Source organism: Anomalospiza imberbis, chromosome 2 (genome assembly GCF_031753505.1).
Source record: "Anomalospiza imberbis isolate Cuckoo-Finch-1a 21T00152 chromosome 2, ASM3175350v1, whole genome shotgun sequence".
Classification (NCBI taxonomy): Eukaryota; Metazoa; Chordata; class Aves; order Passeriformes; family Viduidae; genus Anomalospiza; species Anomalospiza imberbis.
In genome coordinates this window covers 112,278,379-112,350,166 of record NC_089682.1, presented here as the reverse complement: position 1 = coordinate 112,350,166, position 71,788 = coordinate 112,278,379, and the positions used below count along the sequence as shown (strand labels likewise).

Genomic DNA, 71,788 nt, shown 5'->3' with positions numbered 1-71,788 from the left:
TTCCAACCTAGCATAATACATATCGTAAATATCTGCGTAGAGCCATACATTCTGCATTTTTCACAACACTGTGTGTGTCACTACACTGTTTATTATCCAGCCAACAACCAGTGCATCCCAGCAACTGAAGAACCAGGATCTGGGGGCAGTATACTTTTCATACACATCCCTCAACAACACAGCTCAGCACAAGTGTCAAATACAAAACTCAAAACTATTTTCTTCTGATTAAAGAAAAAGCGAGCCCACCATGGGCAGCATTATTAGGTGTCCTGGTGTGTTTTGTGTTGGGTGACTTTTCCTGAGGAAAAGCAATGGAAAGGGAGTGCCCGGCTTAAGAGAGGGCAGCGGTACTTGAGCACCTGAGCATTCATCTCTGTTAGTAAAACCTGGCACCAGAGTTTAAGCCCCGCAGCCACCTTTGGGCGCTCTCTTAGGTTCGCAGGCAGGCTGCACGGCAGCAGTCAGGTCTGAGCAGCACGAAGAAATCCCACCCTTCTTCCTCTCGGCCGAGAGTGAAAAGCCAGCTCCCGGCCCCAGCCGGCGGGTGCCAGAACTGCCTCGCCGCCCCAGCTGGAAGGAAGGCCCCGGGGCGCGGCGGCCCGGCCCCGGGGCGGTGCCGCCCTTGCCGCCACGGGAGCGGCTGCGGCGGCTCTGGGCGCGGCTGGCGGGTAGCGCGTGGTGTGTGTGTGTCTGTCTGTCTGTCTGTGAGGCGGTGTGTGGGGCGGGCAGCCATGCGGCGCTGGAGGCTCCTTCTCTTGTCGGTGCTCCTCGCCGTCCTGGTCTCCGTCAGAGGTGAGGAGGGGCGGGAGCTGAGGAGCGGTCCTGCCGCGGCTCGGGGAGGCAGCGCTCGGCCCCCGCCCCAGGGCTCGGGGCCGGGGAGCGCTGCCGCTCGCACGGAGCCGGGGCAGCAGTGCGGGTCTGCGAAGCAGTCCCGGGAGGGAGCCGGGCGGGTCCTGGCTGGCCGTGTCTCATAGACCGGGGAAACAGCGCTCTCCCCCTCCAGGCTTTTTTTTTTTTCTCCCCCTCTTCTTTCTTTTCATTTAACTCGCTGGAAAAGTATTCCTGAGTTTTCTGCCCGCCTTCCGCACTGGAAACTGACTAAGCAGTCAGTTATCATCTGCGGTCCTCGCCCCAGAAGGGCCCTTGGGTGCGGGGTGGTCCTCGAAGGGGGTTTCGGCTCCTGGGGAGCTCGGCTGGAGCGCGGCTTCCATTTTAGGCAAGAAAGCGGAGTCACGGCAGTCCCAGGGCATCGGATAGCTGCTCACCAGAAAGTCTGCCGTCACACGACAGCCTTTAAAAATAATTATGGCAAAACCGCGCGGTGAAACACACTGGGATGTTTTCTGAGAAGCTTCTCCTTGCTTCAGTATGTATCAGGGGCAGTCTTCCTGCACCCTGATCAAAAAGGTCTGTGTGTAATAGCACAAGGTATTTGGTAAAAAGAAACATTTTGGGGTGGAGAAAGCAGTAAAGCCCCCAGTAGGAAGGTGTTTTTTCCAGGCAGAGGACTGCTGAACTGGAGTATGCAGTCCAAACTGTAGTTTCCCATTCATACGACTTGTTTTAAGACATTTCTTTCTTCATTTATTATGTTAATAAGCATACTTGTTACTATGCCTAGGTTTTTGGTTTTGTTTTTTTTTTCAAGTACTTCATGAAAGCAACACCTTAAGTCTTAACCATCTACCTCTTCACTGTAAAAGAGAAGGAAAAATGCATGTTCTTAACGTTGATTGGAAGCTGTAGATAGTGCACACGTGGTGCCAGATAAGCAGTTTGACAGCAAGGCTGCTTGAATTCAGTTCTGCTGTGGCCCTTTTGTGGTCTTGATTTGCAGGTTGGAAAAAAGTGTAGTTTTATAAGAACCGCCTTTAAAACTGACAGATGACTCAGGCTACATTTATCATCTTACTACTTGTGTGGAAAATTTCCTCCTCTACTTCTGCAAGCAGTCCTCATGGTCGTGGACAGCAGGATCTTTGCTGTGGTTCTCTTAACGTGTGGAAGTATTTGGGGCCACTGAGAAACAGTGTCTTCCTATACTTCACCAAGAAGTGTGGAGATGAAAAGAGATGTCTGGATTATGCTTTACCGGAGGGAAGGTGCACAACTGTCTCTAAGGGTTTTGTTTTGAATTTTGAGGAAAATTATACTACTACTAAAAGCAATCTAAAAGCTTGCTTTAGAAAGCTAGTGAATTTATATGAGTATTGGTTAATGTCAATAATGCAAACCGAGAAGATAGGTTATAATTAGTTTGGACACTTTTTCCTTAAACAAAATATGTAAGAATTTGAGAACTGCAGAGAATGTCAGCCTGGAGAGGGTGGGGCCCTCCAGGGGAATTTCAGATTTGTGCTTATGCCATCTTAAATGACAGAAGCAAATCCTGAATCACATGCTTTTGAAAAACTTAGTTTCACTGTTGGTGGGCTGTCTGTAGTCTGAACTGCTATAGAAAGTTAAGGATCTTGCTTTATCAGCAGCTCAGCTGTCATGCAATTCTGTGGAGTTGACTGTTTTCACTGGGGGACTGCCTGCTTTCATAATTCAAGCAGAAGAATCTGTGCTCTGGACTGATAACTTCTTACGGGATCATCCGTTTTAGGCACAGGAAAGTTGTTAGTGTTAAATCAATATTCAACATATCAACAAGGGTTTGATTGTATTATTAAGCAACGGTCAGCTGTGTTATTTGAGCTTGCTTAGAGAAAAAGCTCACAATTTTAACCTCAAAGCTGCTGTTCAAGTATTTTCCTGTGTGCCAAGAATGTACTCTGCCATTCTGGCAAAGCTGGAATTTAGATACCTTTGGGGCTGTATCCACCGGAAGGTTAAATGTGGGTTTTTATATCACCAGTTTCTATAGGCAGTCTGACAGCTTGCCCCTGCTGAGGACCGGGATCTCTGTTTCTCTTCCTTTTTTTCTTGGTGTGGTGCCCATCGAGGCCTGCACTGAGATCATTCAGCTTGGTAAATCAGCAAATGACTAATGTGCATTGAGTTTGCTCTGCGGAGTGTTTGATGGGAGTTCCTGCCAGCACAAGGGAGTGGCAGGGCCTAGCACCGGAGAGTGGCACTGAGGTGGGGACAGGGAGGAAAGGGTAAGAGGCTTCCTGCTGTGGCTGGCTGTGAGGTGAGACCAACTTAGCCATCTTATACCTGCGAAATCATAAGGTTAGCCCTGTGTCTAATTTTAGGCCTGTGGTTTTCAAAATACAGTGCAGAAAAAAAAAAAAAAAGCATTAGGCAGCATGACTTCTGTACAATGTGTATTAAGACCACAGCAGATGAAGAATCAAACAGAAAAAAGCCTTGCATGATACTCCACACATGAACTTGATGATCTTAGAGGTCTGTACCAAGCTCAGTGATTCTCTGTGATTCTGTGCATGATGAGCAGCAAGAAACAGCTGCATTCAGACACAAGGCTCAAAAGTCCCCCATATTCTACTGCAGAAAGATCAAAGCATGAAAAGCTGTCTGCTTACTATGGACCTGGAGTTTGGACTGGGATATATGGTTTAAGTATCTGTTGAAAGAATTGGGTAGAGCTTGTTGATTGAAGCACAATTGCCAAAAGGACACTCAGAGGTGAGCAAAATACAGGCTGGAAAATGATGTACCTGTGTTGTAAGATCAGTAGCCTGGGGTGAAGTTCAGGTGGAGATCCCTTCTTTCTAAGACCTCTGTAATTACAGAGTCCTGAGCAAGTGAAGGAAGCACTTGTGCTCCTGACTTCTTGCTGAGGCAAGTCAGTGTTGAGAGAGATGACTGGTTGGGTGGAAGATGGTGAAATGATCCTGTCTCTAATCCAGCCGATGGAGCTTTCAGCTAGGACAGGGAGGTGCTGTAGGGACTCCTGGAGACTGAGCTCTGCTTTGTGGGCTCTGGAGTTGTTTGCCTTTTAAATCTGATTTTAAAAACCTAAACAAAACCAATAATAAGCCAACAAGCCCCAAAGTTTTCATTGGAAAAATTTCAGGAGCAGTGCTAGAATGCATACATGTCAGCATCAACTTTAAAAATGCAGCACTTGTTTCTCCATCTATTTTCTCTAATGAGAAATGGCTAATAATTTTATGTAGTGTTATATAAAATGGCCACTGCACTGTCATATCAAAATTATGTCACTGCAACAATCCATAAGCTTTCCTTAAGCTGTAGCTGTTAGTTACAGTGATTTAGCTTGGCAAGAGCTAAGTGTGACTCAGCCTACTGCCATCTAGCCAAGACCAATTTCAATATTTTCCTGATGTTAACTCTGGTTCATATGATTGGGTCGGCTGTGCTTGAGACTCTTTCCTGCTTTAACTCTTGCTGTCTTGAACTTCCCACTGAAATGACCTTGCATTTCATCAGGTGTCAGCTGTGCTAGAAAATGCAGTGATAGTAGTAGTCATTGGTTAAGATCATTTTGACAGCATTCCAATTTTTTGTAGCCTTCTGCAAACTGCTTTTGCATGCTCTGGCACAGGAACCTGCTCTTCAGAGTCTAGTAAAAATGTTTTGAAAGTTACGAACAAAACAGTTTCAACTCATGGAACTTATACTTAGATTAGCTTTCTGTCAGTTAAAGGCAAACTTCTAATCATGAGTTTGAGAATAGAGAGAAAAAAAATTAATCCATCGAACCCTAAAGGCCCTCCCTCTTCCCTACTTTAATTTTAAGCCCAAACAACCCTGTCCACTCTATGTCAGGTTCCCTGGTTTTCACTGCAGGTTGTGTTCAGCCCATCTTCTGCTCCTTTGCTGGGGTAACATGCAGAGCCAGAAGGTTGTAATGAGTTTAGTGGTGTCTTTCTGCTACTCCTTCATGCTTCATGCTGATCTTCCTCTGCTCCTCTTTGCTTTTCAGTGTCCTACTCTCTATGAGGATCACTTATGGTCCCTCAGGGCTGTCACTGTTCTGTTGTGAGTCGCCACACTCCCTCAGGGGTGTCTTTGCCACAGTACCTCCAGGAGGTCTCCTGCTGGCATGGAACCTCTACAGCCCAGAGAACATCTGCAGCCACATGTTCCCTCTCCAGTCTCCCTCTGTGAGTCTCTCAAACCACGTGTTCCTGTGTCTCCTGTCTCTGCTGTCTGACTCTTTTTGTCTGCTCCAGCACGAATACTCTGTGCTCCTGAGACCAGTAGAAGGTTTGGTGTTGTTGGAGTTTGGGATCTTTCCAGTTGCTTCTTTCTCTCATGGAATTTTGTCATCTGTCACTAAGAAACTATGACTGATACTTAGGAGAGATGAAAGAAGTTTCCACAGGAAGGGTGTAGCTGGCCACTCTCTTAGCTGGGGCATTTCTCTTGGAGGGGCAGAGATACCATGAGAATTGGGCTGGGGAAAAAGGGGGCTAGGGTGGTTCCCAGCTCTCTTGCTCTCTCGAGTTTGGAGGAGGATGGTGGAGCTGCTGTTTGGTGGGGGAATTCGCTGCCAGAGCCCAGCCCTGTCCTGTTTTCTCATGCCATGGGTGAGCCTTTGCTCATGAGAGCAGCCATTGAACTGGGACCTTATTGGCACCCTGCCTCACTGCAAAGGACCCTTGCCATCTGCTCCGGTGCCTCAGGGGGAAAAAAATGATATCCCAACCCTCTGTCCCCTTTCCTAGAGGGTGTCTCCCTGGCTGCATGCAGCAGCTGCTGCGGAGGAGCCTGGCTGCCGCTGCCCAGCCCTGCTGCTTTCTGCTGCTGCCTTGGGCTTTTTGACTGCACTCTAACTCACACCCCCTGCCTGCTGGGACACCCCATGGCCCCTGCGACAGCTGCTGATTAACATGACTCCAGTCTTTGAGCCACTTATGGACTACATTAGTGATCATTCAGGAGGCTGTGTACATGTATTCTCAGGGCTACTGGGGCTCCCAAGCATGTTCTAAGGCTAACATAGGCCATTACTTCTGCAAATTCATGGCAGCCTCTTCAGCATATAACTTGTCGTGTGCTGGGGCATTTTATAGCCTGACGAGTTCAGCCTTCATGTTTATTTGCTAGCTTCAGACTAAATCAGTTCAGGTTGGGGAAGGACAAAGATTACATGGTGCCCATTACTTAGTAGTGCTTTGAAGGTTTGTCCTTCAATCAGTATATCAGCAATACTGTGGGAAAATTCTCCAGAGATGTTGTCTTGAACCTTTGTGGATGGTGCCACGGAAGATGGTAGGGCTGCATTTCTACCCTTTGCAACAGCCAGTTCTGCATATGTTGCACACCATTCCAGGTGAAGGTGGACCCAAAGCTAGTGTTTGAAAGGTTGCTTGGTATCATACAAGGTAGTTTTAGTTTATTTTTCATTTAAAAAGAACAATTTCTCTATATGTTTGTAAATTCTAGTCTGGGAAAGATTTCCCAGCTTGGTGCAAAAATTGTTGCTCCTTCCACAGGTGCAGTTTTCACTTGTTGAAAATAAATGCAGTGATAGTCATCACAAATTCCTTTTAAACTGGTTTAGTCTCTACATTTGATGTGACTGTGATGCCCAGAACAATAAGATCCAGAAGATTCTTTTAGAAAGAATTCCAAATGTCATAAGGCACATTCCTGTGAAAGTCCAAGAACTTAGGTTTTTGTGGTGTAAGGCCTGTTTACAGTAATGTTTCTAAATACCGAACAAGTTTTTTAAATGCAGAACAGGGCCTTTAAAATATATAGTTGACATGTCAAATGCAGGAGTAATTCAAACATGTTTTGGGAAACAGATCATTTTGAAAGAAAGCATTTAGATTTTAAGTCAGGTCTGATCACACAACATCATTGGCTGCATAACAAATGCATTTGGTTTGCTCCGTGCACATTTCAGTCACTTGTAAGGTGTCCACATGCTATAAACATCTAAAAATGGCATCCTTAACAGTACTTGTAAAAGGAGGGCCTCTTGACTGGAGCAATGGTTAGTTAAATGCAGATGTTAGTTCTGCTCTACTTTTCTTGTAGCTTGCTTCCTGTAAAACTCCCACTGGATCTCTTCTTTCTCTCAAATGTTTCACAGGAAATGGTATTCATTTGTTGATGTGAGTAAAGTATCCACAAAGCTCATTCTACTCTGAGCCCAAGAGTTTTAATCATGGTAAAGTCAAACTTTTTTTTTAGGCTAGCAGTCATTCTTTCATTGGTTAAAAGTTAAACTCAGTATACAAGTTAATCTTTCCATGAAATAGAAGTTCTTTTTGATTAAACACCCATCAATTTAATTGGTAAAAATCTTATTTTAATTTTCAAGCTGTCTTTGCATGCTTTTTTGCTTAACCACAGAAAAATGTTGCTTGTATATTTTCTGTTAGTTAAGAAATGTAACATTCTGAGGATAACATAAAATGAAAATATTTGAAACTCTGATATTTCCAGGAAAACAAATTCAAGCAATATTGGTAGGATTACTGTTTTTATAACTGACACAGAAAGGTTACACTCTAAACTTTCTGTTTCTGGAAAAAGTGCAGTTAGTGTTTAGATTTATATTTTATTTTGTTCTCTGTGATTTGGAGGAGAATGTGAAGAGGAAAGGGACTAGTGGTGATAGTAGCAGTAGTAGGAGTGAGATGTGAATAAAAAGTGAGGCTGTTGTGTTGGGTAGTATATAGTGTTTATTAGAGCTGGTGCTATTGTTGGACAAACCAAACAGCTCTAGAGTCACACAAGTCCTTGTTAAATTTAGAAACAAGAAATTTCAGGATATGCTTTGGGGGAGGGGCTTGGAGAAGCCCATGCAGAAAGCTTTTTGATAAGGCTGTCTTTTTCTACATTTTATATCATTACATTCCAATCTGCTGATTCTTCCCTCATGTCCAGCTACCCATACTTGTCAGTATTTTTTCTCTTCAACACCAGAAATGCCTTCCTGCCTACTCTGTGATTCTCATTCCATCCTGGATGCCAGGCTTCTTGCAATTGGATCCCAAATTCAGTAGTTACTTCACCATCTATTCCCTGCTCTCTACTTTTCTAAATGTTGCAAATGGTTATTGAGACATCTCTTCTTCTCAGAGCCGTTGCTGTTTGTCTTAGCCAGCAAGTTTGCAATCTGATTTACCATATTCTTTTCCACCATTCTCACAAAAAATTCAGCTTTCCTTTTTTCTAATTTGGCCTTGTGGCTTTTCTTTGTATACTAAGCAGAGAAGTGCACCTTTTTTCCCCAAAATTCATGCAAGACTTGTGATTCTGAAGCTTGTGGCTGTAGTGAGCTGACAGCTTCTCTGCATCCTGATTTCTCCCTCTTTTTCTCTTTCCCCTTCCCTGTTGCTTCTACTCTTATCCCTTGGACATTGCCATTGTATCTTTGTCACTGGCTTCATTGCCAGTCCTATATCCTGGCACAGCTCCTTTAGCTTGCAGTTCTTACTTGTTCTGCATCCATTCCCACTGCTTTTCTGTGTTCTAGGAAATTATTACATTTCTAATAAATGAGTAAATTTATAGTGCAAACCGAAGTCTGGCATGTGTAATGGCAGCCTGCAGGTAATTAACACTGGAACATAAAATCTAATTTGGTTTTAGGAGGTGATACAGAATCAAAGTGAAGATTATGAAAATAATTCTTCGAGTGGCCATGGGAAATTCTTGTTAAAGGTTTTGTCTAAATATAACAGTAGTACTTTCACAAGATGCATTTGAACTGGAAATGCTTACAGTTCCACTGTGAATGCATTCCAGCTGTTTTTCTGGGCTCATGAACACACTGAAACTACTAAGAACACAACCTTGGTACAAAAGGGAAAACTTGGCATTTTTCCTCAAGTACTGAAGGATAGGAAGTTAAAAGGAAAATCTCTCAACCTTCTTTTAAATAAGAAGCAAACTTAAATCATGTTTCTGGCTTGTCATGTATTTGTGCCAACTCCTATGATTCAAATCATTGCAAACACTGTACTGAGTCTGGTTTTCTCAACCCACACCTTCCTCACAGGAAACCCTCATCATAAAACCCAAAGTCTTCCTCTTTCTTTTAGCACAAGAGGTTGTAGCTCTTTTCAAGTACACAGATTGAAAAGCCTGAAGAGTCTTTTTAGCCATAACTGAACACGCCACAATTAAAATAAAGAGTCTGGAAAAACAAAGTCAATTTTACAGTTCAGTTACTGTTTCTGGTTAGATTACAGATTTTGTTTGGACTTTACTATTAGTATACAAACTGTATTGAATTGCTAAGAATTGTGGTGAGGAAGGTAAAAGAAACAAGCTGTGAAATTGTCATCTTACAAGTATCAGCAGATGTAGGAGTTTACTTACTGTGAATTTTCATTTCAGTGTGCTGCTATAAAAATAGCAGTGTTGATCTGTCTCTGTAAGCATTGCAAATGTATATTTCAAATAAATTTTATTTTAAAGAAGGAATTTATAAATGAAGATCCAAGTTCCATGAATTTGTTCAACATAAATTATAATTATAAATTAGCTTTTAAAATTATAAATTTTCATTATAAATTAACTTAAAAATTATAATTTAACTTTTAATAATTATAATTTAACATTTTTCCTTAATCAGAGTGAGGATTATTTACCAGTCCAGCAGTTGAGGTTTTAGGACCAAAGCCTATGCTAATTATTATCCAATGTCTGCCAGATTACAAATTCTGGGTTCTTAGTACTTCCTCATTTCTTGTGCTAAAACTTTACCATATTTCATCTAATGCTGATTGCCCTAATCTTTTGGTCCCTGAACCAAGCTGCTAAGCTTTCTTTTTTTCCTCTGAGCCCTCCACCACTTGGTGATTACTCTTTCTTCCATTCCTTCCTGCCCCAATCCAAGAGTCCACCAGAGATGCAGAGTGTGAGGATGCAGACCAAACAAAATGCTGGTGTTTCCTGACTGTTTTTTGTGGAGTGAAACCTTTATTCCATCATCTTACACACTTCATTGCTTATAAAGTGTTTTACTGATTTGGGATGAGCAGAAAAAGCACACAAGCCCTTGAAGTCATGCCCCAGACATCACACAATTGCCCTGAATACATTTCTCCCTTTCTCTGTGCTGGACTGAGCAGGGTACTGAGTGCAGAAATGCCTGTAGAGGTTTGACTGCTTGTGATGTGGCCACTGTTTTGAGGGACATGCTTCAGGCCAAGAGGTTTCATGGATGTCAGTCAGAAAGATTCTTGTCAGGAACTGCTGAAGCTGTTGCTAGATGTTAGAGCAGAAAACCTCAAGGAGTAACGAGAGTCGTCAACTCTGGAAGAGGGAGAGGTGCTGACATACTGGCTTTGACCTTTGGAGGATGTTATGAAAATTTGCAACAGACCCTTGTGGACTGAGGAGGAGGGCTGCAAAATACAGAATTACAAGAGTAAATATCTGTGTGCATGAGGTACCCTAGGCAAATTGGGCTATCCTGAATGACCCATCTGTGAGGGCTCTTGTAGCTTTCAAATGTTGAATATAACACAATTTGACTAGTCACTGACACACCCACGGTACTGAATACTAATAATGGTAAAACTTTGGAAAGCACCTGTATTTCTTACTGCTTTGCAACTAATCCAGACAGTCTTGGAATCAGATTAACTTTATTTAATTATCTGTGATGCCAGCCAATACTGGGAGGGTTTCTAAGAGGTGTTGAGGGGTTAGGATGCTGACATGTTGGTTGCCCAGGCATATATTTTATTATCTCTAAACTTCTAGGAAATGAGTCAATATTTACAGGGCCGAGCTGTCCTTTGGTTTCTTTTACTTTAGTGTGATCAATACCAAAGTGTCCACTAAAATTCCACTACCACATTGCATTGTAATGTAAAATGTGAACTAATATACATTAACAAAGTTAATATACTTTCATGCTACAAAAACTGATTGATATAATAGTTAGGGAAGGAAACTTACATAACATGAATAAATGTGAGCCTTGTGGTCAGAATGCATCTGGTTATGGAAATTTAGGGTATGTGAGTAGTAGCTGCAAGACTTGTCAGCTTTGTGAAAGCCTAAAGTCCTGTCTCTTGAACAGCTTAAACTTTGAAGCTCTTGACTCTGAGCAACATGTAATTAAAGAATTTTGGTATCTTAGGCTTATAAGAAATGAATTACTGACATTTCTTATGCTGAGATAGAACTTCAAAAGAGTCTGAATGCAAAGCAGGTGCACAATGCCTTCCTGATCTTAGTGGGATTTGAGAACAGGTTTTCCTAAGACTGCTTCAGAGCTCCTGATCCAACCCCATGACCACGGAGGCAGTGGTGGAGGTCAGAGAGGTTCTTGGTCCATTGTGAGCCTCCCTAGATGAACAGAGATTACACTGAGACCTGGGAAGAGGGGCAGGGGTACTCCTTGCCTGCTCTAGGGGGTGAAGGACAGGGCTGGCTTTGCTCTGTTGGTGCAAGAGAAGGCAGTGGCAGCAGTGGCTCTGGGGCTGGCCTTGATGACATCAAGTAACTTCATGCACAGAGTGACCGCAGCGTGGTTTAGGGTTGCAGTGAGGAAAGGTGCCATGAACTGCTGCACATGGATGCAGACAAGCCCATGTTCTGTCTGCCAGCTGTGTGTTGCTTTAGTCCCTGAATTGACACAGAAGGTAACTTAATAATAATTAAAATGCTCACTAATTTTAGTAATGCATTTATGTTTGGTAAGGGCAAGTACATAGGTGAAATAGCAATAAGCACAGTATATGACACTTGTAGTCTTCAGTTGTGGTCATGCCCTCCTGACATTACAGGTAAGAAAAAAATAAACAAAAAATTCAAATAAATACATCCAATGATTTCTGATTGCTTGCCGTGTGGAATCAGTACCTTTGTTACATTTTGCAAAATGCTTTTCCTCTCCTTCTACTTCCCATCCCAGTGCCCCCAAAATTTGTCATTTTTTGGTGGAAGTGTCATGCTTCCATCACCCAAATATTCTTCTAGCAGCACTTGTTAGTGTAGCTTAGGTATCTGCTTACAAACTTCAGGAGACAGCAATGTATTTCAGTTCTCATTTATAAAAAGAATTGCAGACAGAGTGACTTACTTTATTTTTAGTTCTATGACTTTGCAGCACAAGGAGTATAGCCCAGTGGCTAGGATTGGCCCATGTCACAGAATCATAGGCTGTTGAAGCTGGGGCCCTTTTAGTCCTGCCTTCTGCTTCAGAAGGGTCAGCCACTGCAGGTTGCCCAGGACTGTAGTCAGCTGGGTTTTGCTTACTTTGAACATGGGGAGGTGGTACTTCTCTGCCTTGTGCTGTGGAATGTGAATATGACTAATCTAATACTGTAGCAGGAAGTATCTGAGAGCAGTGACAGGTCTTTGCACTCTTATTTGCTTACTTGGATCTCTTGAGTACCCTCTAGTTCTTCAGCTATTCAAAAACTACGTTTGCTTCTTTTCTTTTACCTACTGTTTCCCCCCATCTAAGACAAACTATGTTGGTTACTGGAGATGGCCTGGTGAAGATCTGTGTGGGAAATTCAGGATACCTGGACAACTGACCAGTATGATTAAGCAGAAGCTGCTTATTGTTTACATTATGCACTGTCATGGTTTGACACTGGTGCGATGCCAGCGCCCCCATGAAAATATAGTTTTTAAAATAATTGCTGTGAGATGTGATCAGGAACAGAGCAGAGCAGGCCCATCTTAGTAACAAAGAAAGAACTTTATTAAACTACTACTACTAGAAAAAACTACAAACACTAAATCCTGGATGAAGACTTTCTAAAACACCCCTCCTCCTCCCACCTAATTTTCTAAACAAACTCAACAATGAGACACCACCCAGGATCCTGATCAAGTTGCCACCCTTCAGATATTCGAATACTCAGTCTTTCAAGGGAGACAGGAGTCTCTCCTGTGCCACAGACCCCCCCCTGGAAACACAATTGACACCCTTGTGTCTCCATGCCACACATGGCAACCACTCAGAGAAAATCTGCCATGGTGACACTCTCCTTTCCATGTCACAGTGCTCTCACCACCGTGCATGGACAGACTGCTCATAGGGCTCCTTTAAGGATGCTTTGCCATGGACCAAAAGAGACAACAGTTCAGTTTCTCATTTTGGGACTACAGTCCCCCCCATTTTCCCCTGGGGCTGAGGGTCCAAGAACAGAGGTCTTCTGCTCCTCTTCTTCTTCCTTGAAGATAGAGGGCTTCTCCACACCTTCCCTCTACTCCTCTGCTGGTAATCACTGAAACAGGTCTCCTGGCACACCAACGCACCACCCTAAGTGCAGCTTCTGTTAGGAGAATTTGGTTCAGTCTATGGCTAACAAGAGAAGTCCAGCCACAAGCCACTCCATCATCTCCTTCCAACTCGAGAATTTCTTCTTCCATCATCTCGGATCCCAGACTGTCTCTCTTCTACTTCAAATCAAGGAGGAGCAATATTTTACAAAGCCTTCATTTCTCAGGAAAGGGTTAAAAGCTCAGACTCCTTGGACGGCTGATATCTCTGCCCAGCAGCCGACTCCCAAGGCCAAGGCTGGGCGCCTTCCCCCCCACTCCTTCTCCTCCGCGCCGGCAAAGTTACAGGTGCCATCCGGACTCTCTATCTCTTCCGTCTGGGGGGGGGAATGACAAAGACATCTCCGCTTCTCTCCACCCTTCCGTCCACAAGAGCTGGCTCGGTTCCAGTCCTTCTACCCCTCGGCTCACCTCGACCAGGCCTCATGGCTTCCCCTCCCCCACCCAGCCCCATGGCTGGGCAGGGGAGGTCTGCACAGCACCCTGACCGGAACCAAAGAGAGCGAGCTCTTGGGAGTTCTTGCTTTTAACCCCCTGTGTTCTCAGAGGCGTATCCCTATCTTCAGTGGTCATTTCAGGTGCCAATATCCAAACTTGACCACTGATTGGTTTGACCCAACTTCCTGAAAAAAAAAATCACTTCCATGTCAAACCACGACATGCACTTATTTATACATTCTAACTCTACTGCCTATGCTGATCACACATTTCTTACTGGTGCCTTTGATTGTCCATGTGTTCTGCATGCACTTCTCAGAATATGTGATTGGTTACAGCCCAGGTGGCTCGCAGCTCTCTGATACCTCCTTCCTGTGGTCTTGGAATTCTGTTTCTCAGCTTCTTCTTTCTTATTTTAGCACAGTTTATGTCTTAGTAATCTTGGTGAATTTCAGAGAACCCTGAGAAAATTCTGATAAGAACAGTTACAAGCGAAATGGCTGGTGCCCACTGTAGTCTAAGTGGTTCAGATACATTGCTACAGATCTGTCTCTTGAGATCCAGGTATTTGAGATACAGACATGAAAGGAAAATAGTGTAGACACTTCTGAAGTATTCTTGAATCTGCTCATGCCCCTAGGAGCAAGGAATACCTGCTTTATTGTTCTTCATATGCAATACAATATCTGCTTTATTTGTAAATATCTTTGTTTAGACTAAGCAAATGCTCATAAGCTTAGTTTCTCTGGGTGTTTCTTAAATCTGCAGGGAGTGAAGCATATTCTTGCTGACTTTTCCTTCTTGGACCCTGATAGTACCTTGTTCTCGTTCTGTAGCTTTATCTGTTGTTTTCTAATTACTTTTTTCCTGGAAACAGCTGAATCATACTCAGCTTTTCTCCTTTTAGACTAAGTCACTGAATTTCTACTTTAGTAGGAGCCACCCATACCAAAAATGGAGTGAGTACATTTATGAAAGCAATGGCTTTAAAGACATAGGAAGGTTTGTCATAAACAGTGGAGAAATGCCTTTTTTTTGCTGGGAAAGCTGACTTCCAGCACCTTAGAGGGCAGATTATTTTAATGAGTTCCATGAGCTAAGTTTTGACATTTTTTGCTATCTTATGTTGAAAAAGTAATGTATATGAGAAGCCTGATAATCTTGCTGCATGCTTGGAAAACAAATTTTGCTTTCAGAATAATAATTCCACTCAATAAAGTATGATTGTTTTTCTTTTATTGACTCTCAATTTTATTTATTCCTTCATGAAAGCATTTTTTACGTGAGCTTGGCAGTCAGCAATCTGATCATAAATTATTTCTCTGTGAAGCTCGTGTGCAAAATCACTTAAAATAGCAATGTCACTGAAAGCACACCCTTTTACAAAGGTTTCCTCCTCTTGAGGGAAACTGCTGCAGCTGAAGCCATTCTGAGTTCCTGGACTGAGTTTTATGCTAGCAGAGGGAAACTCTTCATATAGCCCCTTTTCTTCTCCAGGTAAAATTTCAGCTGCACTAAAGCATATGTGCTTGTTTTTCCATCTGCCTGGAGAGAAACAGGCATGACCTAAACACGTGTGACACGTTTGTGAAATATACACAAAGCAGTGTAATGTTCATTGTGTTAGTGCTGTACTTTAGCACTAACAGATGGTGTTACCAGTTGGTGATGGTCCCTCCTCTGGGTGCTACTCTGGTAGAGTGTTTTGAGGAGTGGACATTCTCAACGAATTCCTCTGCCTGCCCTCTTGGAGTTAGACTACCAAATTCTGATCAGGTCCTGTCCTAGGCATACATCCCAGAGGACTGTAGCCTGAGAGATGTATGTGCTTGAGAACACAAGCAAACTAGAATTCAGGTTTGAGGAACAGCTATGCAAATGCCTGTTAGCATTTCTTAGGAGTGCTTTGACCTTTTTTTGCCTGTTGGTACGGAGGTTTCTTGGTGTAGTGTAATCAAAGGAGTAACTTCAGAAGTAACTGGCATTTGTGTCTTAGCACCTGCTAATTTTACAGAGGTTTGTAAAATTATATTGCAAATTGATGTAGACTTCAGATAAATGACCTGCAAATATATTGCATTCTGTAGTTTCTTGTGATCTAACACACTTGAAATTAGCAATAAGAAATAAGGAATAATAAGTAAAATATCTTCTTGCTTTCTATTCAAGATATATACCTAATTATTTTATCCAGGAGATTTTAAATGTGCTTTGCTCATGCACCACAGTAAAGCCATCAATCACCTCTGTTTCCAAGAAAGGGCTTGTCAGAGACCATGTAGGTCTGTCTCCTGACTTGGCTGTGAGCAAGGTGGTTTTAGTTCAAGTGTTACAGTATGGGAATCACTTCTTAGAATTCAGATTTCAGTTTCTGCTGTAGTAGTTTAGTTGGCCAGAGTGCACAATTTTTTATTTCATTCCAGTTGCTTCTCTATTACAGAAAAAAAAAAAAATCTTACTCTCTTTTCTTGAAAACTAAGTATTATTAACGCAGTTACCTGAGAAGGAAAAGGGATTTCAATTTTTACCTCAGTTACAGCAAAATATGTCACCAAGTATATAAGTATCCATCATTCCTCATATTAGACTCGTGACTTGTCTTAACTTAGTCTGTCATGTAAGTGAAAGGTGCATTCTGCTTCTAGTTTGATTTTGATGTTTGTTTTTATTCCTCTCTTCAGACTTTGCAGTAGCTGGTTCTGATGCCTCTTTGGTGGTTACATTCTTAGGTGCTTTATGCAGATATCTTCTGAATTAAGGTAGTTTCTGTTCAGAAATAACAGCTGCTCTGGCTGGCTTGATCCTCGGTAGAAAAAGTCATCCAGCTTCTATGGGGCTGAAGCAGTATATTTAAATGTCTTTTTCTTGAATAGCTGATAGCTGCTTCCAGGCCTTTTTCTTATTCCATGCTTCAGTGAAAGTAGGGGTGTTAGAAACACCCCAAGCAGTTGTTTTAGCTATCCACTTATTTTACAAGCCTCTGCTGCTGAGATCACACCACTACATTTGTGGTGTGAAATCAGTTTGTGTCATGTATGTCTTGAGTTGGTGTGTTTGCAGTTGGCTGGGTAAGCAGCAGTAGCTCTAGCAACTGATTTGATACAGCAAGAAACAGTATTCTTCTTCCTAAGGATTGAAAACAGAATCTAATCTCCCTGTAGTGGAGACCCCATGCTGGTGCCAGCTGCATTTAGCTGTGTTTTAGGAAGTTGAAAAACTGCTCAAGATCATATGTGCTAATATCTTAACCACCTCCATACTGCTAACCCTAGTTAGAGGGAAAAGGTTTGGGTTAGGTTAAGGATTAGGGGGAAAGGGTTAGGGTTAAACCCATGAAAATTAATTTTTAATGTCAAGATATTAACTCCATTACATAATAGTTTTCATAATGGCCTTTGTGCTTCAAGGCTTTTCTTCACACTTGAATCTTGTATGCTCTCATGCATTGGAGCTGTCCTCCAGCTTATTTTGTGGTTCAGTGGAAAGAAGGGTCTGAAAGAAGATGCTGTGGATGGCACTAAGGAAACATGCAATAGCAGTGGCAAGAATAAAGTGCATTATTGGCTACAGGAATGTATGTTCCAAGCCTTCAGGTCATTTCTATAGATCCAATTTTTAGTGTGGTTCCTTTTTTTTTCTGAAAAGATGTATGGATAGTGACCTGGAGAAATAGAGAAGAATGTCTGTCTTCAACCCTGACTCAAAATATTCTTCTAGATTGACTCAGGAAGCAGAAAGCATACCTCAAGATCGATCACAGACATGTTTGTGACTTTATTAAATGTTGTGTTTGAGTAATAAAAAGCAGCGTCCTTATTGTTTCTTTTATCTTCTGCAGGCCAAGATGACTTCTCCTTAGGAGATGCACTTTTGGAAGGTAGGCAGTAAAATTGTGGCTGCTCTTTTGACTTGTTGATTTCTAAGTATTATTGCCTGACCAAGCATGACAACTTTGCCACATATGGTTTTTTTAAACCTCAGTGAAACAATTCAGCCACGTGTTTGTCCAGATGCTGACCACATAGAACTCAAATTTGTCTTATGAAGACTTAAAGATTTCTCTTTGAGGCAAATTTGATTTATAGATTTATTGCTGTATAGATTTGATCTTGTGCATTTTGATGTATAGACATTTACTTTGATTTGTCCTCTGTCCTTTGTGTAGCTTCTGAATAGTGTGTTAAATAGTATTTAATTATTTTTTCCCTAACCATACCTGACAGAAAATACAAAGAAGCCTCTTGTAACTCAGAAGACACCGTCATCAGATACAGGTGAGATCTAATTGGCTTGTAATGCCTTTTACTGTAAAATTAAGTGTCGTATACCTACCAATTTGAGATCCTGAATTTTTCAATTTAGTGACACACAGGGTTGTGATATTTCTATAAAAGAAAGCAGCTCCCTAACGGCAAAAGGATTTCTTCATTTTGGAATCTGCTCTCAGAGATGTGTTTTGTGATTTCACAAGCTTAAAAACCCTGTGAAAATGCCTTCCCTTGACTTTCAGTTTACATGTTTGGAGCTTGCTCACCTTGAGCAGGCCCTTGACAGGTCCCATCATCTCCAAAAGCAGCAAGTCGCTTGGCAGGTAATGCCTGGTAACTTTGTAGGGCTTTTCTGTGAGTCACTGATGAGTGAGCATGTCTTTCATTTGTGGAGAAAACGTTGTGAGGTCCATTTTGTTTAAAAAGTAGTCTAAATTTAGATTTTGCATTACATTTAAAACTTACCTTCTTTCTTTGTAGATGATTTGGACTTGTCCGATGCTCTTGATTTTGGTAAGTATCATATTTTCTTGGATACTGCTCAAATGTACCTGGTGCAATGTCTATCCATCCTTTACAACCTAAGTATAATATGCAACTGAGTTGATTAAGGTAGCAGACTGTCGATAAAAATACCTGCAGTCTAGTTGTGTTGGTTAATCTTAAGGTTCTGGCTCAAAAACACTGGAGGGATTCCAGTCATTTTTTAGCCAACTTCTACTTGTTTCATTGCTGTTTTTTCACTAGATGGCACTAACTCCATAAAGTATTACTTATGGAAGTAAATGTCAATTCCAAAGTAATCTCTCCCATTTGAAGAAGTATTTTTAGTAGCACAAGGAAACATTAATCTGTCATAAATAATTTGAAGGAAAGTACTTTTTCTAATGTGAAGGTTTTGACAAAACTGTACAGAGATAATTTATAAGATCTCTGATTTTCCTATTTTGTGGCGAGCCGAATGAAATGTCATTGTGGGGACCTAGTCTAGTTCTATTCTCTGTATTTTGTCTGTTTTTCAAGTGAGGTACCAGGCTTTGTATTTGGTTAAAACCTGGTAATTTTAAAAGAGAAAACAGCCAAGTAATCTATACCTGGTAGAAAAATTTAAAGAAACTCAGCCTTTGAAATCAGATGTGCAAGCTAAAATGTTGAATAAGACTTGAGTTTTTCTGTGTATGTTCCATCCTAGCAAGGATCTGACATGCTGGTTAATGTAGCAGGAAAGCCCTTATTGGCATTAAAACAGAGCATTTAGCTAAGATAACCAAAGAAATACAGCATTAGCTAATGAAAGGAAAATGACATGGGGAAGTTTTGATATCATGTTTTAGGTCAGATCATCTTTCAAGGTTACTCCGTGCTCTGCTTTTGGTTTCTTCACACTAGTAATTTTGCTCAGTTTATTCTCTTATTTGTCTACAGGTGATCCCAAACCACATCCTTCTACAAGTCCTAGAGACACTGGTAAGACTGATCTAACAGGAATTTCTGAACAGTAAAAGAGTATTTGTTAATCTCTCCTAGTCCCTTTGAACATTACTGTATTATAGTCTGGTTTTGTTATCTTAACATTTTCTATTTTTTTTTTCCCTAAATCTCTCTTCCGTGGTTAGATAACCCCAAGCAAGATCAACCTAAAGGCTCTGGTAAGGCTTCTAGTACAAACTCCTGGTTTTACTGTCTCAGTTACACTTCTAACAATTGATCCTTGTTAATTGCCTGCTAGGTATGTCAAGTGTGACATACATCAAACACTGAAGATTGAGAAAAAGTTGTCTTGCAAATAAGCTTTGCACCAGCTGGAAATTCCATAACAAACCTGTTGAGTCACTTTCACTTAAAAATAGGATGATGTGGGGAAGAAGCAGGATAGGACAGTGTTTGTGTGTGCCTGGGGCAGTGTTGTTCTTGGCTGCCTGTGGCGAGGCAACCATGTATTGAATTGCGTTCGTTCTTTCTTTACAAACTGAATCCCTTCTAGTCATGCTCAAAAGTAAGTAGCAACTGCCTATGATCTTTATTCTTAAAGGATCTAAATTAAAGGGAAAGCTCCAAGTTAAAGGGTCGCTTCTTTTTTTTATTTTATTTAAAGGCCTCATTAAGAAATACATCTATTTGTGTTTGAAAGATAGGTTTAAAATACATGTCCTTTGCTGCCTGTTCTGCTTTAGAGGTCCTCTCTGTCTTTGCCTAACCCAGAACAAAACAGATTCAGAAGGATGCAGATGTGATGATGCCATTATTCACAAACATGGTAGTAAACAGCCCTGGAATGCAAGCCTCAGTACTTGGTCTTTCACCTGATTTGCAGGAGACACTTGAATTTGATTCTTGCATGCCTCAGTGCAGTGCTTTTGGCACCCAACTAAAACATCCTCTGATGCAATACTTTTAGTTTTTCTGCCTGAAAAACTGATTTGCATTGTGTAAACTAAATATTCATTTGGCAGCAGAGGGAAGGAGAAGAAGGTGCCATGAGGGAGACAGGAGGGCTCCGTGAGGTAGGGTTCATTGGAAATGGAGAGGGACTACTTCAGTGTCCTGCAGTAAATCAGAGAAGGGAATTACATTTGGACTGTTTGAGACTTAGAGACCCAGCTCTGAAGAATCATTCACAGTTGCACCCTTGAAAGAAAATGGTCCTTTTCTGTCCACATTGTTTCTTTGCTGTCACAGGACAGTGAGATTTGGGCTATTAGAGTCAAGCAGCTTATAGGGCTCTTTGCTTGCTTAACCTGATTTGTGCAGTACTACCTGCTCTTGGACACTGACTTCTCTCAGTTGTTCAGGAAGTCCAGAGAAAGGAGTGCTGCTGTCAAACTCTGTAGTGCTGAGCTGAAGGGATGTGACATCGTGAGGGCTTTTAGAAGGTTAAATGTTCTGACTCTGGTACTGAGCCTAAAACCACCACAAATTCAGTTGAATGGTCTTGAGAAAAATTCCATGTTATTATATACCTTGGTGTGTCTTATTCACTGAACTTAAAATGTGGTAATGTTATTTTCATTATTTTATAGACAAATTTGATGATTCAGATCTATGGGATGGCAGTTCCCCAAGAGGAGGAAGTGATGGCAGTGGCAGCAATGGTAAGATAGCAGGTTGTGCTTCCTATTGTTTCTATGCCTACCTGAGCTTTTGATTAAAGCTTGCTCACAAGCTGGTTAGACATGCTCTAAATTGTAATGCATTTGGTTCTGGTATCTGAAACTTAAGAGCATACTTTCAAGTTCAAAAGTAATGTGTTCTGTCTCTGTCAAAAAGAAGCCCCACATATTTAAGGGGCTGGTCTAGAGCAAAAGTTTTCAGTGATTTTTTACTCATATGCTAAGAAAGATGGCTTCTACAACTGAAATGTGAATGCAGTACTTACTTCAAAATCCACCATGAACATAGTTTTTAAGGTCATCCAAGTGCTATTTTGGATCTTTTGTGACATACTCTTAGTTTCTTTTAGTTCTTGTAGGTAGGAGGCCTGGGAGTGGGCCAGAAGAGGGTCCACCTTATGTGCTCAAAGATTTCCTTTGTCCCACAGGATGAACTGATTTTACACTTCACGGTGATCCTTAGTCTTCTACTTCTTTAGTGATGGTAGTGAGGCAGGTGAGGAGGTGAGCAGTTGTGGATGCTCCATCCCTGGAAGTGTTCAAACCAGGTTGGATGGAGCTCTGAGCAACCTGGTCTAGTGGAAGGTGTCCCTGCCCATGGCAGAGGGTTTGAAGCTCAGTGATCCCTAAGGTCCCTTCACCACCATGTGATTCTATACTCTGAGCAGCGTAAAACCATTTCCTAGCTTGCCAAACATTTTTTGGTAATTTGCTATGTCTAATTAGTGCGTTACTGCAGTTTCACTATTTCCAGATCAGAATTAGTTTAAGTATCTTGGTGGGGTTTGGGATGTGCTAATGGTTACTGACTTCTCTGGAGAGTTATCCTGGCTGGAGACTACTGATGCCACTTTATGGGTAGCTTCCTCCTTCCAAGGTTCCTTTGGGGCAGTACTTCAAAACTGGAAGGGGCAAGAAACACCTGTGGAGACTTGTGTGGTGGTTGCATCTGTACAGGTTCCTGCCCTCAGTGGTACGAGTTGCACAGTGACAAATAGAGTTAGTATTTATAGAATTTCTGGCTTGCTTGTGAAGAGGATTGCAAAGGTATTTAGTAGATGAGGCTGGGATTTTAGGAAAAGATAATTGGTTCCATGGAAATACAGCTGAATATTACTCTGAAATTGTATGTGTTCTCTGTGGTGGTGCATAGGCTCATTAAACCAGATTTCACAAGCTTTATTAGCTGATCACTCAAGGCTGGAGTTGGCACCACACTGAGCCATGCTTTGAAAACAGAAAGTTTCAGTGCAGTTTAGCACTGTATGATTATAATAGATGGGTTTTAATTTTGCGTAATTAATTGACAGAATGTTTTTCAATTATGATATGAGTGTTCTTTAGACATATAAAATGTAATCTCTCCATTCACTTTTACAGAACGGAAGGGTCCAACTCCAAAAACTGGCCAAGACGAGGAGGGTAAATGCATTAATGTGTGTGTATGATGGTGTTTAGATGTATGAAGTTTGTTTTCTTGAGGTTTCTGTTTGCTAATCTTCTGCTAAAATGGTCACTATTGGGAGTGGGTTACAATTAAAAAGCTTTTGTGCAATCTGGAATTCTTATTTTTAAGCTTTGCTTCCATAGTCCTTTAACATTTCTATGTTACAAATGATTCCTAAGTGTTAAGGTCTCAGAGATGCTGGTGCAGTGATTGCATGCATACAAAGTAGATATGGATATGAAAGAGTTGCTTTTTTAATTAGTGCAACTTAAAACAGGCATGCTTAAGTTCTTTAACAGTGGGCATTGCTAAGAAATCAGTGGTTATAAAATGAAAGGATTCACTTTCCATTGTGCACAGAGTTGATTATTACAATTTCATGTAATTTCAGTTTAATGTTTTTTGGAAGTGTTCAGTGTTTACTTTGAGACAATACTTTGACGTGGCTTTCAGTTCTGGAAAATGTTTATAAACATCTTTGTTTTTTCAGCTTCTCAGGGAGCAATAGCTGGAATTATAAGTGCTGTGGGTGCTACAGTAGTTGCATCGGTAGCTAGTTTCATTGCTTACCAGAAGAAGAAACTCTGTTTCAAGCAAAGCGGTAAGAATTCCAAATCAGTTTTGTTTCCTGCTGTCTAAAGAGAAGCATTTTTATATTTATATGTGGACTATAAATTGATCCTATGCATAAGGTAGTTGTAATAACCCAGTGAATTTAGGTTCACAGGGAGTAAACTTTCTACTAGTCATCTAAGACTGATGAATTCCTTGCCAAAAACCATACTTTTCTGGCTAAAAATAAGCAGGAAAGACTGCAAAAAAAACTTAAAGAGAATCAAGTAAAGGTCGGGATAAGAGATTTTTCATGCTGAAAAATACTTTGTATTTTCTAATTTTGTAAATTTTGCCTTTATGTCTTCACAAGATGCTTGCCTACTTTCTAGTTTTTAACTTAGTCCAATATTCCTCCCCAAATTATTCTTCTGCAGTTATCTATTGCTTGCTTCCTTTCTACCTAAATAAGATATAACTTGGATCAGAGAACTTTGAGAGTACTGTGGATGATAGGATGATTGGTTTTGTCTATTTCAGTCTTTCTGACTGCATAGTGAAGGGATAGAGCAATCATTCAGCCAGGCGCTGCTGTTTTGTAATTTGGGAAGTTTGGAAACCTTCTATGTTAAAATTAATGTGCAGACAAAACAGGGCAACTCGAGTACTATCAGTAGCCCATTTTTTCACTGCTGTTTCTTCTCTCAAATTATCTCCATTTACCAAGAACCTCAAATAAAAGAAAATTTTAATGTTAAATATCTGGGTTTTTTCCCAGCAGATGAAGAGAATGTGAATATGGATAGCCACAGAGGAGCACAATCTGAGCCACCTGGTAAGACAAGAATCTAGATGGAAGATCAGCTCTTCACTGAGGATCCTATTAAATGCACTTTATTGACATCTAACATACTGGAGAAAATGAATTGTGCTGTTTTGTTTAAAAATAATTAACAGTTTTTTGCAGAATATGAGCTAACGGTGTGCCTAGGTAGCCAAGAAGGCCGGTGCTGATATTACTATCAGCAATAGTGTGGCCACCAGGACCAGGGCTGTGATTGTCCCCTTCTACTTGGCTCTGGTGAGGCCACATCTCAAGCACTGTGTCCAGTTCTGGGTCCCTCACTCCAAGACAGACGTTGAGGTGCTGCAGCCTGTCCAGAGAAGGGTAATTGATCTGGGGAAGAGTCTGTAGTGTTATGAGAAGTGACTGGGGGAGTTGGAGATGTTTAGCCTGGAGAAAAGAAGACTAGGCTCATCTTTTCACTCTCTACAGCCACCTGAAAGGAGGTTGTAGCCAGATGTGTCAGGCACTTCTCCTAAGTAACAAGTGATAGGACAAGAGGAAATGGCCTCAAACTTGGCCAGAGGAGGTTCAGATGGGATATTTGGAAAAATTTCTTCATTAAGAGGTTTGTCAAGCATTGGAACAGGCTGCTCAGAAGCTCCTCAGGAAAACAGAGGAGTTGTCATTCGTGGAGGAATTTAGAAGATATATAGACATGGCACATAGGGACCTGGTTTAGTGGTGGACTTGGCAGTCCTAGGGTAAGAGTTAAAATGGATGATATAAAATCATTTCCAACATAAATGGTTCTGTGAATCTATGATTTTACCATCTCAACAAAGTTAGAACTGAATCAAGCATTCAGTTCTGACAATATCACCACTTTTCCTGAGTTTTTTTATTGAACAGATTGGTTTATTGCCTTGAGAATGCGTTGAAATGTAGGAGCTTAGAGAAAGTGAAGAACTGAATTTTCTCTGCAAAAATGAAATTAAAGGCAATTGTGAAAACACAGGCCTGCTTCATCAGTGTGATGAATAACATTAGTTGGAAGTTTATTAGGGTATATTTTTTCTGATTAGAATCTGAAATGTTTTCTAATTATAAACTGATACAGAACACTGCAAGAATATATATAAAAAATCTGTGAGATGTTGACAGAGATGAAACTACACTGGAGGCAAAGAGGACTGAACTCACTAGCATGTTGTAATTAAAGCGTTCTCTATTGTGAACAGAGAATATTCTTATATGAAAGAACCATCACACAATTAATCTTTCTACAAAGGTGAGAGCTGTGGAAGGATCTCTTTTAAAGCAAAAAACACTGAGAACCTCACCTTAGATGTATGGTTGTGTAGGGGATTTGACTGATGGAGCAGATGATAAACTCCAGGAATCCATGGATAGAGCTGGAGGAAGTGGTATAGGTGAAAACTTGGCCTTCTAGCCTTTGTGGCTGGTCAACAACGGAAGAAGCATTCTAACCTCATGCTGAAGTTCATTAGTTTTGAAGTACTGAGTATCAAAATCTCAAAGCAGTGTATATTTGCAGTATGTTCTGTGAGTTTAATCTTAAACCTGAAGAACCATTTCTGGGATTTTTTAAAATTAAATAATTATGCCTTATTTCTCTCAGGTATTTAATCTGTTATAAACTTAGATCTGGTTCATTATCTTCTTTATAAAACTTTAAGCTATTAAATATATAAAACTCTCCAGTACAAAACATTTTATTGTGATTGGCTGTAAGGACTGAAGAGACTCAGTTATCCTCATTTCAGCTGTGCATTAGGGAAGCAAGCAGTATCATTCAAAGTCCTCTACCAAAGGGAGTTAAAATACGGGCTGTAGTTGGGTTATGCTAAATTTCTGGCCAAGATTCACCACAGCTCAAAAGTGAAATCCATCAGATGATGCATACCTTATTTTAACCAGTAAAGTCACACTTGGGATGTTATCAGATATGCTTACTTCTACCTACATATTAATGTCAGTCATATTATGTCCCAGATTTCATACCGCTGTTAAATTTTGCAGACAAGTGTGATCATGTGTTGAGCTCAGAGACTAGGCAGCCATGGTCATCATGGTGCTGCTCCTGATACTACTTGTGGGACTCAGCAGATGTTAGATCTGCTTCTGGTAATAGATATACCTACATGGCTTGCAGTTAGAAGCAGTGTCTCATTAAACCATGTCAAATGGCATAGCAGAATAGGTCTGTGTTGTTAAAATTTTATGTAAACCTATCTTTGACTTCCTGAACTTAGGGGCTTACTTTCAGTAGCTTACTTTTTGTATGAGCAGCCTGTTTGCATCTGCAAGAACTGCAAGCCTGAACTGAGTGCTGGGTTACACTGCAAATGTAGATAGCTTCCCTGTGTGTAGTAGGATGTGGTTATTTGAGTGAGAAAGCTGGAGTGTAATATCCCTTGCTATGCAGCCTATCGGCTTCACAGAATCAAGCCTCTGCTTTCCTAAATTTGCTGAAAGTTGTTGACTGCATAAACTGTTACATAGTAATGTATAACTTACATTGTATGCTAAGTGCATTGTATGCTAAGTGCATAGTGCACTAATCTTGAATTGTTTTTCACTTTTCAGTTCAGCGCACACTTCTGGAGAACTAAATTAAAGAAAGAGTGGTGAAGAACAGGTCTTTGGAACTGGATAAGCAACCTGCATTCTGCCAAAAAAAAAAAAAAGGAAACAAAAAAAGCATAACAAACAGCAGAGCCCGAAGTTTCATAAGAAAACAGCTCTTGTTTGAAACACCTCTGAGACTATGACTTAGACCTGAGTACTTCTGTGTGGTTAGCCCTGTGAAGCATTGTTGCACACCAATACATGGCCTTAATGACAGGAGTGTAGAAGTATGTTGTGCCTTTACATTCTTTCCTTGACTCCTCTGACAAATAGGTGTGTCTCAAGTGCATTCAGTGTTTAACTTTTCCTTACCTCTCCAAAACCAATATGCAATTATGGTTTTTGTTATGTTATTGCTCTCAGGCAATACAAACATTTTTTTAAATAACCTGGACTCAGTGAGTGGACCAAGCAACCAACCAACTTGGTGTATGTTGTGGGCACCTGAAAGCAAACAGCTCACTGTGTATGGATGGTGCATCTGGGTGTGGGTGCTGCTGATCCAATCTGTGTAGCTGCCTGGGCCAGCTGCCATGGAAGAGATGCTTGTGCTTGAGCATTCAGGAGACAAAAATTCTGGTTTGTTTTTAGATTTTTTTTCATTGCATCTGTCTGGTACAGATTGAGAAAAACCCAAAGTTAATGCACACCGAGCCTTCATCCTTTCTGGCTCTTCCTGCTTAGTGAGTACTGAGCTGGTCAGTTGTGGAAAAGCCTGTTTTGCAGATCAGAAACATAATTGGACTTTGTATTTCTGGTGACATGGATGTTTGGCATCATCTAAACACTTGTGGATGAAGTACTTGGGAGTGGGGATTAACACCTTCAGACTTCCATAGCCAAAAGCTTAAGTAAAAATAGTGTTAAATTCAGAAGGTTTATCATACATGTACGGGACAGAAACAGTACCACAGTTCCAAACTGCAAACAGCAAGACTGACCAGAACAAGGCAACCTCCTTCTACAGGCATCCACTGAACAGTAGAAATAGCAAACACGGGAGAAGTGCTTTTGGACTTGTGAAGGATTCCCCCTAGGGTGATCACCTGTGGTTGCATCTTCCTCTGAAAGCACTTGTGACCCATGCTGTGGCTCTTGAAAGCTACAGGAAGGTTTCAAGGACCTGTGGAAACATGGAAAGCTACAACTCACAACAGCTATAAAGGACTAAATCTGGAATAATAGCTAGTTCTGTCAGGAAGGAAGGGTCTGACCAGTTTTGTTGGTTTTCATTCTAGTTGCTTTAAATTTTCATGCAGTTTACCATACGTGTCTTATTAATGGGCTTCAGACACCTGACAAAGTTCTACAGGAAGATGACATTTCATGGAACATCTTAGAATTTAGAAATTAATGAATTTGGATTTTAAACCTGTAAATATGTCTGTACATTCAAATATGAATTTATGCCAAGGGTAATTCATTTAAGAATTTCTTGTACATGTTTCTTAGCTTGCAACAAAGCTTTACACAAATTTTAGTATTTTCTTAAGGAATTAATTTGTCTCTTTTTGCCCCATGTCTGCTTTTAGTATAAAAGTGCTAAAGCCTTTAAGTGTGTTTGAGAGTGAAAGAGTGATTCTTACATAAACATTTGATTTATGTAAATACAAAGAAAAGAAATGTACTGCTTGCCTACATGAATAAACAGATATATCTATGCCAAGCGTAGAGTAAATAAAAATAATTCATTGTTTGTTAGGGATAAAATGGCAGGAGGAGCTCAAACTAGCTTGTAGTTAACCAAGACTCTTGAATCCTTTTTCAGCTTTTGTGAGCCTAAAAATTACTTACTAAGATCTATCAACATTGTGATTTTTCTAAAAATAAATTTTAAAAAAAGGTTTATGTGTTTTTCTTCTCGGTAGTTCTGAAAATAAAAAACTTGGTGCTCACTCACCTAGGGAAGGATCCTTTAAATATTTTGCCTACCTGATCCATCAGCAGCTCAGGTTTATTTCATACAGACGTTTTAATCATTTTGGAATGAAGCTGGCCAAAGCAGCAAAGCTTTGAGCTGCTTACAGGAGATGCTTACCTGCGTGTGCCATCCATCTGTGTGAAGGACAGGATGAAGAAAAAGATTTGGTAACCCAGGATTGTTGGGGAAGATGAAATAGGAAAACCTTATAAATATGATTGCCTGGCAAAAGATTTGGAAAATACAGACATTGAGATGAGAACTAGATTTGAAATAGCAAACCTTGACTACTGAATAACTAGAAAACAATAGTATAGCCAGGCTGAAAGCAATCCCCCTTTCTGATTAAACAACGCCCTTTACCTGCAGATAGGTCCAAGGGTCAAATGGATTGCTCTGTCTCACCCCCAATGTATGGTTCATCCCACACCTGTGACCCTCCCCTGAAGTATCAGGTATCTGTGACCCCATTGGCCCAAGTCCTGCTCCAGCCCACCTTGAAGCCCCCTGATAAGGTGTGCCCGAGGGACCTGACGCTCTCTTGGACCTTCCTCTCTTGGACCCTCACCCGGAACCCTCGCTCCCTCTCTCTCTCTCTCTCCCTCTCCCCCTGGGCCTGCCACGAGTTGCGCCTGGCAACTCCAAGCAGGGCCTTTCCCCCTTTTAATAAACCACATCTTCCAAGACCTGACTTCAGAGATCTCTCATCCATCCAAACCGTTCTGGAGATCTGCGCTCGTTACACAGGATCTAGTGAAAAGATGCACTTAGATGTCTAAGTATGGGCAAACTTAATCCTCATCCAACTATCATCAGATCCTGGAGCAGTAGACACTTTTGCAGGACCGTGTGTTCTCTTACCTTCTGATGAATGAATGAGAAAGCAAAGCAAGACTTGCCAAATTTACTGATTTTTCTAACTTACTGATTTATCCAGTTATGGTTTCACAGTCTGATGTTGTGGAAGAAAGAAGAAAGCCTGGCTGCTGCCACCTGGATATAAAAGGTTAAACAGATTTGGAATTTCAGTCTGTTCTCTTGTGAGAAGGTGCCAGTTTATGGGATAAAACATAGCAGTTCACCTTTGTGGGGTATTAATTGTTACATTGCTATTTGCCTCACTACCCACAGAAACTTTGACCTTGTTTATTTCTTGCTCAACTGTCATTACATTACAGAGCTAAATATTCTAATTTTTTATTTCTCCCACACATTGGGACAGGAAATATCAGTTAACCATTATTCACCACTCTACTGAAGTAGTTCTGAAGTCAAGTCCCACAGATCAGCTGCTGCCCATCATGGCCATATGAACTGCCACTGACTTTCAGATGTGGGAATTAATAATGTAGTTTCTATACACGTTTCAATCAGACTGTGCAGTGGAATGGAAAAATACTGTCCTTCCTAGGTCCAAACTGCAACTTGATCCCTGTGAGGTACTTTTACCATCAAACTGAGTTAAAATGGATGGCAACAAAGAGCGCTGTACTGTCCTTGTGGCACACCCTCTTCACTTCCAATTCTTCTAGTCTGCCTCCTTTTGATGCTTTGTGAAGGCTGATCTAGAACAGAGACTAGATGGAGCTAAAGAATAAAGTAGGTATTTATTAGGAAGCCTCAATAGGTCCACTTTGGGCAGCACAAGAGCCCAGCCAGGGCTACACCCAGGTGAGCCCAAAATGGTCACAAAAAATGGACAACCAGTAATGGGGTCTCACACTTTTACCAGTTTTGGTCCATTAGCATATTGGAGCTAATTGTCCAATTACAGCTTTAGCCCATGAAGTCCCATCTTTCTTGTTTTTCTCTCTTCATTCCACTGTTTATGCTCTCTGGCCTGAGATCTGGATCAGCTGTCCTTGGGTCCCTCAGCTAGAGAAGGAATTGTTTCATTTACCTACTCTGTGAAGAGAGCTTACTATCCCCTTATATGAAGCCCAGACCCACACACTAAAGTAGTACAGAATCTGAAAAATGGAAAAGCTAAAACCTGAGACATCACTTTGAGGATGAGGAGGAGTTACTATCAGTAGTAGTAGGAAAAATAATCAAAGCAGGATCTTGTTGTAGAAAAATACATCACTTTAGCTTCTACAAGGTAGCTGCAGTGGCAGTTTATTAATTCTATTAATGGAAAATGTTCTGATGGTTTTCAAATGCAATGTTCATTTCAAATACTTACTCAAAGATCAAAATGAATTAATTGGATTTGTGCAAATGAAAGCAAGCAAATCTTAAGCATAACATTTAGCAGCTTTTTGCTGTAGATCTTATTTGTGCATATATCAGTATCTGTGCCAAATTTTGAATGCTAAGGAAAACATTTTAGTGCATTCAGTTTTCAGTATATCTTGGGCTGAATTGGACTTTCAAGGCTGCTTTTCTGTGTTGGCCTTTTTTTTTTTTCACTTACTTAGGCCACCATCTCAACCACATGTTTTATGTGTGTTTTTCACTTGAGAGACAAGTTGAAAATGTTACTTCCTTTTTGCTCTTTCCTGTTACACAGATATAAAGACACATTTAAAAGGAAGTAAAGAGATTATTAGGAATGTGAAATTGACTTAAATGGAGCAAACCCACAGTTTTCCCAATCACCAATTCACTTGTGTATTTGGCTTACATTTAAATTAATAGCTTATATTACTGGATGCTTCAATATTTTAATTAAAGTACATCTGTTTTCATTAAAAAAGATGAGTAGTGTAGGATATTAGTGGCATTCCCAAGTAGTTCTAGTGTATAATTCAGTTCTTTCATCTCCAATAGACACATACAGCAGGTTACCCATGCCAAAGAGAGCAATGTCTGACCTCTGCCCCCAGGAAGATGGGGCTGACACTGTGATGAGTTGTGACTGAACTCTTGTTCCCTTTTAGCTTGTCTTCTCTAAAAGAGGCCTGATGAGGTAAAAGTATGTGGTTTAGAGGATAGACAGATACACTGGCTCATTTTCTACCTCCATTTGAGTTTCTAAAATATTGGAGTTTTCCTTAAAAAGACAAGTAAAAAAACATAGGCAATAATCCACGTTGTCAGGGGAATAGCAGAGAGAACTTTGCTTTACTTTATGCAGAAAAAATGGGTCAATGATTTTTCAAGTGCTAAAACTGCTATTTATGGTCAGGTATTAGCTCATATATTTCTTTTTAATATACAGTATTTTTTACTTGCTGTCTTGGGCAAGCTGTTGTCTGTTTTTGACAGCACCAAGATTAGGAAGTTCCTGTAATGTTCCCAAGAACAGGAGGGAGATAAGGCATTCAAGACATCCTGACTCCTCCACCAGATCCACTCCTTCCAGTGCCACCCACTGTCGTATTGTTATTGAGCTAGACAGGGAAATTGCTGGCTGCAGAAGAACTGAACAAGATGTGCATCATCTTCAAACTTCATCTGAGAACATTCAATATCACAATGAAGTTGTATCAGCAGGCGGGTGAGACAATGCATTTTGGGAAGGCTTCACTTGCAGGAACAACTGTTTTGAAGTAAAGTTACTGAACACGTGTGAGCTGTTTGGACATGCCTGGAACTAGTACCTAACCTTGCCAACATTCCTGTTCCCTTCAGGCAAATTCATCACTTGTGTGAAGATCAGCACATGTGGGCCTGCTTTTGTCATTCTGGGAAAAAAAAAAAAAAAAAACCAAAAAAAAAAAACCAAAAACCACCACCCAGTGGATTTATGGGATTGCTCATTTCATGGTATAATTCTTGTTTTAACTGACTGAAAAAGTCATCTCTTCAGCATAAATGTCTTTAACTGTTCTAAGACTGAGCAATAGGCCCTGACATGGAGAATGATGATACCCAAATTGAACTTTAGAGCTTCTATTAGTAGCTTTAAGCCAGACCTTTATAATCCATTCTGCTGGTTCAAATTTGGACAAGGGAGAGGGAGGCAGTTGACCTACTTGAACATCAAGCTTCTTGAGGACCCAGTACCACCAAGTTCTATCAGCCCATCTTATGTTGCATCTGGTTTTTGTAGTTACCATAAAAACATGAGTTCAGTTGTATGCTCTGGGTAACTCAACAGAAATGCAGCTGGGGGCAGCAACATCAGACTGAATCACCCAGCAACACCACAAGTGCTCAGATTGGCCACTCATGGTAGCAGAGTCCTGAGCTATTTGCTGCCCTAGACAAAACAGCTCTGACAAAACCCCCTGCAGCTTATCCCCCAGCACAAGGGAGGATGCATGCCAGTCACCCTGCTGGTGCTGGGCACCAGGGTGATGGCTGCAATCCAGTTCAAAGGACAAGACTGCAGGCACATGTGTTTGCTAAAAAGAAGCCTGAGATAGCTATGATGCTATGGCAAAACTGGATTTAAATCACATCAGTAATTTAAAAGTAAGTCCATAGACAGATAGATGCATGATTTTTTTCATTTTCCAAAGCTTTGTACCATCACAGCACTATCTGACATCTCTTCCCATGAAGGATATGCATGGATATTTATATTAAAAAAAACCCAAGAAACTAACAATCTAGATCAATGGAAACAGTCATGATGGGAAATGTTTACCTTTGAAGATAAGCATCTACTGGGGAGCGGAGCATGCTTCAGCTCGGTAGTCCAACATCACATTTTAAATTTATAAAACTAGGTTTTCTTGTCATCTCTCTGTAGCCAATTCCAAGTTGCTGCAAAGTGGATTCCTAACCTCCATCCACTTCCTTAATTTGGTGGCCTGAGTGAGGGGTTAAGTCTGACAGGATTGCTTTTATCAGCTGTTATTGCTAAGCCAAAAAACAAGCAGGAAAATGCTGCTTTGAGGACAGAGTATACCTGAGTGATTCTTTCAAGCATGCTTCAGAGAAAGACAGTCTCCTCTTACAAGCTACCTGAGCTCCCACAGCACCACACCCTACTTTGGAGGCAAGGATGTCAAACAGGTTGTCTTTCCCCTCTGGGAAGGAGGTGGATCCAGAGCGTTCAGGCACCCTCCTCATTGGGTGCTGCCACTGCTTCCCCAGCACCCCGTGCTTCCTGCCTGGGTGATAAATAAGTTTCTTGGAGCGCAGGTGGCACCTAATGTGCTGCTGACATCCTGGCTCTAGCAGGGTTGCTTGTTTTTGTTACTTGCCTTGTAAGCAAGAAGATTTCTCTCTCTCTTGCAGAGCTTGGGTGTGGTGGTGAGAAACCTCTTTGGACAGAGCTGCTGATTCCAAGTGTCTCCCTCGAACCTTGACACTGCAGTTGCGACATCTACCATCATTGCTTGGAAAAAACCAACTGGTGCAATCAGTACTGCAGAGAAGAGCATGGAGAAATTCAGAAGTATTTTTCTTTTGTGCCTTAGCTTCCTTCTAGTCCATGTAAGAGGTAAGTGACCTTTACCTTGGGTTATTTCAAAGACTAGATTATTAAAAATGAAGAAAAAAAAAAAGTGCCAAAAAACCTAAGCTCCCAACGCCTAAAAAGGATGCTTGTTTATTTGGAAATGCTTGCTAGCTTTTTTTTTTTTTTTTTTTTTTGGAGCCACTCTTTCATGAGAAGCATTCAAAAGTGTTTATATGTACTTCACCAGTTTCTAAAGAGATACATGTCTCCTGGATGGTTGTTCATAATAGCTGTGCTAGTTGAAGTTTGTTTATTATAATTTCTTATTTTCTTTCTAGTGTTGCTTCCCTAAAATGATTCACAAGCTGAGGCTTGAGTATAAACCTTTTAAAATGGAAGCTGTATAACAAGAGCTTGCAGGGGAACTTAGAGTTTCCAAAGAGATCTTTGGTCAAATAATGACTTCACGTTTTAAAGCTTTTTTTAGTTCTTAGTATTTTGAAACCTGAGTTTTATTGTAAAAACAAATTCTGATTCAGTTTAAAGGTGTCCATGCTTTAATATTGGTGCATATGCTTTAATATTGGTGCATATGCTTTAATAATTTAAACTAATAGTTTATTTACCTTAGTAAATGTATTCTATGCACAAGCATAGTTTTTCATGCAAGACTAATTAAGAATTGAAAAAATTTTGTATATATTTTTGATGACTGAATCGCAATAGGGAAAATGTAGCCTTTTCATACAGACTCATTTTACTATATTCAAACATAACTAATTTCAGGAAAATATTCTTTAAAACATTTCTTGAGGTCAGAACAAATAGAATTATCTTTGTGTCCATCTGCCATGTGGTATACTTGTAACCTTTTCTTTTTTTGTATATTAGCAATACTGCAGAAACTTTTACTACAGTGTTGGCTGCAGGAAGAAATCAATCATTAATCACTAGTTCCAAAAGAGCAGCTGCTGCTGATCCTCCCACCATCCCTGATTTAAACAAAGTCCCTAGGAGATCTTGCAATGATGGGCAGTGAAAAACACCATGTCTTAACTTACTTCAATGGTTTGATTAACAAATGAGGAATTATTTAGAGGTCTTCAGCAATTGGCATGGCATAGAAAGAGCAGAGCAGTAGGGCTGTGCTGGCCTGCATGTTGTGGTGTGAGCAGTGGTGATTCATGCTGTCTCTCACCTCTTGGCATGCAGACTTTCTTGTTCTGTAACTGTCATATGTTGAATAGTTTTGTTCAGACAATCTGAGCATGAGCAAGCCAATTTGCATATACTCTACTATTTTAATTACAAGGGTAGTCAGCCTAATCATTCTTCATTTATACATATGTTAATTTAGAGCCAGTTCAGGCTCTGCTTTTGGGGAGAAGTCACTGCTGAAAGTTGCTGTGGGCTTTGGGCACAGTATTATGACTCTGGAAACTATTTAATCCACTTAGACAAGAAAACATAATTATTTTAAGTCTGTGGCAACAGCCACTGAATTTATCATCAAAGTATTCACCATGTTTCAGGGGATATTTACAAGAACCTCCTCAGTCCCAATCAAGACATGATGTGAGAAATGCTTGGAATGTCTATGACATGATTCACCCTTTTATAGGCAGCTTGATTCTTTTCTAAATTGTAATCCTCTGTGATAGCATCTATAAACTACTGGACCACCACAGCCAAACCAGATGACATCATTCCTCTTACCGTCCACCATTTCCTTTATGTCCAGTTATCTTGAGTTAGTTAGCTAGACTACCTTGATGGACACATCTTGACAGAAGTATAACAGAACCAAGAACCATATTGCACAAGGAAAGTGAAATCTGATACAGTTCAGAAACATATATGCTCACTGCAGTATTCCATTTTTAGCTACGCTCTAGCTTTTGGAATTTCCAGACTTAGGTAGGTTACATGAAGACTGCTATGTATTTGAGCTTCAACAACTAATTGTCTGTGTGGCTTTTAGCCTAATCCAAATGCCATAAATTTCACAGAAATTTCTTCCACTGAATTTCACGGTAACATCCCTCATGAGTTCCTGCAGCTTTCAGTAATTCAGGTTTGGCTGTGTCTACACTGCCCATTTAAGATGTGCTCAGACACAACTCATGTTGCTCCCCCGCCTAACTGAGATCGATCATGCTTCTGTTTGAAACATAGGTCCCATCTGGGCCACAAACCTGTGTGCACACCTGCAGTGGGGAAGCTGTGCAACCTGGAGAGCACAGCTACATGGGGAGGCCCCTGGAAGGCAACTGAGACTCTCCCTCAGACCTTGTGCTCGGAATGCTCCTCAGGTTCCCAATGTAGATATAATCTATATATCCATGGACATTAAAGTTGATTCATGGATCACGTGTTTAGCCAGTTACAAAGCCAGTGCAAAGACTGATATGCTTGAGATGGTTTGCATTTACTCCATCAGGCATTGAATGGTACACAGGTAAAGGGAACAGCATTTGTTGCTAGTCAGTAAACCATGCACCTCTGTTCAGCTAAGGCTTACAAAGCTTTTGACTCAAAATCAGTTGTAGTCTCAGTTAATCAGCTGTGCACTTTGTGGGGATGGACCTGTTTGACTTTGAGACCCTATGTAACTTAGTTCCATGAATAATGTAGTTTTCACTGGAGTTAAAAGACTGAATGGGAGAGATGACAAACACAGTCCTGATTTTCTTACACTGCTCCATGTATCTGCAGTCCTCACTGTTGTTCTGTGTGAGGTCCCTGTGGATGTGCTGAAGCACTCAAAGATTCGACAGGCAACAATTCTCTTCTGCTGACTGCCAAAACTATTTCACTCCCAAGACCTGAACTGTGATTATCTTCAAGCACATCAGTGCTATCAGCTAAGGGTATAATTGCAATTTGAAAAACCCACATACCTGAACTGGCTGAAACACTAACAACGGCAGAACTGTTGCAACATCAGAGCTTGGGAAGAGAAAACAGCCGATGCAGTTACTCAGCTTCTCAGGTTCACTTTTCAAACATTGCTGCCGTGTTGCAAGCCTGGCAGCAGTGACCAACCTGCCTGAATATGAGTTATTAACTTATTGCACCATCAATTGTCAAACCCTTTCCATCCCACTGAGGGTAATAAATAACAAATAAATGTCAGCATTATTTCAAGATTAGAAATCAATAAAAATAGACCTTTCTGAGGCATTTTGCCTCATAGTAGGAAGAGAGAGATTCAATTTGTTTTGATTAGTCTTCCTTCCTTTCCACAGGCTGACATGTATGAACATTATGGGGAAATACTAAAAATACTTAAAGCTGACCTGTAGTGCATTATCTTCTGACACACCAACCCAGCTGAAAGAATGGGCTTGGATGGGTTATGAAAATATAACAGTCCCGCTTCCACTGAATAAGCTTTGCATGTAAAAAAATAGATTTTAACTAAAAATAGATTTTTAATTAGTGAAGAAGTAATGTAAAAGTTAACTCACAGCAATATATTTTCAAAGGGCAACAATGCTCCAGAAAAAAAGGCATTAAGTAAGTGGGCCCTAAGATTAGGAGACAAATTGAAGTCCTGCCTTACATCCCTGGTCTAATCACACCAGTGGTGAAGGAACCAGGGGCTATCCATACTGAAGGTCAAGAGCTCTTTTGCATGCATTTTATCAGAGTACCTCTTGTGAAAGTGGGAAAAGGAACATTAAAACACATTCTGTGAGCAAGAGAAGCAGCAAAGCCTGGCATCTCTCTGACCACCTATTCAGTTCCCTCTGTCGTCTCCAAACTACTCACGGGAGAAAGTGGGGATTAGCTAGTTGGTACTTAGGCAGTGAGTGGTCACTCTGAGAACCCAGCACAGCTGTTCTCTGTGCCACACTAGGGATTTCAGTAGGAATACTCATACAGGTCCCTTGTTTGAGACACCATCAGTGTGACCATCATTAAGCCTGAGACTCTCAGACCAAATGGCTGAAAAGGGCTGGCAGTTTCCTGAACCTCTAGTGACGGAGAGAAGCTTTGGATGAAGAGCCCACGCCATGGGCTAAGCTTTTCTGCCTCATGACACAAAGCTGAAAATCTGAGTAAGGTGCACAGGAACATGTATGTTGTTCCTTCATGGGAGATCCCAATTCTTTTGCTCTGCCTGCAGTTTTACAGCACGCACCATCTTTTTCTGCACTCACTCTCTAGCAAAATACAGAAAATTATATCTGTTTTATTTTATGTATGCAGGGCATAGCATAAAGATCATAAAGAACATCAGTTACCTTTGAACAGCAAGGCAAATACAATAGAACTAAAAGATTTTCGTTTGTGTTTGGTGAGACTGTGTTGCACAGAGCTAAAGCAGTACTGCCACTCCTACTTTATTACTGCATTTTAGTTACTGGTAATTATTTAGATGTATTCTTGTATGAATAAGCAAGAGTCCTTTTCATTTCCCCTGCATTTAAACTAAAACCAGAAGTGGCCTAGCAAAAAATATGAAGCCAATAATCAGTTGTGGTCTATATACTGGACCTTGGATCTTAATTATAGATTTTAAAGCATACTCATTTTCCACCCCAGCATCAAGGGGTTGTAATGGCAATCGTTGTTTATGAAACTAAAGATCCTTGAAGGAAAAACAAGCTACAGAAACATCATCAGGAATTGTGGATCATGGGGCTATTACATGAAAGAAATAGTACCTGCTCATGGAGATTTTGTCCAGATTGTCCACTCCAGGGCGGAAATGTTTATGTTCTCCTAGAAATGAGTAATTTCATTTACACAAACATAAATGCTTCCTGAACAAAGTTGGACCAGTACATGGGTATGTTCCAAGTCCCATGCATGGGAAAATACATCCTATTTTCTCATCATGGAGTAAATAGGTTTCTTGATTGTATTATAATCGGAAATGGCCTGTGCAAAGAATTACTTACAATTTCAACTAGAAAAAGCCCATAAAATGAGTCTCAGTGATTTTGATAACATATTGTTCCCTTTTATAAAATTTTTCTTTTCATTTTTAAGTCACAGACTTCGTTCTCAGTTTCTTCCAGCTTCATAATGTTTTAAGCCCATTGTATTCATTAAACAGTTCCTATTTAATTACACTGAAGAAATCATACTTGTTCAAGTCTTTAAATACTGTAAAATCAACTTATTCTCCCTTTCTATCTTGCTCAGAATTAGAAGTCAGTTGCTTCTACTTTATTTGTGACACAGGTAAATTCATCCCATGCATATGACTACTAGCAATGCACCAGAAACCAATTAATTTAGTCACCTTAATGGACAAAAGATGCCACTGTCTTAATTTTAATGGCTAGATATTTGGGTCAAATTTTCAGAAAACTAATATTCAAAATTAATGAACATTAAATACAGATGTGCCTGAGGACATGACTTTGCAAGCATTTTCTCAAGTTCTCTAATTCATTGAGGACCACACACAAAAAACATTATTACAGTCATTTTATTTCTTTGTCAAAACAGGGATACTCCCAGAAGAAAAGTCAGAAGTAATGCCAAGAAATAGCATACTAGCCAAAAAGCAGTAATAGCAGAGATAACTCTGAGATAATACCACCTGCACAGTTAAATCTCTTCACAACTTTATCCAGATTAAAACAAACAAACAACAAAGCCAACAGCAACAAACACAAAACTCTCAACCAATTAAAAAAACCCAGTGGAGCAAAGCTCTTTCTGCCCAACTAAAATTTCTTTCATTCTCATTATCATCAGTATATTTCCAGTTCTTTCTATTATGGAAGCTGATTAAAAAAAAAAAAAAAAAGATTATGTAGAAAATTTATTTATTTCAGTCTTTTTTTTTTCCTGTGGAGAACTTCACTAATTTATATCCCATGTCATTTATCTTCAGGGTTCTCTGAAGTGACTGCAGCTCCTATTGAGCTAAATATTTTCACAGACTCTAATGTGGTTTTGTTTTTAGACCAACCACGGTGGGGATAAAGTCTGAGCTGTTCTTCTATTAAACCAACTATCCTCCTTAAATTAGATTCTTAAAAATGTCTAGGAGCAGTCTCAGGAACGGTAATGAACATTTAAAATTCTGCTCCACAGAATCTTACTCCTTGTGGTCATTTGATGTTATTATCAGAGGAAGTTGGCATCAAAGTCCAAGCAGTCTTTCAGTTTATTGCAGTAGAATTTACCACGCTGCACAGATGTCCTCATACAAACTGCCCATCTGTCAAGGTTTATGTCTATATAGTCAAAGAGGTTTCACTGTGGATTCCTGTCTTACTCCCAGGCAGTCATTCTGAGTTGGTGTCCTTTTCTTTTTATTGTTCGGTTTATCATCAGAAATAATTTTAAAAAAAATCAATCTGAATAATTTCTGAAGGAGATTTTCAGTCTTCTTTTTTCTCTTCCTAAAATTTCTATAGCTTTCTTCTGTTTCTCCCTTGAAATCTCAAAACAACACCTTTGCCTTTTCACACCTTTTCCATTACAGAACAGACATAAAAATAGGAGAGGGAAATATTGCTATTGTGTGGAAGAAGAGCAGGTGTCAGTAAATATTTCGGTCCATTGTTTTGCTTTTGTTCTCATGCAATTGAAAGCATCTGCTTCATCATGCTTGAATTTCATAATCTGATTCAATTCCACCTTCTATTTTTATTTTCCCTAACTTCAAAGAAATATTCTACTTGAAAGTTTTCCACAGTCTTCCTTTGCAGGATGATTTTGTCACATTCTCTTTACAGCATTAGGACCTCAGTAGTTGCTTTCCATATTGCTAGTTCCTGCTTGTCATGACCTGTAACAAAGAAGCTGGTTTGGCCAGCAGCTCTTCCGTATTACAAAATTATTTCTCCTGACTCTTATTCTGATTATGGTTGCAAAATTATTCCTGATAACTCACTCCAACAAGAAATAGTTTTAGCCATTGATTGTGGTATCCTGAGGCAATGAGGTTCAGGTCAGACAGCCTCCTCCAATACTCAGGATGTTGATCAAAAATGAGGATTTTGCCAGAAGTCAAAATCAAGGGACTGTCAAACTTATGTTGCTTGTACTCCTGGCACTGAAATGCTTCAGAAAAATATAATTTGACCATATAAATCAAGGCAATGCCAAGATGTCTGCCTGTGCATAGCGTATTTCCATCAGGATCAAAGGGTTCCATGGATGGGGTGACAGCCCATGGGCAGAAGCTCAGGGCCGGTAAGGGCTTATGATGCACTCAGGGCTCAAACAGAAAATATCTTCTGATGAAGCAACTTGTTTATTTTATAGATTTATGTATTTAATGGATTCATATTTAAAAACCTGTCAGAGTCTTAGTTTATGGATTGAATAATGGCTTTAAATTGAAAGAGGGTAGTTTTAAATTAGATACTAGAAAGACTTGGTTTTTTACTATGAGTGTCATGAGGCACTGGAACACGTTATCCAGAGAAGTTGTGGATACCCCATCTTTGGAAGTGTTCAGGGTTGAATATGTCACTGAACAACCTGGTCTGGTGGAAGGTGTCCCTGCCCATGGCAGTGAGAGTGGGAAATAGATGGTCTTTAAGGTCCTTTCCAGCACAAACCATTCTGTGGTTCTGTGGTTCCATGAATATTATCCACCTGAAGACCCAATCCAAAAGTTACTGAACTTGGTAATGTTGGCTGAGGGCTAGGGCAGAGGATGGAGAGGAGGCCAAATGAGGCAACACTACAAGAACAAATCAAATTATAGATAACTTACCACTCTGCTAACCTTACTGGGAAAGTCTTGTGTTTACCAGTTTTTACTTAGTTATATTCCTCTTAATATTTTATTGGGACAGTTTTGCTTTAGAAGCCATTCCTACTTTGCATTCCATCCTTGTTTTATCAGACCCCATCTATAATTAAGTTCACAGACTTACATTAAAATCCTCGTGGGAATCAAAACATTTCTACTTTATATTCCTGTGCTGACTGTTATTTGAGGATCACACAGTGTTTCACCACTGATCATTAATCTTTCTGGAAGCTCTTTGACACAGGCAAGAGCTATTATTCAGGAACAGTGATTAATGAGAAGAATGCCATGAAGATGTACAGGACCTGTCAAGATGAAGGAGCTGAGCTGAACCCTGAGCACTGCTGTGCTGACAAACCTCTGGCAGCCTCTCTCTTTTCCTCAGCTTCTTCACTTGAACAGTGATGCCTTTCTTGCTGTGAAGTGTTCAAGACTTGCCAAGAAAAACTCCTTAAGGAACAGTTAGTTATTAAGCCTTTTAGAAGGGATAATAAACATATGCAGATCAAGTGCAGCTTGAGGCTTACTCGACAGAGTACAGTAATGCATTTCTGTTTAGGGAAGTCATAGCATGTCACGACTTTTTGTGGGTTTGTGTAGGCTGATCTTATGTTTGGAATGCAAACACAAGGATGATGCATCACCCTGGGTGAAAACCAGTGGATACATATTCTGCAAACATGTTTCATGAAGCCTGTATATTACAAGGAAAGTGGCAGATTGTAGAGTTGAAAGTAAAACTCACATGAATAACTGTGTGTTCAGCTCAAAGTCATCTATTTCAGTTTATACATTTTAAATATTTCCCAGTTTTCCTTGCCTGCTAACTTCAAAACTACAGATGTAATTACTCTGCTGTGACATTCAAAGACATTGTTGTCATCTAACAGAGAACAGGAAGAATTTTTTCCCCTTTTCAAATATTTTAATTTACAGAGGAAACTAAATTAGGTAAACACATCTTAGTATCTTTTATTTATGGCCCATGTTACATTAAAAAAACTGTTGATTTGTGTTGCAAGTGATCACAAGGCCGGCTTGACAGTAAAGCTGCTTGCTAAGCTGAGCCAGTAAAACAATAATGAAGATATTAAAAATTCTCACCTAATAATTTTGGTTCACAAGTATTATGCTGAATGTTACTTTCATCTGTCTCCTGGCAATAGTCCTGTGCCCTCTAAATGGCAACCTGTGTTCTTCAAAGGGGTGTTTGCACAGCAGTTGAATATGATAACACAAGAGAGCAGCTTCTCTTTGGCCTACCTGAACAAATAGCTTCCTTGGATTAAACGAGCCCATCTCTCACAGTCATTCAGGACTGTGCTGAGCAGGGGTGACAGCTGACAGCTTGTTCTGTGCCTGCTGCTCTTTGGATGGGTCTTTCTTTTGCCTCTCACTGGTGTTCTGGCTCTGTACTGAGCCCTCAGGTCTGGAGATCATGGAAACCTGCCTGCTGACTTAGTGTCTTTTGTCACTTTCCTTTTAGGTCAAGGTGATTTTGATTTAGCTGATGCCCTTGATCACCCTGGTATGTAATTTTTCTATCCTTATTTTACTATGGCATTTACATTGAATAATGAATCTTAAGTTTTTTTTCCTTGGGGAATGGAATATGAAGTGGCTGCTACTTCTGTTAAAGATAGAACTGAAGAATCCTAGATTTCAATGTTTCTTTCATGAAATGAAAATCTTATTTAAAACAAACAAACAAAAAAATAGCTTTGAAAACTATATATATCATATTCCTTCCTTTTTGGCTTCTGCTGTGATACATAAAGATTTATTGAAATAAATCTCTGCAGCTCTCTACATTTGCACATGCCTGCTTTTGTTAAGTTGAAGCTGTTAACATTTATTGGCATGTCACTGTGTTCAACAGATGACATAATTACCAGGAAGCCTACAGTGATCCGAAGACCGACAAGACCTGTGTTCAGTGAGTAATAAATAACGGGTCATAAAACTGATTTTGTATATGTAGGAAACTTTCACATGAGGTTCTTTATCATATTTGCTGCTGTGCTTTAGCTGAAATAATGTGTGAATAACAACTGTCTTCTTAAAGTAAAATAAGTGCTCTTTTGACAATTAACAATTATGTGTCTTTACTGCTTCCAGTGAGGCAATTGAGCATGGCTGGCCAGTGATAGTATTTTATTTCCTGAAGACCTTCTTCACCTTTTTCTAGATTGTTCTGAACTCCCTGGGGAGTATAACAATGGGTAGCTGTTGGTAAAATTGGCTAACTGTTCCTCTACTTTTTTCCCTATTATCTTTATATTTTGTATATTTATTCATGACGCTTGATAACAGAGTTGGAAAAGAATCAGAACGAAGTTGGAGCTATTCTTTCTTCTCACCATGTATTTGATTCATATTATCTAGTATTGATTGTTACAACCTCCTGTGTCAGAAAGGAAAAATGCTCTGAACAGTGGAGAGCTGTAGTCCTGAGAATACCAAACAGTGAATTCTAATGAACACTTGTTAACGTTGAAAAAATCCAAATTGCAAACAAGAACAAAATTGCATTTGCAATGGAACAGTTTATGACAACATAGATTTTTTCTTTTTCATCTAAACTGCACTGCAGTAACTTTCTGTCCATCAAACAAAATGCTTGGAAAATTCTAGATAAGAAAAACCCAACAAGTTCAGGTCTTTTTCTGGACAAACTTTGAAATAAGATTTTAGGTGTATGAAATTAGTTACACTTTCCACACAATTCTCAGGCTCCCTCTTTGAACATACAGGGGCAGTATTTTGTGAAAGCAGTAGCTATTGTATACTTTAATGGCTGCATTCTTCCTTCCCACTTCATTTGGCAAACAAAATTTGTGTCTGGCCTAGATTAGAAGTGTCTCTCTGTTTTAAAATATTACACTAAATGTGGATTTATTCCCATCCTATTGTAAACAATTGAAGTTATTTGAATTGTGCCCTAAAATACTTTATCCTTGGTCATGTTTAAAGGAAGCCTAGGCTGCCAATATCTGCACTCAAACTACCTCAGTCAGGTGAAAGTAATTTTTATTTTTAGGGACTTCTAAATCTGTTAGAGATATGAACATCAGATGAATATCTGCCCTAACCAAATCCACTTCACTAACTTTTGGGCAGGAAGATCTCCATGTTTTCCAGACTATTTCAGAGTCTCTTTCAGCACTACAGAGGACTGCAGAACGTTTAAAAAAAGCAATTAAAACTTACTAGAAAACCCAAGATCACAGTGTTACAAATCAATTATTGGACTTGGAAAGTGCAGGAAGATTGTTCAAAAGTATGTTCTAGCATCTGGTTAATGTTTCATCTTAACTTCAGGATTTCCTGTATGTCTCCTTCAGAAGTGAGGCTCACTGAGATTTCTGTTCATCTGAGGCCAGTTCACAGGCAGTGTCCTCTGGGCATCCCATGCACCTCTGCCTGAGTAGAAGCTCTCCTGTAGGCACCTCCCTAGTGGAGCAAAATTCATGGTTAATGAAAAGTTAATGGAAAGTAATGTTTATTTACAAAATCTCAATGGAAGTTGATGTTTACCCACTCACATTGTTCCTGCATTCTTTTTAATTCAGCCATACCCTCACACCCACATGCTCATGAGCACCGAGATGGGTGTGCTTAGGTGGTCTGGTCAGCATCATGTGCAACATGAGACAAAGCTGGCCAGGTGCTGAGCTCTTATCCTGTCTCTGTGCTTCTTCTTGATCAGAAATGACAAGTAGAATCCACAGATCTCTTATATCCTTTAGGAGTAATCGGGTATTATAGAGAGGTCCTTTGCCTCATAATATTATTTCTCACTCCAGGGTCTCTGAACCCTTGGTCAGGTTGCTGCCCACTATATTTTTTTTCACTTGTTCGGAGTTCACAGGCTGTGTGCAGAGATTTATTTTCTGGGTGACAATCAGAAAAGTAGTGATATGCTGCAACCTTTGGTGTTAGAATGCCTTTCTGCTTTTTCTCTGCTGACAAGTCATCTGTGCTGTCATCAGAGCATAGGCCTGCTGGTTTTGACAGAAACAACACATTCCTCAGTTTTACTGCTGGGAACAGTGACCTTTAGTCTGTTCTTTTAACATTTTGCTGTTTTTCTGGTCCTGACACATACATACATTTCCGTTTTTATTTCATTCATATCAACCTGAGCATTTCTGCAACAAATCTCTACATGAACCAGAGCAGAACTTGTATTTTACCTGAATTCTTCATGTCAGTAATAAATTGAATCCAGTTTTCAATTAATTGCTTCTTACAGTGTTAACATTTGACAGGTAAATGTATTTTTGAAATGCAACTCTGCTGGGCAGACACAGGGAAGACCTACACCTGACAAGTACAAACCAAGTAATGTATTATGAATTTGTTTATTTTCCTGCTAGATTTCCTGGTGACAACAAAGCATTTCTGAGATGTTACCCAAATGAGACTAGATAATGTGCAAAAGCAGCTTCCCACTCCTCCTAGGTATAAAGAAAGGAGAAGAAAACAGATTTATGCATGGTGATTTTCCTGTGTTTCAGGAATTCCGACACATCTATAATGAAAAAAATATTTGTTTAATTGAGACTCTATGTGGTTGTCTGTGGCAACAAGCATGTTTACCAAAATTTAGATAGGTTTTGCTATCCCTTTTCTTCTGATTTACTGTACCACTCCACACATATGCACATCAAGAAAGGGATTCTTGGAGTTGTACCATCCATTATTGTATTTCTTTCAGAACCCACCATCATTCCATACACATCTTAAAATACCACCCACATATTCATATCCACACCTGGTGTTAGAAACAGAGTTCCTCCTCACCCATCTGCAGCTCATGGACAAATTGTTCGTTGCATGGAAAGATTCTGTCCCAGGTACAGTGAGACACATGTATGGTGCAGCCTGGTGATTTACTGGGTAACTTTCACATATGGATGTTTAATTCTATCTAAAAACCTTTATAGCTCAAGCAAATAAAAACTGTCTCCCAACCTCAAACAGGTGCATATGACTGCCCGAAGGAAGGGGTCATCATGACCCTTACATAGACATTTGATTCAATATCTCCCCAAGTAGGTTTATTGCTCCCTAGTATTTGCTCTTGAAATGGATATTCAGTTTTGTACTTCAATAAATTCTACTTGAGACAAGCATACATATACCAATTTTAACCACAGACATAAATGTTAATAATTATGATGCCTCAGGTTTAGCTTTTATATTTTTCAGATTCTGTTCTGCTTTAGTGTGTGGGTCTGGGCTTCATATTAGGGGATAGTAAGCTCCCTTCACAGAGTAGGTAGACAAAACAATTCCCTCTCTAGCTGGGGACCCAAGGACAGCCGATTCAGATCTCAGGCCCAAAAGCATAAACTATGGTGGACAGAAAAGAGAAAAACAAGGATGGGACTTCATGGGCTAAAGCTGTAATTGAACAATTAACTCCAATATGCTAACAGACCAAAGCTGGTAAAAATGTGAGACCCCCGTGACTGGTCATCCATTTTTTTTGTGGCCATTTGTGTTGTGCTGCCCAAGGTGAATCCATCAAGGCCTCTTAATAAACACCTACTTTATTCTTTAGCTCTGTCTAGTCTCTGTTCCAGGTCAGCCTTCACAAGGCATCAAAAGAATTATATTTTAAAAATGGGTATAGTTATATATTATACATACATATTATAACACAGCTAGCTTTATTTTTGTACTTGCAAGTATATTAAAGAGGTATTGATCTTGATTCAACTGTAAGATTTATTTTGACATCATTTAAAATGGGAAAAAACCTTTGTATTTTGAGTAGAAAATACCCTGCTATTTATCAATTAGTGTGTGGGAAGATGTTAGAGTCAGAGTTTTCAAGAAAAGTGTGATAAGTTATTTGAATTTGTGGCACTGACTTGAAAAAAAGGTGCTTGTCAATCATGCAGTTGTACACATTCTAATGAAAATAACATTTAATTTCCCTCATGAATTGCGTGTAACTCACTTTTCTACATCTTCCTCCTATTCACTTTTAGACAATGACCTACATTTAGGAGATGCTCTTGGTGGGGGTGAGTACTGCCTTGTTTCATTGAATACAAGGGGATTTTTTTCTTTCATTGTCCTTTCCTGAACTCTGCCTAATTTGTAAAGATATTTCAGTACTGCAGGAGGTGCTATGGTCATGAGAGGTATTACAACTCATGTACATGCAGCCCTTCTGCCTGAGGCCGTCACGCAGAGTGGGGACAGAGCCTGGTCACCGGCTACCTTTGAGAGCTCCCAGCTGCCCTGCCTTGCATGAACTGAAGTTAGCTGGGGCTTGCTGTACCATGGCAGAGCACCCCAGGTGTGGCTGGGGAGAGTGAACATCGCCCATTCAGTTGTGATCGCCCAGGGTGCAGTCCTCTGACAGAAGCTTGAAGAAGGTGATGGCCGTAGTTTCTTCAGCTACCAAAAATGAGCCTGTCTAGGATTAGGACTGGATGGAATGTTTGAGCTTCTTGTAGCTCTGCTGGTGGCATATTAGAAATTCAGGAAGAAATGTTTCAAAATGGTGAATGGTGAATACAGCTTAAGCTTAAAGCAGTCAAGCTGGTGTAACATGCTGTTAACTTTCAGGTATTCCCATAACACCCAGACCTGACCTCGGAAGTATTCACTGTACTGTACTGAGCTGTGCCGACATATGAAATCCTTGAGGCTGGGAATTTGTACACCAAATTTTATTTAGTGTGTTTAGACATATACCAAGGATGTGAAGTACTCTAGAAAGGTTCTTGAATACTGCAGATACCCAAAATGCAATTAGTATTGCAAAGCCTAGAATTCCACTTTAATCACAGCCACACAAAAGATAAGTTACTTCTCAGCCAATTGCACAGAACCTCTGAACCAGCAGTAGTGGTCTGGTTTGCTCACATTTCAGTCTTAGACAGTGACTGTTCTTTTATATTTTGGTTTCTTTTCCCATTTCCACCTTCCCCTGTGTCACTTCATGCCTTTGTGTGAATGACATATTAGTCCACATTTTACAGAGCTGGATCTAATTTTGTTAATAATTCCCATGTTTATAATTTCATTTATTCCTCCCTGTAATAATTCTTCCATTCCTGCAAGCTTCTATTGAGTACTGTAACGAGAGGATAGGTTACATATATTAACTAAAATATTAATTAATAGCTTAAGTATCTTAACAAAACCAAATCTTTTCATTCCAAGGATAGAAAATTATATTTCCATTTGTTTTAATTTCTTTGTTCCATTTTCATTTCAGGTTCTTAATTGACCTTCATACATGGTATAATAAGGTCAAAGTTATGTATCTTGTTATCAGTATTTCTGAAGACATTATTTTTTCAGCAGCTATGCCACACAATATGTCTTCTTATGCTTAGAAAAGACTAAGTGCAGCATCAGGACAGAAATGAAATGTGGGATTGGTGGCTTTCTGCTTTTGTGCCACAGTGAGTCTTAGTTCATTACACAGAGCTAGAACAGAGCAAGTCCCTCCTCTGCTGAATATAAATAATTAGGCAAAGTGAGATTCAGCTAAGCCTTACGACTCTACCTAAAATCCATTGGCTGTAGGCTAAACTCAGTTGAGGTTAAACATATACCTAAATAATTTTCTGGTTCAGAACTTAAATGGTGCTCAGAAACACAAGCATTGCATTTAGCAGCTAGGCAAAAAGAAAATATAGCAAAAGGGCATCTGGCATGTTTTGAAGGTGAAAGATTTAAAGAGAGAGAGTGGGAAATTACCATTTATTTCTGTGACCTGATTTGGACTTATGCAGAGAAAAATGCACTGTCTGGCATTTTTAAGAACAGTTGAATACTTTGTTGAATTGGTTGAGTAAAAGGTGGCAAGAGAAAACCGGCTCTATACACACAGAGCAGCAACCCTAGATATTAAATTTGGCAGGTTTTGACCTGAGTGAGCTCTCCAGCATTGTTATATGCATTTTGGAAACTGCTTTTAGTCATCAGATCTCCTGCTCTATCCAATGCATCTCTTTCTAATCTTTTGGCAAAAAATTAAGGCTGAATGCTAGCACAAAGTTCTAAACAACTGCAAAGCTGAAGTCTGAGATCATTTTGCACTGTTCAAGAGCAGAAAATTCATTATGCATTAGATAAATTCAGCATCTGTTAGATGAAACTAATCTGCAGGCCTTATTAAAACCTGCTGATGGCAATGAGATAACCTGCTGCCTCCTGCCCAGCCTAGAACACCAGCTTCTCTGTTGGCTTTGACTGCACCACTGACACCCACAGTGACACATTGTGCCTCCCAGCTGTCAGCTAAACAATGTTAGCACTAGCCAGATATACATAAAATATTTCCCCTCAACTTTTTTTGTGAATTCTTCTCTTCTTTGGAAAATATTCCCTGAAGTCAGTTTTTGTAGCTAGCTATTTGTTGATATAGTGTTTAAATCTTCTTAACTACTGAAAAGGTCCTTTTATTAATTCAGGAGGACACATTAGAAATAGGTATGAAATGTTTTCTTTATTTACAGTTCCCAGTTTTGCCTGTTCAATCATCTAACAATATTAATTATCAACAGGTGACATCTCAAGAAAACCTCTATACCCACCTCTTCCACCGCGCCCAGGAAGTTATGGTAATTCTGGTAAGACTGCTTGCCCTTAATAAAATGTAGTGCTATCAGCTGTTCAGAGCAGACATTTTGAATACTTTAATCTCTTATTTCTCTAGTAATAGCTTTTATCATCCATTTCCCACATCTTGCTTTTGTAGTCACTGTTTCTGACCCAGAGTTGAGAAAGCTTTTTTCTGAATGTTTGTGTTGAAACCATAAAGATTTTCTGTTTGTTCAAAATGTGGGAAACTGCATCTTAAGTGGCACAAGACTAACATTTAATCTTGTTTGTGTTTTCATTTTGGGTGTGTATACACTGAACTATGCAAAGGTTCAAATTTGACATCTAGCCACAGGGCAGGGATAAACCTGTGCTCAAATCAATTTGAGATGTGCATCTGAGATGGCACTGGGGCATACAGCAGATGGGGCTGGGCAGCCTGTATTGCTTTTTGAGTTTGGTTCCAGACACTTGCTTAAATAAAGTAAATGTGGCACATCTATTCTGGCTTGCACCCTGTACCTGTACTCACTTTGGGAATGCCTGTAGTGGTGAGCCGTGGACAGGTCCTTCTGGAGTCTTTCCTGGAAAGGACACACTGACTCTCTGCTTCAGGGATCACTGGGACTCAAGATGTCCGTATTATATAAGGATTTGTGTTATTGGGAGCCCAAGCCCACATATCCCACGAGTGCCCAAAACAGACAGAGAATATGTAGAGACCAACAATGTCAGTACTTCAGCTTTCAGGTGAATTTTGGTAGGTGTCTGTTCAGTGTAAGACATGTGTGACCCATCCACCATGTCGAGGCTGGGATTTCAAAGGTCCCTCACCTCTCCCTAGAACACTACAAAAGGAGTGGACAAGGGAGCTGAAGGGGTTACCACTGTATATAATTTTGCAACTGGAATCTTTGTCTTGCAGGAGGTTTTGATGACTCAGATCTCTTTGATGGAAAGCCTTTACCACCAGGTAACATTTTCCTATTTTCCTTGCAATGTGTTCTTAACACCTGTAAATTGGAGCTGGTTGGTTTTGTTTTTTGTGGTAATCTGTTTGTCTCTGAAGGTATAGGACCAGACTCCACTGTTTTCATTTAGGTTAGTTATCCTTCATGAAAAAACGTGGATTTGAGCCTGAAGCCAGAACTTGAAACATATTCCAAAACATTTTATAGTTGTCAGAAGCCTGCAGGTTTTATCCCTTTGAGTTCAGCAAGGAATGTCCAAAGGCAAGGGGCATGCTGAAATAGATGGACCAAGACTAAGATCTTGGTGTAAACTACTGATAAATGATCTGATTGTCTGGCAGTTGAGAACAGATAAAGTATACTGGCCTCCCTGTGAAATCAGCTTGACGTAGCCTGTTACATAGGGTCCTTCTATTAGATGATAAGATTCTTCCCCAAAAAGGAAGTGTCAAGAGGATGAATAGTTATTCCTCTGGCCATCAGTGAGGAGTGGAAGGGATGCTCTCTCTTGCAGTCTTGTTGGACCACCCCTTTTGCCCTTTGTACATCACACTTTGCTGTGTAAAGACTTAATTCCCAAAACAGGATGACAAATGTTTCTTTGATGAAACTTCACCCTCTTTTCCAGGAGAAGAGGAGCATCATTTCAATCATGGAGGGAACACAGGTATAGTAAATCATTTACATTATTCTACAATTGATTTCTGATATTTATGAAATATTAAAACAATGATAGTCTTATAAAGTAGCACATATAATAAATTAGGCTTTAGGAAATAATTTTCACATAAGCTGTAATATAACTCAATTTTTATTCATCTGCTTAATTCTATAGTTTCACCAAACTATTTTCATAATTTGGTAAAGGCACACTTTTTTAGACAATATACTTAAGACAAACCATTTAAGCGTCACTGGAAAAACAAAACCCTTCTCTTTCTTTTTCCATAGATTCGGGTTTAATCGCTGGAGTTACATCTCCTGTAATTTCTGCTTTTGTGATACTGGTTGTTGGATCAATAGCAGCCTACACCGCTTACAAAAATAAGAAACTTTGTTTCAAACCACGTGGTAAGGCCCAGTGTTCTGCTGATTTAGTGATGAAGTAGATGGGAACTTGACAAAAAATTGTCTCTGCCAGCACTGAAGTGCCTGGAAGTTGTGGATCTGTGTGTGGAAACCAGCCTGGGTGGCCCAGATCAGCCTCAGAAAAGCTGGCAAAGAACACCCACGGTGGAAATACTGAATGTTCAATTTTCATTTTTCAGGTGGGGCTGCGGTGTAAACCATTGAAAGAAGAGTTGCTGTCTGATCACAGGATCCTTTGGTTGGTGACATTCTACATTGCCATTCTGACAGAAGAAAGTCTTCCTCTATCGAATGTTTTCTTGAGATGTTGCAATCCTGCTCTCTCTAAACCTGATGTCACTTTTGCACCTCGAGCTTTATATTATCAGAGATATGCTTAAAACATCCAGGGATTGTATTGCACTCTCTGACCTGCATTCATAAAGGTTGGATACAGATTTTGACTCAGAAACAACAAAGAAATCAAGTTTGATATAAGCTAAAAATCAAAGGATTTGTGTTTGTGAGGATTTGAGTCATCAAAATTTTTTTTTTCTGTTTTCAAAATTAGCCAAAAAACTCAGTCCCTCTGATAGAAAAGGAATAAGGAGTTTGCTATTTCTTTTCACACTGTTGGACTTCTCCAGTATATTTCTGTAATGTTTACTATGTTTAAAGAAAAATTGCAGTTGTCTAAAGGATTAAAAGCTTTACTTTGTGTTTATGTCTGAATTTTAGCAAAGGGAAAGGAACTCTAGCTAGAAAATTAATTCTTAATTTTATAATTTACTGAAAAGATTATGTATATTGACAAACCACTGTTTAAAATAAAACAGAGAGGAACACATGCTAATTTTATTTATTTATTTATTTTATTGATTAATTACTGAACTGGGGTTTAGCTCTTCTCGGGAACTAGAATTTCACATAAGTTTCATTTCTCTTCTTGAAAATTAAGGCATGACTCTAGAAATCTTTGAAGGCACTAATCTAGCAAGCTGGGTTTTAGAAAAACCCATATTATTCATAACATCTGAAAGGGAAAATGGGTACAAAGCTTTGTCTGATTCATTTAGAATGAGTTTTTGATGCTTCAATCTCTAAAATCTACGTCACAAAGACTTTTCAGCTTCTACTGTGTGGAGGTGTGGTTGACTTAGTTTTTCTAGCTGGACTGTTTCACTTCTTTCCCTCATCCTGATCGACCTTGCTGTGCTAACAATGTCCTCATGTAGACAAACCTATCAGGAAAAATGACCTTTCCTGTCTCTCTGCCTTCATTTAGCTAACTGGATCAAAAAACCAGCCAGTGAATGAAATACAGATGAAAACTGGCAAAACTAGCAGTTTATTGACATAATTCTGCAATAGAGACATTTTAACTAACTTTTTAAAGCATAAGGAAATGGATGTGCTTTTATCTTCATTTTATATGCAAAGCATGGTTTTTGTTACTGCAATTCCATTTATATGGAGGTGAATATGATTTTTTTGTGTTTATTACATCATTGAGAGGAAGACACATACTAAAAAAGTACTTTTTCGTATAATAAAATATTATTTATCTAAATTATGTTTTAAATGGATATATATCAATTGCTTCCTTAGACTACCTTTTTTTTTTTTTGATCCTGAAAGAAATGATAATGTACATCACTTTAAACAAAGAAACATCTTGACTAGATGAACACCTTTGTGGCTATCACTTTCAACTTATGAATGAGAAAGTATTTTTTATATGGTTTTCAAGGACATTGAGTATTTCTTTTAAAATATTAATTTTCCATGTTAATCGTTAAAACAGATTGATATGTATTTTGTCAGATAGACATAAATATTTGATTAATGAAATAACAAGTGTTTTGCCATAACAACTTCAGTTGTTTGTTCAACCATGAAAATATATGTTTTGCTTCTTTCTCTTCAAAATTTTCAATAAATACCTACTGTGTTTTATCTAAGTTGACCCAGGTTTTGTTTGTTTTGTTTGCTACTTTCAGGAACATGTGAGGATTGATACCTTCTGTATAAAAGTTCAAGTATGTCCCATTAGGAAAAAGAAGGAAATGTTTCAAACTAAAGAAAAATTACAGGATAAAAACCCCAACAAAATAATCAAAACAGCTTAACTATCTAATATTTTTTCTCTCTTTTTTTTTTTTTTAATGAATGTCTAGAGAAGGATCTATGTGCAACATTTTTGGTTTTGCTATGCTATGACAATTTATTTTAAATTGTTCATATTATTTTCAAAATAATTTATTACTTGTGTTGATAATAGTAGCCCAAAACCAGATTTATTATGGAGAATTTGAGCAAAACCCATGAATCTGAATGGATAAACCCTGAGTACCCAAGTGTCTGACTCTCTGAAGCTCTTTGGTCTAATTTGTCAGCATATACCCAATATATCAATATACCAGTGTGCAGATTAACACTTTTAGGTGGTAATTTCCCTTTTAACTAGAATGATGATAAAAACAAATTTATAATTATTGTATTAACTAGTTCTATTATTATTATTTCAGGTAGTTGAGGAGTTAGGTAGGGGAAGCTCTAGTGTATTTAAATTTGGGAAGGAAGGAGGGAAAGAAGGAAGGAAGATTAACTGGCTGTTAGAACATTGAACTGTAGCTTGTGTTACTGGCTCTGATACTTAAAATTTATTCTATACTGTAAAAAAAAGTTGCTGGCTCACAAGTAAAAAAGATTATCATCTAAATATAGACATCACTTTTATTACCAAGGAGAAATTTTCTTAGTCTTCAAGTCCCCCAACTGAAATAGATCTGCCAGTAAAATTATCTACAACAGTAATCATGTTACTGATAAGTATGTTTTTTTGTTGATTTGTCTACATAAGTCAATGGTGAACACAGATCCCTGAGAATTTTCTTTCTGTGGGATAAATAAAACTCCATTTCCTATGTGTTTATGTCCGTCCTTCCTTCCTTTAAACACCTCACCATTACTACAGAGCAATGACACCCTCTTCTCCAGTGGTCCTTTAGGATTCTTCCAGGGTGTGAGAGAACAAATGCTGCAGCTTGGTGTGGCAACAGAGATCTCTTGCAAATTGCTGGAAATGAAGTTTTAAGTAGCTGAGTGGTACCACTAGGCATTTTTTCTCAGTGGCACACTACCTGAAACCTCTGCTTCATAGATACTGATGTTCACAGCACATTTTGACACAAAAATGCCTTGGCCGAACCACATCAGCCTAAAATTACCTTGCAGAGACATTGTATGGCTGAATTACGTCACAAATAAGTGACTTCTAAGCTAGTGGCAAAAGCATGCTGTGCAAGTAAATGTGCATTTATTTATGCACTTTAAAAATATTTACAGCCCTCTGGATAGCATGAGCTCCCTGACACTGAAAACATCTCCTTGCTTATCTGGGCGACAAGTTATCAGACCGCGAGTGTCTGTAGGGCTTACGATGGCCCCAGGGAGTTAGGAGTAGACTCCCTTCATTCACGGTGAATCCCGTGTTATCTTTGTGACCACATGCCACGCTGGAATCACCCTACTCATGCTCTGAGACCTTTTTCCACACTCTGCCACCTCACCATCACAGAGGTTGGTATTTTCCGCGGCAGAGTCTCCTCAAGCCGTGTCCCTTCCTCACGGTTTCCACAGATACTTGTGCGTGCTGGGGAGGCTTTGTCGCAGCGGCTGAAACCCGGAGGGCACCCAGAGCATCGAGCAGAGGACGGGACGGGACGGGACTGGAGGGAGCAGGAGGAAGGGGAGCGAGGGTTTCTCCCATCCCGGGGTGGGCGCAGCCGCGCGGCGGCCAATGGAGCGGGAGCGCCGCGTGTGCTGGAGGAGCCGCGCCCGGCGCGGGGCAGCTGCGGGGCCGCGTCGGGCTGCGGGGCCGGGCCGAGCTCCGGGGTCGGGCTGACCTCTGGGGTGTGCGTGTGCTGGGAGAGGTGCCGGGCTGAGCTCCGGGGTCGGGCTGACCTCTGGGGTGTGCGTGTCCCGGGAGAGGTGCCGGGTCGGGCTGACCTCTGGGGTGTGCGTGTCCCGGGAGAGGTGCCGGGTCGGGCTGACCTCTGGGGTGTGCGTGTCCTGGGAGAGGTGCCGGGCTGAGCTCCGGGGTCGGGCTGACCTCTGGGGTGTGCGTGTGCTGGGAGAGGTGCCGGGCTGAGCTCCGGGGTCGGGCTGACCTCTGGGGTGTGCGTGTCCTGGGAGAGGTGCCGGGCTGAGCTCCGGGGTCGGGCTGACCTCGGGGGTGTGCGTGTGCTGGGAGAGGTGCCGGGTCGGGCTGACCTCTGGGGTGTGCGTGTGCTGGGAGAGGTGCCGGGTCGGGCTGACCTCTGGGGTGTGCGTGTCCCGGGAGAGGTGCCGGGCCGAGCTCCGGGCTGTGCGCGGCCGGGAGCGGAGCGCTGCGGGGCAGGGAGCGCGCCCCTCCCGCAGTAAAGCCAGCGCCCGGAGCGGGGGCGGGGTGGGTCGTACCAACCCCCCCGCCGTGGTCTCCGCCGCTAATGCCTTTTCTCTGCTGCTGCGCAGGAGTCCCTGCGAATGTAAGTCACCTGCCACTGCCTCCAGCAGGAAGGAGGTTAATCCCATTGCGCGGCTTAGCGGCCCTCCCGCCCGCAGGTGAGGCGGCCGGAGCGGTGGGTGCCGCGGACCGAGCCCTGCCCGGCCCGGCCCGGCCCGGCCGGCCCCCGCCTGCCCAGCATGCCCGGTGAGTACCCCCATCCCGCAGCACCGCCGCCCGGCTTGCCGTGAGCAGCCTCTCGGGGCTGGCGGGGACGATCGGCAGCGCAGCCTGGAGCCCCCGGGGCTTTTGCCCTTCTCATATCATGTCCCGGTGCGGGCGAGGGTCTGCTGCTTTCTTAGCAGCAGAGTGCTGTGCTGTAATGAGCAGCTCCGGAGGAGGATTTTAACTGTCTGGGTGATGGAGGAAATAGGTGAACTCATTTATGTGTTCTGCTTGTATGTACAGCTTGGCCTGCTTGGGTCTCTGCACGCTTTCCTGGTGGATCCCCAGGGTGACAGGCTGGGGCTGGCTGTCTCAGGCTAAGGCAGATTCCGAGAAACCTTTCTCATGCCCCTTCTTACACAGCAGTGGTGTTGGTCTTAATCAGTTATCCTTAAAGCCGTGAGGTACTGGTTTTAGGGCATCACAGGGGGTAGGTGCAGGTGCTGTTCTGGCTCTTGAACACACACAGCTTTTTTCCTTTTTTCTCAGTTTTGAGAGCAGCAGCTCCCACAAATCTTGGTTTACTGAACCATTTGAAGGGTGTCAGTTATCTGTCAGTCTGATGGATCCCAAGTTTGAATTCATGTATGTGGCACTTCAGCACTGGGAAGATGCAGAAAGTGAATCTGCAAATGAAAGGATTAGAGCATTGTGGTTTCATTTGGTTGAGGGCTCTTTTTGTTTGTTTGGTTTGGTTTTTTGATTTTTTTAAATTTGATTTTTTCTTTTGGTTGGAAGGATGGTATGGAAAGATGGAAAACATCTAACTTGATATATACCATGAAGTTCCCTGTGCTGGCTCTGGATTTCTTAAGCAATTATTTCTAATAATTATTACCAATTATTACTCATTTTCAAACTGGTGTATTACTGTTTTGGGACTAGTTTTGAGTGTTATGTGTTATGCTTGTTTGCATCTTATGATATTGTTGCATTTGAGTTTTCATGAGGATCATTTGCTATCTGTTGAATAACAACATTGCAGAGTCTTGAAACAGAATGCAAGTTTTTAACTGAAAGCACATAATAAAATCTACAAAGAACTGGAATCAAGTGCTCTTCCAACACAAGAGCAGTAATTCTGCCTACTAAACTTCAGTATTGTTTTAATAAAAGATAAGAGAGAAGCTGGTTTTGAATGAGGCAGAACTTCATTAGGCCAAAAGAAATATTGTATGCCATTGAATGTCAATTTAAATTCTGTTATAAAAAGGTCTGTGTAAAGTGTTTCTTGTTTATCTTCATTAGGAACATCAATGTTTCTGGTATTGGATCTAAGAAAGCATGGGAATTAAAACTGCCAGCTGTCATTTGTTTACTAGGGCAAGAACTGCCTCTGCTGGAAACTTGCATAATAACTTTTGGTAGGGCTCAGGTTATTTTCTGACACTATTGTTCATTTTATCTACTTGTAATAAAATATTTCTTGATTGCTTATAAGGTTGTGGGTGTCAGGAGGAGCAGAGCTTTTCATTCCAGGGTATGGCTGTGCTAGGTCAGAGAAGTGAGAAGCCTACAGCTTGTGTTCTCTTTTTAGCAGTCTACCGCACCTTCACAGGGTGTTTCTGGGGGAAGATCCAGAGAATCCTTCGTGTGGGAGAGGGAGTAACAGAACTGGTGTCAGGAAACTTCGTGCTGTGGTCTGGAGCTGTGTCATTGTCACCTGGGATTTCAGAGAGCTGCTTGGCTCAGTGGGTAAAGGTCGAGGCTGCAGCCCGCTCGTCCCACAGATTGTCTCTGGAGTGGAAGGGGGGAGGTGACAAGAGAGCAACAGATGGTATCAGGGAGGAATTTAGGAAAGTAGCTGTACAATGTTGGTTAGTATGAATGGCACTGGGGACCTAAACACCCTGTTGGAGACTTTTAGCTATTGATTTATCTGCTCTTATTTTTATGCATAAGATGACAATGTGTAATTTAGAATGTTCTTACAGGAAAATCATAACATAGGAGTGTCTGGTCTCCTGTTGCCTTCTTGCAGGGGGCAGCTTGGCAAATTTGAATTGTTAATTAGGAGCTACAGCTGGACTAAATCTATCATTCCTCTGTCTATCAGAAAAATATAATTTAAAATCTATATCTGATGGATTGTGAAAAAAACCTCCCTATCCTAATTAAACTTGTCTTGACGTTGGAAGGTGCACTTGGGTCACTCGGAACTTGTTATTATCAGTCACTCCTGATTCTCAAAATGGGTATCTGGTGTTTTTTAATTCTCTTTTTCTCTTTGAACATGAAAGTGAGCACCACCCTGTCTGCTCTGTTCATATTCTAAATAAACCTTTTAAGTGCCCTAGAATTAGTTTCCACGCCTGTCAAAGAATTTTGCCTCTGGCAGTATCATAGGTATTACTTCTATGAATAAGTAGCATAAAAGTTGGTGATCTTGGCTAAAAAAGCTGTTACAAGTTCCACATAAGATCACCCTGACTGTAGTAGTTCACATTACTTTTGCTGTCTCTTCTGTGTAGCTGCAGAGCAGATTCTAGAATAACTCAGTTAGTGAATTCTTTGAAGATCCTTGTTTTGTTCTAAGAAAATATTGTTAGGTAATAAAACTGAGGAGACACTTCTGATGATAATGACTTCTCAATTTGCATCATTATGTGCTTTGTGGTAATCCAGGCAAGACAAATGATCAGATTTATAAATTCATATTACAGAGTTTAAAAGGGATTCTAAAAATACACTTTCTTTTCTCATAGTTCACTTATAGCCAGTGGTATTGTATTAGCCATAAGGATCCACAACTTGAAAACAATTTGCTTGAAAACTTAATACCCTAAATAGTAGGTGTTGTCCACAAAAAAATCTTACTCTCATTCAGCACAAAGAATTAAAGCTATGCTTACTGGTCTCCTAGATGCTTCAAAAAACAAAAACAAAAGCAAAATCCAAAAAAAAAACCAAAAAAACCACCAAACCAAAAAACAGTTGCAATAAATTTAAATATCTACACCTCTGGCTTTCAAACTTAAAGAAGATTTGCTCTTTTAAAGTCAGTGAGTGAAACTCTGTGTACAGTAGATTTAATGTTTCAGCTAAATGGAAACTTTCAGGTAAACCATTTACTTACAAAAATGTATATGAAAACCTGACCCTTACTTTCATTTATAAAAATAAAATATTGACTTATTAGGCTATATTCCAAAGAATTTTATAAACAAGGCAAGATAAATAACACTTGAAAACAAGGTTTAGATGAAAGGAAAAGTAATGATAAAATATTTTTGTTTTAAACCTCCAATGGTTCCTTTATGAATTAGTGATGCCCCTGTATGATTTTAAAATCATTAGGATTTGCTTCTCTCTTAACACCAGAAATATTTTAATGTTAAATATTTTCAGTCAATAATTTGATTATCTATTCAATTATCTCTATGATGGTTCACTGTATTAAGAAGGCTGTAACATGTATCCCACATCTGATTCTCAAAACAGACCCTTAGTTTCTGTTCTTTGTGAGGTATCAGCAAGAGTTTCTTGGAAGCAGCAGTTGTTTGGCAGTTTGCTTCCTTGTGGTTATGACCACAGAGGTACAGGGCAAGAAAGCATTTGGAGGAAGTGGTAATTTTCCATACCAGTTTGCTGAACCATTTAATGAGTAGTTTGTGTATTTTTCTATGTATTACTGAAGTAAAGATTCAGCTTCTGTAGCCAAAAGAATTTGGAAAAGTCATGTGAAGATTGTGCTCAGTTTTGTGGTTGTTATTTTAAACTGTATTTTAAGATTGGAACTCCCCCTCATTTCACAATTTGGTCTTTTTATATTAACCTAACTCCCACATTCCTCTCAGTAGTTGTTTTATTACCTTTATTTGGCTGAAGATTCTTGTTGTCTAACACAAAACTGCTTTGCTTTCCTGACCGTTTTCATCTTTTCAGAATAAATTTTTTGCTGAAGTAGCCTTCAGCAGTTTTCTGGTTTACATTGATTTTTTGGGATGCTTATATTTATTCCTTTAACCCTCTGGGAAAACTGCAGTAGGAGCAGTTTACTTCACATCTGTTGTTTTAAAGCAACTCCTTATTCATTGATTTCTGGAACACCTATAACTGGCTTGAGCTGTTATTATAATGGGACATTTGAAAGTTCAATTCTTCATTTGCTTTGTCTGGAAATTGTGATTAGATATGTTACTGGATTTTACTCAGCTGTGAGTTATGCAAATTGTTTTAAGTTTGGGTGGATGATTCGGGTTTTTTTGGCCAAGTCTGACACTTTCTGGGATTCTTCTGAGGTGCAGGGGATGTGTGGCAATGTCAGCAAATATAAGGTATGTGTGCTTCAGATGAAGCTAGCTGGCTGGAGATAAGTGAAAAAGTACAAAACGTTGGGGGAAAAGGCAGTACAGCAGTGGGCCTGTGTTTTGTTCCGGATTTGGAGGATGTGAAAAATAAAAATGCTTAGTATCTGTTAGCTTATCGTGGGCATCAACCATACTTTACTGCATATCTCAGTGACAGGGGCTAGAACTCATTCATTTTGGCAGCCTCTGGCTGAGGCAGCCATGAGGTCATTTGTTGGGTTCTCTGCAACTAGTTCTGTGAGATTCTTTCCTAGTGTTTCTCACAGACCCTGGAAACTGTATGACAGGTTGTTTATGTTGGTATTGTTTGGTTGTTTTAATTTATTTAATGCAATTGCCTATCCCTTAAGGTGATGGTAGTTCTAAACAAGTATTTTAACACAAGAGTTGATTGAAGTTTCAGTCGAGCTCAGTGGAATTCCTCTTCATTTGTGTGACCATCTGTGTGACCTGCTCATCTTGTTCTGGTTAATTTTGCAGCCTACTGTGTATCATCCTTCTGCTCCAAGGAGGCCGTTCACCTTGTTCAGTTATGGGTTCTCCCCAGGAGAGCTCTGACAGTGGTGGTTCTGTCACAGGGCAGAGCTGAAGAAGCAGCCCCTTATGATCATGCCACAGGAGTGGTATCTTTATAAAATACATTTTCTTCTGTTATGCAGGAGTGTAGGTTGCTTTCTTTTTTATCTTAACTTGTTTCCTCATGTGTTTCCTGACAATAAGGAACCCTTCTAAATTCTCTGGAGTTACTTGATGTAGGGATTTTCAGCTTCTGGGGGGTGTACTGATCTTGGTAGGAATTTCTCTGCACTTGTTCAGCCAGCACCAGGTACCCCAGTACAAAGAAGGCAGAGCAAAAATAATGTTGGGTTGATTCAGTGGCATTATGGAAAGAACATTTCTGGCTAATACTCAACATCTTGTTCTTTTCCTTAGCTTTTGGCACTGTATAAGCAAGAACATCTTCCTTGTTGGTTATATTATACTATGTTAATTAAATATAAAATCTAAATATGTACAGATCAGCTTTTTTGACTGACGTTGTATTTCGGCAATAAGACCTAGGGAGTTATCTGTTTAAGGCTAGTGCAAAAATTTTATACCTGCTATTGTGTAAATCAGGTAAACAAAAATAATAAACATCAGAAACATACATTCTGCATTCATGTTCACTGGGTTTTCTATTCAATTGTGACTTTTGAGGGGAGTCTCATCACAGGAATGGTTGTTATAATCACAATATGGTTTGTATAAGCCACAGACTGTTGTTTTTCTGGAAGAGGAGGGAGCAAGCTAAAAGGGCTTACATTAAAATTGTAAAGTGACTCTTCTGAGTATTTTTTTGCAGTAACAGATCAAGCCTTTGTGACCCTTGCTACTGATGATGTGTACTGTCAAGGTGCTCTTGTTCTTGGACAGTCATTGAGGAATCATAAGACATCCAGAAAATTGGCAGTTCTAATTACTCCAGAGGTTTCCAGTGGGATGAGGTAAGTATGAATGTGCATTTGGAGATTTAAATAGTGAAAGAATAAGCAACAGCATAAAAGATTTTAATAGGTTTCTGTGAATTTCACAGCAATATGCCTAGAACTTCCCTCTTGGCTAGTGATTTCTAAGAGGAGTTTCAAATAACATCCATTATAAGCTCCTAAGCCTACTAAGAATTCACTTGCAGAAGTAGAGCTTGTGGCTGGAATTTGTCTTATAATTGAGAAGCTGAAAATTTGGAATTAAGCTTTCAGTGTCTTGCACTACTCTTGTTTTTCTTCCGGTTTTTTCTCTCTTAGAGCAAAATACATAACCAGCTGTGACATCAGAACTCTCCATAAACCTAAGGGCTCAATTTCACAAGACTAATGTTCTCTAAAATATTGGTGCACAGCTATCATGATAAGAAATTAGGGTTTTTTTTCTTTTTTGTATAAATCACTTTCCAATTTGTGTTGTGATTCTGCAGGCACTGCAGAATAGCATTTACAGAAATCTTATTAAGTCTGAACTCAAGCCGTGTTACTTGGAGGGCTGTGACACTTGTTAAAAGGCATGCCATGCCATAGCAACTTAAACTCTTAGATCTGCTATGTCTTAGGAAGTGTGCAAGCTTCTATTTTCTGTATGCTATGTGAAGGTGTTTGCAATGCATCTGGCTCAAGAAATAAATGTTCACATTTTTGCTATGACTGGATGCACAAAAATCTGTTTTTACAGACTTTCAAAGTATGGACATTGTCAAAGCACTGTAATCTTCCTGAGGGAATACTGTATCCATTTGATGCATGGGTGGATACTAAGTCTGTAATTCTTTTCATGTCCATTGAGTGGGAAGAAAAGAATTTATAATATGTATTTTAAATCAAGGATAACATTAAAAAAAAAAAAAAAGCAGATCACTGAAATAAACTTCTAATAATCTGTACTTCATTTAGTTCTTTGCCAGTTAGTTCCTGTTCCTTGAAGATCAATCAGGCAAAAGCTAAAGACCCTGATATCTGGATTTCAAACAGCACAGGCTTTCTTTTTCTGTGTTTGTGAGGCATTGAGGACTTAGATTATAATCATCTAGTGTAAGTAAATAAGCTGTGTTTTAAAGACTTCTTTTTCTTGCTTCCAGAAGGAAAATTAGCTACTTTGGTGTTACCTTTAGAATTCCCATGAAATACATGCACAGAAAAAAAATGTTTAGCTTAAAGTCTCATTTGAGATGCTGCATAATACTGAGGAATTATTTATGGTGAGCAAGTATATATGCACCTTATACAAGGTGCAGTTTTGAAACAGTGTTTGCTTGGGCACATTAGGTACAAATGAGTGTGCCGCCAGTGCGTGCTTCATCCTGTAGAATGCAGAGGGGACACGATATGGTGCTGTTCTTTGGAATCGGTTGTGCAGGATGGAAGCTGCTTTAATTTCTGTTGGTGTTTCCATAGGAGATAAGTGACTAGAATAAGGATTGTTTTTTCCTTCAAGCAGCAGCTCTCACTTTTGAGATGTGCTGGCCCCATAGTTGAGGAGACAATGTTTTATGGCCTGATAGCTGCCTCTTCAGTAGGCTGTTTCCAAAGGCTTTTCTCTTCTGACTTCTTACTCTAAGCAATCGATCTAGCTTTGGTTATTGTCATAATTAATGTCATGCTGTGTGTCACCGTTTTCGTGCATGAAGTGAACTCTGATGAACTTGTCTAAATCCCCTTCTTTGTCTCCACTGCTCTCTCTGGTAGGTCGGTCCTCAGCAGCGTATTTGATGACGTGATCGAGGTGGATGTGCTCGACAGTGCTGACTCAGTCCATTTGGCTCTGATGCAGAGGCCAGAACTGGGTGTAACCTTCACTAAGCTTCATTGTTGGACACTTACTCATTACAGCAAATGTGTCTTCATGGATGCAGACACTTTGGTGAGTGGAGAGGGAGCCATGGAAACATTTGTGTCTGTCTCTGATTGTGGGATGCTTCCTTGCCAGGCAGCCTTCAGGCCTGTGAAGTGACCAGATTTGCTGGCGGTCACAAGGTCGCAGGAGCCCCATCCTGGCACATTTTAGTTATTTCTCACAGTTGTGCTGGCTGCATAAAAATAAATTCAGTTTGGAGAGTAGCCTCAGGACTGTCCTAAAAGAGATCACAAACTCTATGTACTGGGTCTTCTGGCAGAAGTTTAAAATAGATCTCTCTCAAATACTTTTGTTTGGAATTATTCTGTCAGGAAAGGAGGATGGTTTTAAAATAGAAAAAAAAGAAGTTCCAAACATTATTTTTTTTAAAGTTTTTAGATGTATAGAGATAAAAATGGTCATAATTTTGGTGAGGACAATCATGTCAGCCTTCCCTTTTGCTTTCATGGCTCACTCTGAAAGACTGGGATGCATTTTAATTTAATAGGATTGTATTTGAATTAGAAACCAAATTAAGTTCTTGAGGAGGAATGCTTATGATTTCTTGCTCTACATTAATGTTAAAGGAGGAAGGCAAATTTTTGTCTATTTAAAAAATTAAATTAAGTAATTTTACTTGTAAAAGATTTTCTTCTGTTTTTCACAGTGGCTGTGAAAGGTGCAGGTCCTGACTTTCACTGACTGCACAGCTGTCTTTCCACAAACTTTCTCTGCCTTAACCTGATTGATTTTCCCACTTCCTTGTGAAGCTTAAAAGAACACAGAAAAGCAAATCTCTGAACTAAAGTAACATCAGAAAACTGGCAGCAAGAGACAGACTTTCTACTACCTTTATTCAGTCTGTTGCTTACTAAAATGATTTAGATTCCCAATTTTCATTCAGTTCTGTTGTAGTTATCAAAAATAATGGACTATGGAAAGGTGAGTTAAGAAAGAAGGAAATTGTGTGTTTTCATGGTATAATATTTAAAGGGACCTTGGATGGTCTCCAAGCTTCATGAAATAATTTCACAGGCTTTGCATTTTATCAGAGAAATCATGGGGAATCACAATTAATGTTGCCTTATTATATCAAAAATAGAGGTTCTGACCTCTAGCATATTTTACAATGGCACTGCTTTTATGCTTTGCAAGCCACGTACTAGGCCAAACTGTCAATTTACTCCATTGGTACTAATTTGACAATGCTTGCTCTAAACAAACATTTTTTTTTCTCTTTTCCTGCTCTCCGTAAGGTACTTTGCAATGTTGATGAGTTGTTTGATCGAGAAGAGTTTTCTGCAGCTCCTGATCCTGGCTGGCCTGACTGCTTCAATAGTGGTGTCTTTGTGTTCCAGCCCTCCCTGAAGACTCACAACCTGCTGCTCCAGTTTGCTGCTGAACATGGCAGCTTTGATGGTAAGGAGCAAGGTGTAAGGAATAAAGTGCAAGACAGTTTCCATGCTATCAGGCAGAATAGAGGAAGGCAGGAGTTCTCTGGGCTCTGTGTAAGAATTCAAGGTGCAGAACTTTGCCTCTTAGACTGTATTTAAGACCTGTTGACTCACTCTGGGCTGTGCTTCCCAGAAAATGGCACTGAAGAGAGATTGTGTCTGAGTCTTGTTCGGTTAGTTTTAGTTTTGCTGTCTGGCTTAGGAGACAGAAATACATCTGATCTTCAGTCTTCTGCTGTGAAGGAGACCAGACACTATTCCTTCCTTCTTATATTACAATAGGACTTCATTTACACTGAGCTTGCATCGGAGTGAATCAAGTATTATTCACTTGTACATGCTCATATGGCCATATTTTCAAGTCCAAGTTGGAGTCCCATGAACACACCAATCTCAGTCCCCAGTCTCACTCCCATCCAAATTTTGATACAGATTTTAGTGTACGCATGTTATGGTAATACTGTTTTATGTATTCTTTAGGAGGTGATCAAGGCTTGTTGAACAGCTTCTTCAGCAGCTGGGCAACAGCAGATATTGGCAAACACTTGCCTTTCCTCTATAACCTGAGCAGCAGCTCTGTATACACCTATGTTCCTGCTTTCAATCAGTAAGTAACAGCACTTCTGTTAAGCTCTGTAGTTTGTTAAAGAACATCCTTTTGTAAGAGAGATTAATAATGACATATTCTGTTAATTAAAAATTACAGTATCACAAATGATCTTATATAGAAACCATGCAGTGGAAGCTTAAATTTGATGTGAATGTCTGGACACAGGGAGAGTCCCAGAGTTGGCTATACTGTCTTTTATGTTCTTTCAAAGAAGCTTCTTTCATTTTGTCAAAATATAATTACTTTGGCATTAGTTTACTAGTTTACAAGCTTACTTTTAAGCTTGTTCCTTTGTTCTCAAGTAATTTCTTAGAGAAACAATTGGCATTGCTTAAACTTTTTGAGGCAGTCCTTAGTCCTTCTATGAAATGAAATTTGTGCTACTAATTATATGATTCCAGACAGCGCAGTTGAGAATGCTATCTGATAAAGGGCAAGTTGGATTTAGGGTGTTGTGAATTTCTGTTCCAGTTGCACAATACACTCTTGCTGGAAGATGAACTTAGGCCAGTGTATTTATTAGTAATTTTTAATATGGGACCAGTAATACCCAATTTTGGTGATTAAATATTTGAAGTGATATGTATTTTTTTTGTGAATAGAGCATGAAGGAGGACTGGAAAGAGTACTGCATGAGCCTGTCAGTTTCCTTCATGAACTTTTCTACTGGAATTAGCAGCTGGAAGCAAATGACAATATAACTTTTTGTTTTCTGTATGTTAAACAAGATGAATTAAACCAGGAAGATAGAAACAAAATATTACTACATATAATCTCATATGTGTTGCTGTTGCAAAATGTTAAATTACCTCACCTGTAAGCATGTTTATTCTAGAAGTTTATATAAGCTAAAAAATATTTTATGTATAGACCTGTATATTTGATCTCTGCAGTTTTGGCAGGGATGCCAAAGTTGTTCACTTCTTGGGAGCAACAAAGCCCTGGAACTACAAATACAACTTTCAAACAAAGAGAGTTATGCAGGATGGAACCACCTCTGGATCTTTTCATCAACTGTCATTTCTTGCCCTCTGGTGGAATATATACAGTGCCAGTATATTGCCTTTGTTGGAAAAACTTCAAAAGATGGAAGAATCAGAATCTGAGGAATGCAAGGTAACTGAGAAGGAGTTAGTGGGAATATGTTGGAATCGAAACCAAAACTTCTGAAAATTGGTAAAGGAAGAAATTATATTATGTGGTGGGCTGACTCTGGCTGGATTCCAAGTGCCCTCCAAAGCCACTCTATCACCCTCCTTCTGAGATGGACAGGGGAGAAAAAATGTAAGGAAAGGCTCATGGGTCGGGATAAGGACAGGGAGATATCTCTCACCAGGTACCATCAAAGCTGAAACAGGTTGACCTTCAGGAAACTAATCAAATCTACCAATTTAAATTGGACCAGATAAAATTTACCGATTACCAATCAAATCAGAGTAGAGTAACGAGAAATAATCCCAAATTTGGAACACCGACTTTAATCCCTCACTTCTTCCTGGGTTCAACTTTACTCCCTGTTTTCTCTGACTCCCCCCACCCCTACCAATGGCACATGGGGATGGGGAATGAGGCCTGTGGTCAATTCATTACATGTTGTCTCTGCTGCTCCTTCCTCCTCCTCAGGGCTTGAATTCCTCACACTCTTTCCCTGCTCCAGTCCCTCCCATGGGAGACAGTCCTTCATGGACTTTCCCAACATGAGTCCTTCCCATGAGCTGTGGGATGCAGTCCCTCAGGGACTGCCTGTGCCAGTGTGGGTCCCCTATGGAGTCACAAGTCCTGCCAGCAAACCTGCTCCGCTGCAAGATCCTTTCTTCATAGGCCCAGTGGTCCTGCCAGGAGCCTTCTCCCCAGTGGGCTTTCCATGGGGTCAGAGCCTCCTTCACATCAACCTGCTGTGGTGTGGGGTCCACCATGGGGTGCAGGTGGATCTATACTCCACCATGGACCTCCATGGGCTACAGAAGGACATCCTGATGCACCATGGGATGCAGGGCTATCTCTGCTCTGGCACCTGGAGCACCTCTTCCCCTTCGTTCTTTGGTGACCCTAGTGCATGCAGGGTTGTTACTCACACATCTTCTCGCTCCTCCCTCTGTCCAGTTGCAAGGAAACTCCTTCCTCCTTCTTTTAAGAAGGAGGGTTTTCCGCCTTCTTAAATTTTATATCCCAAAGACACTGCCACCATCACTGATGAGCTTGGCCTTGGCCAGTGACAGGCCCATTTTGGAGCCACATGGCATTGGCTCCATTGGGTGTGGGGGAAGCTTCTAGGAGCTTCTCACAGAAGCTACTCCTGGAATCACCCTGCTACTAAAACCTTGCCATGCAATTCCAATATGTATGGGAAAACTTAGTATCTGTTGGTTGGTAGAAGTGTCCAAAGTAGCCATTTAGGAAGGATTTCTTGCACTATCTGCCTTCCCAAGATATCCTGCAGCCATCTTCTTTATTGATAAAGTTTTTATGGTAATGTATATGCATACAGAATATGATACAAATGAGCCAGAGAAGGGATAATCTGGCCCATGAAACAAACAGACTCTTGTTTTTCTTGTCGCTAAATTGATGTAGACCATCTAACTAGCTCTTGAACTGTAATAAAATTTACCTTTTCAGAACTACATTATAACTTGTTTTATGAGGTCATAACAAATAAATCAGGTTTCAAAAGCAGTGTTAATTGCATTTAAGATGTTATGTGCAGTACTCCTATGTTATCAAACATTTATTGATCTCTGTGCTTTTTTTTTCCAAAGCAAAAGCAGCAGTGTGCTTTTCACGAATAGAATAAAAAAAATCTGTTTATAAATAGATGATTTCTAAAGAGACCAGTAACATAAATAAATGTGTAGAAGTACCATTTTTAATTTTGTATCCAGACATGACAAATTAGATCCCATTTATGCATATGCAAATATTTTCTTAATTTCTTGTAATATTAAATTATTAACATAATTGAACTAATTGCATAGTCCTCTTAAGATCAGTTGAATATTTACCATCAAAGCCCCAGAGAATAATTTGGCTTGTTAACCTCATAACAAATTGGAAAGCAGAGGAAGGAATAAGTAGTTTTTGATCTTATACTTTAATTTGCTTTAATTTTTAAGGCATTGTGTATTAAAGAAATACTTCAACTATGGTAATTGAAGGTGGAAATACCTGTTGGATTTACCTCATGATGCTGGTGTACCTACGAGTGCAAAAAAGCAAAAACCTAAACTGCAGCATGCTCTAAATCTAGGACCATATACTTTTTTTGCATTAAGTTATTCCTTAAATGATGAAAACCCTCTAAGGAGGTGCAACTGTTGTAAATAAGTTATTGCCGTCCTGAAAAATTGTATTTCAGTGGTGAGATGTTCTTGTTTTCATTAGCACGCTTTCAATGGAGTTGAAGTTACCCTGAAGAAGGTCAGTCCTTACGTGGCCAGCTCTCTACAAAAGCCTGAGCTCCCGGAGCAGACAAGTGAAGTAAATCCCACAGCATGCTCACCCGAGGAACTTGCTTTCAAAGCTGTGAGTGTGTTGTACATTATTATATGCAGAAACAAAGTCAAATTATATACTAAGAGGAGATTCTTTCATTATGCTTCTGATCTGGAAAATGGTATCCTCAATTTAGCTGTAGCAATTGAATTTTCTCACTAGCATTAAAAGCAATCTAAAGCCTATTTATTATCTTTAATCTTTAGTTATGCATGTATGATGTGTCTAGAAGTTGAAAGAGTTTGCTTTGCATTTTAGAAAGAGGTTGTTTATTGAAAGTTGTTAAGTTCTTAATCAAATGTAATATAAAAAAATTTGCTACCAAAGTAATTTTTTGAATATTAATATTTTTGTGAATTAATATGTTTAAAACTATAATCCTTTCTATCATTCCTCTGCAGAAAGTTTTTTCCTACAAGTCTTGACCCAGAAAACTGTTTCTCAAATTTCTGTGACTTGAGCAAAAAGGAGAGCCTTGAAAAATCCACTGATTAATATTGCATTCTTTCTGCTTCTTTTGTCACTTTTCTTGTATTTGTGTGTTTCTGTTGCACTGAATCTCCTTATTTTATGCAGGAATTAAGTTGGACATAATAGCACAATGCCTCTGCAGGTGTAAGGCATTACATATTGCATGATAAACCATATTACACTATGGTACAACTGGGAGAAAATAAAATTAGTGTTCTAATGTCATCTCTTGTAATTTGTGAACTACACTCTAGAATGATGAAGACAACTTTCAAGATGTTCTTTCCTTCATTTCTTTAAGCTATAGTTACTCTATAAAGTAAAACTCTAATTTTCCTTTCCCATTTCTACCCTGCATCCTCCCCCTTCTTCCCTTTCCCTTACGAGTCTGAAGGAGCTGAAGGAAAACTGCAAACCTTCCAGTTCCATAACTTAAGAATAATTTATCTGTAAAGGATGTATTTTCTTGTGTGCCTTATGCATCTGACTTCATTGGAAAGGAGTAAAATAAATAGGGACACATTATCAGGATGTTTGTTTGTGGTAAAAAAAAATCATGATGTTCACCTAAAGCAGTTTCATTAAAATTTCTATTAGTATTTTAATTACTAGGATTGGCTTATCAGAAGACCATATTAGTTAGAAAGTAATAGCCTGGTTCCCTTCTTACTTAAGAGTACCATCGTTCCAGTTTTTGTTGCCCAGCTTCAGTAGTCTTGTGGGATTGTGTTGGGGGGAAAGACTTTTGAATTGGGTCCGTCTACTCATTTATGTTTTGCTATCTGTCAAAAACAAATATTAGGGACAATATATTTTGGGCAATCTATTTTACCACTGTTTAGGAATACTTTGTTCTTTTCTTATTTCAAGCTTATGTGAGAGTAAGCTATAATCCTGAAATGAGATTTTTCTTGTTGAAGTTTGGCCTCATGAATGGTAGGAATCATGAATGGTAAGCTTGCTTCCCAGGCTGTATGTGTAGTCACTGAAAAATGAGAGCCACTTTGAACATATTTTAGGATGAGATGAGCTGCCCTCTGGAGGTACTTATCCTAGATTGATTGTAGTAGGAGCTTTGATTCAATGCCATTTTTGATAGCTAAAGCTGGGTGACTTGAATTTTCTCCTTGGTGATAATGTGCTTCCTTGCTTTCCTCCCATCCATTGCTTTACCCTCCCCCAAGACTGAAAGTGATTGTATTGTATTGTATGAATTCTCATGAAAAGGAAATTATGAGAAAATATTCTCTTAATAAAACCTCAGTGGCTGTATTTTAGCAACCTGTGTATGAAGTTGAACCAAGAGATTCTAACGTCCATTCCTCTGAGCCTGGCAGACCTTCAGAACAACCTGTATTTCAACCTGCATTTCAGAAAACCTCAGAAATGGTACATGTAGC

At 39.9% G+C, this 71,788-nt stretch overlaps 3 protein-coding genes across 8 annotated transcripts in view; all 3 read left to right on the top strand.

Annotated features, from left to right (window-relative positions):
* Positions 1-18,322: 18,322 nt before the first annotated feature.
* CD99 (CD99 molecule (Xg blood group)) lies at positions 18,323-28,250 on the top strand (the record flags this gene model as incomplete). The annotated part of the gene is made up of 8 exons (XM_068180437.1): positions 18,323-18,374; positions 19,287-19,328; positions 19,478-19,510; positions 20,882-20,953; positions 22,352-22,393; positions 22,909-23,019; positions 23,749-23,805; positions 26,365-28,250. Coding segments are annotated over 8 exons (435 nt in total), but the record flags the coding sequence as incomplete, so codon positions are not given.
* A 5,322-nt stretch (positions 28,251-33,572) lies between these two features.
* On the top strand, positions 33,573-52,975 carry XG (Xg glycoprotein (Xg blood group)). Its single transcript, XM_068182602.1, has 9 exons — positions 33,573-33,665; positions 42,845-42,886; positions 43,238-43,294; positions 47,361-47,396; positions 49,899-49,964; positions 50,861-50,908; positions 51,535-51,573; positions 51,858-51,977; positions 52,175-52,975. Exons 1-9 carry the CDS (start codon positions 33,605-33,607, stop codon positions 52,189-52,191), a joined length of 486 nt encoding a protein of 161 aa, XP_068038703.1. The 5' UTR covers positions 33,573-33,604; the 3' UTR covers positions 52,192-52,975.
* A 3,813-nt stretch (positions 52,976-56,788) lies between these two features.
* GYG2 (glycogenin 2) overlaps positions 56,789-71,788 on the top strand; it is a 19,131-nt gene continuing 4,131 nt past the window's right edge. The window contains exons 1-8 of one of the 6 annotated variants that reach the window (XM_068182597.1): positions 56,789-56,918; positions 62,341-62,482; positions 64,214-64,388; positions 65,618-65,702; positions 66,296-66,422; positions 67,319-67,541; positions 69,807-69,947; positions 71,667-71,777. In XM_068182597.1, the coding sequence (XP_068038698.1) occupies positions 56,906-56,918; positions 62,341-62,482; positions 64,214-64,388; positions 65,618-65,702; positions 66,296-66,422; positions 67,319-67,541; positions 69,807-69,947; positions 71,667-71,777 (1,017 nt within the window). In that variant the 5' untranslated portion in view covers positions 56,789-56,905. The other 5 variants (XM_068182596.1, XM_068182599.1, XM_068182601.1 and 2 more) reach the window with 5 other exon arrangements.

Bases quoted from the DNA above. Each gene is read 5' to 3' on its own strand.
- XG (XM_068182602.1), top strand. From the start codon at position 33,605: ATGGAGAAATTCAGAAGTATTTTTCTTTTGTGCCTTAGCTTCCTTCTA. The intron at 42,887-43,237 runs GTATGTAATTTT...TGTGTTCAACAG, and splicing joins TGATGCCCTTGATCACCCTG to ATGACATAATTACCAGGAAG. The intron at 51,574-51,857 runs GTATAGTAAATC...CTTTTTCCATAG, and splicing joins CAATCATGGAGGGAACACAG to ATTCGGGTTTAATCGCTGGA.